Below are 72,089 nucleotides of genomic sequence, written 5' to 3' on the forward strand. Positions count from 1 at the left end.
TATACATGTGCATGTAGTTCCTATAAACCTGAAAATATTTATATTTAATTTCAGGAAGATATGCATACTCAAACTTATACAATAAGCTGGTATATAACAAAGAATGAAAATAAACCTTTTAATTTTTGGATGACTTTAGGGAATGTCAGTGTTGGCTTTGGCTATTATTGTGGACATTAAGAAATAGCATGACTTAATTTAACCAACATTCTGAGACTAAATTAAAAAAAAAAAAAAACCCTCTGCCATTACCTATTCCATATAAGTGGAAAGAATGGGTTTCTCATAACCACAAATCCATATATAAACCCTGATCAATGAATGTGAAGCTCCTCTGTATATTTGAAATATTTTTATCCATTTTGGCACACTGTATAGCAGGAAGCAATCCATTAGGTTTTACAAAGAGGGAAGCCAATACAGATAGGCTAGATGTCAAATTCTCACATCTCTCATACTTCTGGTACAAGAACTAGCTTTTCTGTCTGCTACATCCAATTATCTAAATGTGGATAATTTGAAAAGTCATACACACACACACACACACACACACACACACTCATTTTACCTCTTCCATGCATTTTCCATGGGAATATTGAAAGGTGTCTTTGTTTTAGTTTTCCACTACTTGAAAAATGAAAATACTAATATTGATCCAGGAGTGTTATGATGATTAATCATTTGAAGTCTGAAACTGGAAAAACCTCAGACACCATAGAGCCATCGGTGCAACCTCTGTCATCTTTCAAAAAGCAGAAGTTGGATGTGCAACTAAACTTTGCTTGATGGGTAAAGCAGCTTCTTTTCATATGGTGGACCCTGAAATCTTGTTTTCTACATCGGAAAACTTCATTGTGAGGTCGTGATTACTCACAGGCTGCAGCTGTCACACTTTATCATATAAATAGCTAAATGAGATATCATAGCATAACATATATTACTGACACATTTTTTTTATTTTTTTTAAAGATTTTATTTATTTATTTGACAGAGAGAGACACAGCGAGAGAGGGAACACAAGCAGGGGGAGTGGGAGAGGGAGAAGCAGGCTTCCCGCCGAACAGGGAGCCCGATGCGGGGCTTGATCCCAGGACCCTGGGATCATGACCTGAGCCGAAGGCAGACGCTTAACGACTGAGCCACCCAGGCGCCCCTACTGACACATTTTTTAGTGTATTCCTAAACTATGACCAAGATTTATGGCTAGCATGACTACAAATCACAAGGTGACTTCTTCACTCAGAAACTTGTACCAAAATATTAGGCCATGACTGCTCTGTGAAACAAAAGCCTTGTAATTACTTCCTCACCAGGGATGAGTAACAATTTGTGCCAAGTGATAAACATCAAACACGTGGGGAAGTGGTTGCCTTCTTGTTAAGGCTATATTGTCATATTTAGTGTCTGAAACAAGAGATTAAGATCTTTGTTAGCCAGGCCCTAGAAATACTGTGCAGAAGCATAGCTTTTTGGCAGGTGATGCATATCTCTAGGGACTTGGAAATGCTATATTCTCTTCTGAAGGTTTTCCTTTTTGATCTCATTGTGGTACTAAGTTCAGCTACTAAGAAATAAATCCTGAAGGAATTTGAACTTGTGACCCAGGAAAGGTAAAATTTGTCAACATTTGTTACTTACATTGTTGTTATCCCTCTAAGACTGGATCTTATAAATACTGCTGGAGAATAGAGATAGACCAATATGGCCTGGTGGGTTAAAATGTGATTGACTATTTCAGTTGAAGGGGAGACATGTGCTACAGTATATACCCCTGCCGAGAGAACAGCTCAGAAAGTTAAGCAGAGGTTATGAAAGATTTGTACCTGGAGAAATTAGTCAGTTGTTCCACTGGGAATGTGGAGAAGAACAGATGATATTAAACCTCAACATTCAAAAGAATTATTTTAGTTCTATATTATCTTGTAATTATTACAGTTCTGCAAGTCTCTACTTGTTCTGCAGTACCCTACCTTTTTGCTGAATGGTTTAGCACATCTGCAGTAAGAAAATGTGTAAAAAGGAAAAACTCAATGAACTTAAGAATCTGTGGTTGGTTTGACTGCCTTAGGAGAGGATTCTAAAAATATATAAATTATTTCATGGGCACTTAAACTGCTAGCAAAACTGTAGCTATTGGTTAAAGTAATGAAAGTTGAAGCTAGCCCCAAAATGACACCCCACCTCCAACCTAGAAAAAAAATGAAAATCAGTGTGGAGTTTCCTCAAAAAATAAAAAATAGAGCTACCCTATGACCCAGCAATTGCACTCCTGGATATTTACCCCAATGATATAGATGTAGTGAAAAGAAGGGCCATATGCACCCCAATGTTCATAGCAGCAATGTCCACAATAGCCAAACTGTGGAAAGAGCTGAGATGCCCTTCAACAGATGAATGGATAAATAAGATTGGTCCATATATAGAATGGACTATTACTCAGCCATCAGAAAGGATGAATATCCAACTTTTACATCAACATGGATGGGACTGGAGGAGATTATGCTAAGTGAAATAAGTCAAGCAGAGAAAGTCAATTATCATATAGTTTCACTTATTTGTGGAACATAAGGTATAGCATGGAGGACATTAGGAGAAGGAAGGGAAAAATGAAGGGGGGGGAATCAGATGGGGAGATGAACCATGAGAGACTATGGACCCTGAGAAACAAACTGAGGGTTTTAGAAGGGAGGAGGGTGGGGGAATGGGTTAGCCCAGTGATGGGTATTAAGGAGGGTAGGTATTGCATGGAGCACTGGGTGTTATAGGCCAACAATGAATCATGGAACACTACATCAAAAACTAATGATGTACTGTATGGTGACTAACATAACACAATAATAAAAAAAGAAAATGAAAGTTTGAAGCTCCTGTAGCATACATTTATTTATAAAGTACTTAGAAAGCAGAATACCCAGAAACCATGGGCAGTTACACTCTGGTGAAAAAATTTAGTGCAAAATTATTTTCTTGGGCTACAGGATTTCCCCTTTGTGTTATTTAATCTGAATGTGGATGCCCCAACTCTAAACTTCTGAAGTCAATGTGAACAGGTGTTGCACTATACAGATTCTCAAAATCTGTATTCTTTGTGCTCGGGAGTGGATTCAGATGTTCAAAAGAAGAATGAGAAATTGAATCTTGAAGGTACATATGGAAGGATCCTAGGTATTATTTATAACCACCTAGGGAAAAAAATTACATAGAATTCCTGAGTAGTAGCTCTGTTGGTCAGGTTTTGTTGCTATTATCGTTTTTTTGTTTATGTTTTTTTTTTTTTTTTTTTTTTTGTCCAAACCTCAGTGTAGTGTAGAAAATCAGTACGGGTGCAAAATCTTCAAGTCCTTCACTTTTGAAATCCAGAATTATCAGTTTGAATTTAACAGTAAAATTTAATCTATTTATGCATGCCAGATTACATGCAAATGAAAGATCTGTCTGCTCAATTTGTTCTAGGTTGCCTATGTGGTAGAGACTCAAGAGGTCTATAACCCACCCTTCCCAGGACTGTCTTCGCAAATAAGGAAGAGCCAATCTTTTTGGTCCTATTAAGTTTACTGTACACATCTTGACAGAGCCATCAAAAAAAAAAAAAAAAGTATGCATCTGCTTGAACAAAGAGTGAATAAGGATCCTAAATGCGTTGAATGCTTCTTAGAAATACAACAGAGTGTTCATCCTGTAAGTCTTCTTTTTGCCTCCACCTCTCCCCCAACTGCAAAAACAAAAAAACAAAAGAAAACAAAAAAACCACTCTTGCTTCCCTGGAAATCAATTTTATGTGAATATGAGACTATCTTGAGGTGAATATCGTGAAGGTAGTAAGCTTACTCTATGGGAGTGACTCTTTGTCACTTCCGCTTCAAGAACACAAACAAACAAATAATAATAATAATAAAACCTCAGATGTACTCTAATACAACCTCTGGTCAACTGTCCTGCAACAGACAGAGGGGAAAAATAAGCTCCCATTTTCCAACCAGCTTTCTGTTGCAGAAGTTAGACCTTTATTGAATTGGGATCATTTTAAATTAACAGGAGAGATTTGAGATAGCCAAATTTGAGTAGTTTTTTATCTGCTCACAAGTCCCGTGGAAGTATTTTTGTAAGAGAGTGCAACACTAAGTTTAAGTTGAAACTATTTTAATATTTCTATTATACACATTTTTTTCAGCAGTTTAAGTTCAAGAGCAAAATTTCAGTGCTCTCCACTCCTTTTTCTTTACCTTGCAGAGGTCTTTAATTTCTCTAACTATGGTCCCATTTTTCATTTAGTTCTTTTAAGGCTACCTGGCTTTTTAATATAATGGTCATCTTCATATCTTAATAAAACAAAAATTGAATTATATGCACTACTGGGCAAGCATAACATGACTTTTGCTAGCATATGTAAGGTGTGAAAACCTGGGGAAAAATACTATTCAATTTAAGTTCCACGTGAGGAAACTGTAGTGCACTGGGAATGAATTCAGTCTTAATGGCACTGAAAAAGGTAGAAGCAGGGAAAGATGGAGATCACCGATTTGAACCTAATTAAAAGGATCTGACAAAAATGCTAGAAAGCCAGATGGTAAAGTCAATTTTTAGTACTGTGCCAGTCCAGGGATGGAATATGTTTAGCAGTTGATATTCCACAAGGGTAGACTGATTATATCAGCAGTGAAACCAAAAGAATTTTGTTAACACTGTTAGGCTCTACTTTTAAAATTCTTTCCTGCTTCTGTATCTAAGTAGAAATAAGAAAAAAATGTAAATTCTTTATTTTAATCACATTTTAAAATTCTACAAGAACTTCAAGTATTTGATTACTATTGAATATCTCCAATACTAATTTGAAAACTAAATACTAACATCATTATAATATAATAGCAAAGAGTCGAGTATAAATTCAGCACACTAGGATGATTATCATTCCATGAGAAAAATTGTTCTTTAATTTTAAAAATGAAATAATTGATTATTTGAAAACAGTACTTGAACTAAAGCACTTAAAGGAATGGTATCCAAAATTAGGTAATTTTTGGTTATTCCAAATATAAACATTTAGAAATTTGAAATTTCATTTGTTTATACAATATGAGATATACTTTTCTTGATTATTTTCATTGACATGACTTGAGACATTTCTACATAGAACAAATAAAAATAGTTAAATAAGAAATTTTCTTTTCTACCCAGATTTTCTTCTGTCATTAATATAGTGTTGCAATGACAGATGGGTAAAGACCCTCAAATGATGAGTATTTATCCACATGTATTGAGTGCTATTAAAAATTTAAATGCAATTAGGAACTGGGAGAGCTATGTTTTGAAATGTTTTATTTGAAAAAAAGAGGAGACTTTAGAAAGTATCAGGTGCCTATTCAAGGACAAAGAGGAGAAAAGGGAAAAGAGTAAGGAAAAGCCAAAATTGTCATGGGTGCAAAATTTTGCCATCAGAAATTAACTTTTGGAGAATTGATTGATAGCCTTGATCTTCTTCAGTCCATTTGTTCCTCTGTGATGTAACCAAATAATTTATAGGCTTCTACAAGTGCCAGAAAAGAGTAAATATATCTGCCTTTTTCCAGTGAACAAACAGTAATGCCCGGGATTTATAGTCTTCCTTTTCCAATGAACTCAGGGGAAGACATTTTGTTGCCCAATTCATCTCAAATAGCAAAGAGCCTTTAACAAGAAAATTAGGTGGTGTCAGGGACACTGCTAATGAGGTTTGTTAAATACCAGGTTTTATAAAGTTGGATGTTAGTTCTCTGCCTTCAAGTAGAACTCAGTACCACAATCTCTGAAATCTTTCATAAATCCTCCTGGAGCTATTTGTTTCATGGACTCTTGTCAAACACCGTATTTGCCACCCTACCATTCCCAGGACTATATGAACCATCAAATAAATAACCTATCTGAACTATTCCACACTTAAGGCATACAAATGACTGAGTAAAGTACTTGTCAGAATGTTCTTCATCTTTGCTGGAGAGAAATAGGGCTTTTGGTTTTTTTTGGTTGGCAATCACCATCTTGGCCAAAGAAACATGGTTTTTTCACTCCATTTGGTTTCTCTAGTTTAAAACTGTCTTTCAGTTTTCCAGCTCTTTCTGATGCATCCCTGGACTGCATTCATATAATGTTTAGAATTTTTATTTGAATTTTCATATTTTATGTGATTTATTTTTACTAAACATGCTCCCCCAAATATCCAATAATAGAGTTTGACTTGAACATATTGTTATACATACAAATGTTAAAAAATTATGCAGCCATTATCCTCTCTATATTGAGGCATAATTTATGCACAGTAAATTGAATACATTAAAATTGTACAATTTTACAAGTTTTGAGTTTTGACAGGCATATATACCCATGAAAATATTATCACACTCAAGATACATACTATTTCTATCACTACCAAAAGATTATTTGTGCCACTTTGCAATCCATCCAACATTCTGTGTGTCCCAGGCAATAGATGATTTGCTTTCCGTCCCTCTAAATTAATTTGCACTTACCTGAGTTTCATCTGAATGGAATAATGCAGTATGTGCTGTTTTTAGCTAGCTTCTTTCATTTAGCATTATTATTTTTTGATTAATTCATTTTGTCAGGTATATTAGTAGTTTATTCATTTTTTTGTTGAGTAGTATTTCATTATATGAATATACCACATTTTATTTATTAAATTGTTGAAGAACATTTGTATTGTTTCAAATTTGGGCTATTACACATAAAGGTGCTATTAACTTTTTATGTACAGGTTTTTACAGGTATATGCTTTCATTTCATTTAGGTAAATACTTAGGAGTAAAATTGCTGAGTTTTAAAATATGTGAATGTATGTATTTTAAGAAATTACTAAACTGTTTTCTAAAAAATTGTACTATTTTTCATTTCCACCCAAAATGTATAAAAATGTCAGTTACTCCTTATCCACATGAAAACTTTTTTTTTTTTAAGATTTTAGTTATTTTAAGTTTCTAGTGGTATGCCATTTTGGTTTTAATTTGCATTTCCCTGATGACTGATATATCTAATATTTTTTCATGTGCTTATTGACCATTTGTATGTTTTCTTTTGTGAAGTTTCTGTTCAAATATTTTGTGAATTTTAAATTTTTTTGAGGGTGTCTTTTATTATTGAGTTGTAAGAACTCTTTATAAAAGCCAGATACAAGTCCATTGATAAAAGTAATGTAAGAAATTTACTCCCAGTTTGTGACTCATATTCTTATTTTCCTAAAGAAATAAATAAGAATAAAGAAAATTTTGCTCTTTTAAAGAGCAAACATTTTTAAGTTTGATGAAGTCTAATTTAACAATTTTTTTCTTTTATGGTTATTGACTTCTGTGACTTGAAAATATTTGCCTACACCAAAGTCATGAATATTTTATCCTATGTTTCTTCTAAAATGTTATACTTTCAGTTTTTTATATTGAGGTTTATGATCCATTTTGAGTGAATTTTGAATAATAGTTGAGATAAGGTTCAACATTAATTTTTTTTTTTACCATATAGATATCCAGTTCCAGCACTATTTGTTTTAGATTTTCCTTTCTCCATTAAATGGTCTTGATAATTTGTTGAAAAATATTTTGACCATATATATGAGACTATTTATAGGCTATTTTTGTCCTTTGATCAGTATGTTTATCCTTATCTCCATACCAGATTCAATTACTATTGCCTTATAGTAAGTCTTGAAATCAGGTAGTGTAAGTCCTCTTTGTTCTTTTCAAAAAAATTGCTTTGGCAATTCTAGGTCACTTGCATTTTGATATACATTTAAAATCAACTTGGCACTATCTATCTACAACAAAAAAATCCCTGCTGGAAATTTGATTTGGATTGTGTTGAATTTATAGATTAATTTGGGGAGAATTGACATTTTAACAACATTGAATTTTCCAGTCCACAACGGTGGCTCTCATCTTTATTTTCTTCCTTCTATTCACTTTTGGTTTATTTTTTCCTTATATTTTTAGCTTGTTGAGGTGGGAATTTAGGTCATTAATATTAGTATTTTTTTCTTTTCTAATATAAGCATTTAAAACTATGGATTTCCTTCTAAGGACTGCATTTTGACATATTTTATTTTATTTTTTAAAATTTTTTATTGTTATGTTAATCCCCATACATTACATCATTAGTTTTAGATATAGTGTTCCATGATTCATTGTTTGTGCATAACACCCAGTGCTCCATGCAGAACGTGCCTTCCTCAATACCCATCACCAGGCTAACCCATCCTCCCACCCCCCTCCCCTCTAGAACCCTCTGTTTGTTTCTCAGAGTCCATCGTCTCTCATGGTTCTTCTACCCTTCCGATTTCCCCTGCTTCATTCTTCCCCTCCCGCTATCTTCTTTTCTTTTTCCTTAACATATATTGCATTATTTGTTTCAGAGGTACAGATCTGAGATTCAACAGTCTTGCACAATTCACAGTGCTTACCAGAGCACATAACCTCCCCAGTGTCTATCACCCAGCCACCCCATCCCTCCCACCCCCCACCACTCCAGCAACTACCCTCCAGTTCCATCCATGTCGTTGCAAATGGCAAGATCCCATTCCTTTTGGTGGCTGCATAATATTCCATTGTATATATATACCACTTCTTCTTTATCCATTCATCTGTCGATGGACATCTTGGCTCTTTCCACAGTTTAGCTATTGTGGACATTGCTGCTATAAACATCGGGGTGCACGTACCCTTTCGGATCCCTACTTTTGTATCTTTGGGGTAAATACCCAGTAGTGCAATTGCTGGATCATATGGTAGCTCTATTTTCAACTGTTTGAGGAACCTCCATACTGTTTTCCAGAGTGGCTGCACCAGCTTGCATTCCCACCAACAGTGTAGGAGGGTTCCCCTTTCTCCGCATCCCCGCCAACATCTGTCATTTCCTGACTTGTTAATTTTATCCATTCTGACTGGTGTGAGGTGGTATCTCATTGAGGTTTTGATTTGGATTTCCCTGATGCCGAACAATATTGAGCACTTTTTCATGTGTCTGTTGGCCATTTGGATGTCTTCTTTGGAAAAATGTCTGTTCATGTCTTCTGCCCATTTCTTGATTGGATTATTTGTTCTTTGGGTGTTGAGTTTGATGCGTTCTTTATAGATTTTGGATACTAGCCCTTTATCTGATATGTCATTTGCAAATATCTTCTCCCATTCTGTCAGTTGTCTTTTGGTTTTGTTGACTGTTTCCTTTGCTGTGCAAAAGCTTTTTATCTTGATGAAATCCCAATAGTTCATTTTTGCCCTTGCTTCCCTTGCCTTTGGCGATGTTCTTAGACACATTTTATTTTAATTACCATTCAAGTAGAATAATTTTTCCTAGACACATTTTATTTTAATTACCATTCAAGTAGAATAATTTTTCCTAGACACATTTTATTTTAATTACCATTCAAGTAGAATAATTTTTAATTTTCTCAGTTTCTTTGCAATTTCTTTTTTAGCTCAAGAACTATTTAGAAGTATCTTGCTTAAGTCCTAAATATTTGGGAATTATGTAGATTCTTACTGTTTCTGGTTTCTAATGTAATTCTGCTGTGCTCAGAAACTATACTCTGTATGATTTCAATTCTTTTCATTTTTTTAAAGTTTTTATTTAAAGTCCAGTTAGTTAATATGCAGTGTAATATTAGTTTCAGGTGTTCAATACAGTGATTCAACACCCCATGCTCATCACAAGTGCACTCCTAATACCCATCACCTATTTAACCCATCCCCCTACTCACCTCCCCTCTGGCAACCATCAGTTTGTTCTCTAGAATTAAGAGTCTGTTTCTTGGTTTGCCTCATTCTCTTTTTTTTTCCCCTTTGCTCATATGTTTTGTTTCTTAAATTCCATATATGAGTGAAATTATATGGTATTTGTCTTAGTTTTCTTTTGTCTGAAATGAAAACTGAAAATTTATTCTATATTCTTCCTTCAAATTTTGACTTCTCTTTCAAATCCACATGATTTTAAAGTTTTTAATTTGTCAGAGGATAATTTTAAGAGTTTACTAATACTGAAAGTAGAATTCCCATAAACCTATTTTTGAAAAATATTTAAAACATGGGAAAGTGTTTATGTAGTCATGATAAATGAAAAATATGATAATTAGCAGAATGTATTCCAGTTCTAGAAATTAAAGTAGTTATACATTTATAATGTATAAAAATGAAGAGGAAATTTATCTAAGTCCTCTTAGAGATTATTTCTTGGTATTTGGATATGGCTGATTTTTTCATCCTTTAGAGTTTGATATATTTTTAAGAACATCACATTCAATTTTATGATCAAATAAATAATAAAATTGATTCAAAAAGATGTTGAAAGGTGATGAATTAATAGATAATAAATGAGCCACATGGTTAATAAATCCTCTAGAATTTCAAAGGAGGAAAAGATTATTAAGACCTGAAGATTAGAACAGTTTTTCATGGAGAAGGTAAGATACGAAATATTTCTAGAAGAGAACACTTTTTTATTTTATTTTATTTATTTTTTAAAAGATTTTATTTATTTATTTGACAGAGACAGAGATAGTGAGAGCAGGAACACAAGCAGCGGGAGTGGGAGAGGGAGAAGCAGGCTTCCCCTCGAGGAGGGAGCCCGATGTGGGACTCGATCCCAGGACCCTGGGATCATGACCTGAGCCGAAGGCAGACGCTGAACGACTGAGCCACCCAGGCACCCTATTTTATTTTTTTTAAAGATTTTATTTATTTGACAGAGAGACACAATGAGAGAGGGAACACAAGCAGGGGAAGTGGGAGAGGGAGAAGCAGGCTTTCCGCTGAGCAGGGATCCCAATGTGGGGCTCAATCCCAGGACCCTGGGACCATGACCTGGGCTGAAGGCAGATGCTTAATGACTGAGACACCCAGGCACCCTAGAAGGGAACACTTTAAATGAGTGTTTGTCAGTACAGGTAGAATGGAAGAGACATTCCAATATTATTCTTGTTATGGAATTTTAGTTCTTGAATTCAAGAAGGTATATGCCAAGCCTGTCTCTTTTTTGAGCTGCAACGAGTTTGTTTCATTGTGTTTCATCCATAGACTGATTCTATTAGCAGGGCTGGCAGAAGGATAGATTACTCATTCAGGCTTCTGCTTGGTTTCTGTTTCTGGCCCAGTGGCTGGGACTGGGGAACTAGGCAAGAGAAGAATGAAGTGATTGATAACTTTTATTTATTTTTGATTCTACTGTTTTCTTTTAATTTCCTCCAACATTTTATTTCCATCTAGGGAAATATTCTCAAACTGAGATAATAAATTCGTAAACCTTCATCAAACTTCATATTCCTTTTTCCTCTGAATATTCCCAGCTTTCAATTTCTAATATATAAAAAACCCCACATTGCTAAAAATTTTTTAAATAAAAATTTAACTTGGAATTAAAAACTAAATGCTTAAAACATATCATGTAGCATTTTGATAAGAAGTTCAAAGAGCTTTTTTGGAATACAATGTGATGATTAAGCTTTCTAATTTTAACAAAATTTTAAATGACCGTACCCTACTTGCGAGAAGTCTTATATCGTGTAAATAATTTTTTATTCTTTGAAATTTAACTTTTAGATTAAAGAGGCAAGTTACAGTAAAAATAAAGTCAGATATTTAATCACAAATCTAACCTCCAGGGAATATCCTAGAGTGAACACTGACTAAAGGCATTTCCCTGCTGTCCTTTATTGGGATTGCTGATGTTCAGTATGATGAACCTGACGCCCTGCAAAATTGTGGGTCTTCAAAGGAAAATTCAATTATGTTGAGAATAGAAGACAGGGACATAGGTTCATATATTTTAAAGAGATTATAAATAAGTGTGTCAAAATTGAAAAGTTATTACTTAAACATCAGATAAAATTCCGTTAATTGAAGTATTTTATTTATTGAAAATTTCAACTAATTGACATTTAATTCTTATATATTTTGAAATAATATAATCATGCAATATTCTTAGGAAAAACAAAGATGATAATAGATAAAATAATACCTTGTACTCATTTTCTTGTCTGTGTTCTCTATACTTGTCATTGCAGTTAGTCAAGTTTTTTAATATATGGGAATCTAAATCATCCCTCCACAACCAGCAATAATAATTATTAGGATATAGTGGATTTTTAAGGAAATGTATACTTTCAACGAGGCTCCAAAGAATGCTTTGTCACTGATCATTTAAAATCCACATAAGCATCTAGAGTAGAAATACCTAGTAGAACTTTCTGTGAAATTGGAAATGTTCTATATCTGGACTGTCTGTTATGATAGCCATTATTCACATGTATTTAAGTGTGTGTATTCACACTTAAAATGAGGGTAGTGTAGCATAGGAAATGAATTTTTATTTTTATTAATTAATTTGACTAGATTAAGAGTTCTCACATATGATTAAAGTGGTAAGGTAATGATAAAACTTAAGTAGTTTTTTTCTTTTGCCTTAATACATCTTTAAATGTGAATTTAGTTAAAAACCAAAAACTCAGAAAAGCTTTTGAATCCATTGCAGTCAGTCTTCAAATAAACAAGAAGAGGATGACATAATTGAATATACAATCGAAATATTTAAGTTGTTTGTTCATTTGTGACATGGTTTAAATATTCTCCTAAGTTTTAATTTTTTGAAATGCTGAGTATTTGGCACTCTGTTAAACTAGTTGAAATTGGTTAAAAAAGCATGTGCTTAAAACTATAAATGAATATTGGGCGCCTGGGTGGCTCAGTCGGTTAAGCGACTGCCTTTGGCTCAAGTCATGATCCTGGAGTCCCGGGATCGAGTCCCGCATCGGGCTCCCTGCTCAGCGGGGAGTCTGCTTCTCCCTCTGACCCTCCTCCCTCTCGTGCTCTCTGTCTCTCATTCTCTCTCTCTCAAATAAATAAAATCTTAAAAAAAAATAAATGAATACTTAAACTTAATTTGTTAAAATATTTATATTTATTTTTTGTTGTAGAAAAGAATCCTGAATGAATAATTTTGTGTAAATTATACAAAATCATTTTAATTGTATGGGTTTTGGTAGTGGCTGATATCTTTCTAATATGCAGCATGGCAATAATTTCTCAAGTGAAAGGAAAATGTGATGATTAAGCAAAATTGTCCTTTTTCAAATTCTATCATTAAACTTTTAAGGATTTGCTGTGAGTACCTTACCTGTGGTAAGATATTTTATGGGATGTTGGTGGTGGAGGCATGGTATAACAAGAATGGGATTATACAAATAAAAATATTGTAGACTTCCATTGAGTTTTTATACTCATCTAGGTATTCTTGATGTTTTTGGCTTGCTCTCTTTCTCAGTACTTGAGCACTTATTTTTAACTTAGTGTACTATTGTCCATGGACTTATTGTGCATCACAGTAGTCACTGTTAGGGAAAAAAAAAAAATTCCTCAAATACCAAGCAAGCATTTTGAAATACCATTCAATATTCTACCTTTAACTTTCAGTCAGTTAACTTCTTCATCATAGTCTCTCTTCTGCTCTCTTATAGAGGTTAAAGTAAGAAGCACTGGCAAAAACCTTGGGGAAACAGGAAGAGGAAGAGCAGTATGCAGGCTCTATTTTCAACTTCAGGGCTGCTAGTATATGAGAGTTATTAATATGCCAGGTCTTATGTTCTTGGTCTTTAAAAGTGCCTTACAGTATACTTCAGTTAACTGTTTATTGCTTTCATTCTCCACCCCCTCTACTGTGAAGTGTCTTGCTAATGCTAGGAAATCTGCTGATTACATATTGCCTTTCCCCACTGAAGTCAGAAATAGGTGCTCAGTCACTCTTCAACATTATTTTCCACTTTCAGTACCTACTGTGCTATGTCTCAGTAGAATACTTTGTAGGTGGTTAAGTTCAAGATTAATTTTCTACCGATATAATGTTGTAAAATGTGCTCTAATGGCAATAATCTGTATTATATGCTGTATAGATAATAGGATATTTTTCCTAATGAAAATAGCTAATATATGCTATACATATGAAGTTTTAACTTGTGATAATAATGCCTTTTGGTGACTATAGTCTTCACTTTTCTGATGTATGGTTTTGTAAAAATGACAAGTGGTTTTACTCATTGTCTTTAAATTGCTCAATAAATACATTCTTAGTGATACTATGAATAAATTTTTAAAATTATTTTGCTGAATAAAATGCCTATATGGTAAGAGTTTTAAGCCCTGCAAACTTTACTCAAAATAAATTTATTTTTAAATGTAATAATTGGCTTTAATTTTTTTTAGAAAAAGAAGTAGCTCTGTTAAAATCTAAAAGTGATTTAAGAATTAAAATTTTTGTTAATTCCACGCAATTCTTACATACACTTAGAAAAATCTAAAAAGGCCCCTTTGAAGGAAAACTGCACTTCCTAAGCTCTGTTAATGCTTTGCTTCTGTCTGGTTCCAGTTGCTTGCTCAAGCCTTCCAGTGATTATTTTTAAGACACTGATTGAGTGCATTATCAAACATTGTTGTGGCGGTTCCACTGCATGAGCATTGGAGGAATTAAAGGAGAATGGGGAAAATTCACTTACAAAGGTTTGAAAGAAAGACTAGAAAGAATGGATTCTGGTACTCATTTAAGTTCTCATGCTTTTTTTCTCATGAAAAGACAAAAGTCACATATGTCAGGACAACTAGCTTCTTAGAATTAGATTTAAAAAATTGTTCAAAGATCATTCCTGACCTTACTAGAAGATTCTGTATTCTGTGAGAGATTGCAGAGGGCACTGATAAATAAATCTTACCTTTCTTGTCTATGGTCCTTTAAGTGTCAGGCTATCTCAGGATTCAGTACCAGTTGTCAACCTGATATTCATTCAGTCAGAAATAGGAACTAGTTAGAAGAAACTAGTAGCTTTCCAGGAAAAGAAAGTAGTCTTTCATAAGACCTATATATGTAGGATGACTCTGTGAAAAGTAATTATTTCAAGGTACATTACCTAAGACCCAACAAGTTAAATCTTGAGGTGGCATTTTGCTTATCTTAGCTCCCTAGATACCTAAAACAGAAATAATCTATGCTCTGTAAAACAGCACAAAATGATACAATGCTACATAGAAAATTATTGGGTCAACTAAAAAATTGGCGTAAGGTTTGTAGATTAAAGTATTGTATCAATGTTAAGTTTCCTGAAGTTGACAACTGCACTGTGGAAATGTAGGAGAATATGACTATTTAGAGGAAATGCTCACTGGAATTATTTTTTATTTAGGGGTAAAGATCTTTATGCAAGTTACTCTTAATGGTTCAGAAAAAAATGTCTATTCATGCCTTCTGCCCATTTTTTAACTGGATTATTTGTTTTTTGGGTGTTGAGTTTGATAAGTTCTTTATATATTTTGGATACTAACCCTTTATCAGATACGTTATTTGCAAATATCTTTTTCCATTCTATAGGCTGCCCTTTAGTTTTGTTGATTATTTCCTTCACTGTGCATAAGTTTTTATTTTGATCAAGTCTCAATAGTTTATTTTTGCTTTTGTCTCCCTTGCCTCATGAGACATGTCTAGCAAGAAGTTGCAATAGCCTATGCCAGTGAGGTTACCACCTGTGTTCTCCTGTGGGATTTTGATGGTTTCCTGTCTCATATTTAGGTCTTTCATCCATTCGGCATTTATTTTTCTTTATGGTGTAAGAAAATGGTCTAGTTTCATTTTTTTTGCATGTTGCTGTGCAGTTTTCCCAACATCATTTGTTGAAGAGACTCTTTTTTTATTGGATATACTTTCCTGCTTTGATGAAGATTAATTGACCATATAGTTATGGTTTCACTTGGGTTTTTTATTCTGTTCCATTATCTATGTGTCTGTTTTTGTGCCAGTACAATACTGTCTTGATGACTACAGCATTGTCATGTAACTCAAAGTCCAGAATTGTGATGCTTCCAGCTTTGCTTTTCTTCTTCAAGGTTGCTTTGGCTATTCAGGGTCTTTTATGGTTCCATATAAATTTTAGGATTGTTTGTTCTAGCTCTGTGAAAAATGCTGGTGATATTTTGATAGGGATAGCATTACATGTATAGATTGTCTTGAGTAGTATAGACATTTTTACAATATTTGTTCTTCCAATCCATGAACATGGAATGTTTTTCCATTTCTTTGTGTCATCATCAATTTCTTTCATCAGCATTTTATAGTTTTCAGTGTACAGATCTTTTGTCTCTTTTGTTAGGTTTATTCCTAGGTATCTTATAGTTTTTGGTGCAATTGTAAATGGTATCGATTCCTTGATTTCTCTTTCTGCTGCTTCATTATTGGTGTATAGAACTGCAACAGATTTCTGTACTTTGATTTTGTATCCTACGACTTTACTGAATTCTTTGGCAGTTCTAGCAATTTTTTTGTGCTCTTTTGAGTTTTCTATATAGAGTATCATGTCATCTGCAAATAATGAAAGTTTGACTTCTTCCTCCCTGATACGCAGTTCCCTATGATTGGTAATCTTGGTGCTAGCGAATTGTTCCTGCTTATCTTCTGAGGGAGGGGCCTATGGTGCTGATTCTCAGGTGTCCTTGCCCAGGTGGAATTGTGACCCCCTTGTCAGGGGCCAGGCTCAGTGTAAGTGGCTCCAGATTGCACTATGTGGTGCTGTTTTGCTCCCTGAAGGCTTTCAGCACTGATGCGGGGGATGAAAATGGCGGCACCTTGATCTCTAGCCCTGGAGCTGAAAGTTACCACCCCCCACTCTTCAGTGAGCCCTCACAGAAAAGCAGTCAATCACTCTTGTCTCCCTGGTTTCCATTTCCATTGGAACTCTGTGTTCACCCAGGCTGTGACCTAGCGTTTTTATCTCAAGCACATGACCCAGTTTTGAGTCTCCAAACCTTATGGACTCCTACAGCATGGACTTGTGCCATTCCTCCCAGGGGAGGGAGGAAGGTCTTCTAGTGCTTCTGCCTTTTGCCAGGCCCCTGCCCGGAGAGCAGTCTTGAGACCTTACAGCAGTTCACAGTTTATGGCAACACTGAGCAGAAAGATGCCACATAGACTCACTGTTTTCAGCCAACTTCTCTGCTCTGATGCCTGGAAACTCTGCTGCACTCAGGCACCCCCGTTCTTCTTGTGACCCCAGGGATCCTGAGGATACACTGTCCCACCTAGGATTTGGCCCCACTTCACCATCTGAGCAGTGGGGAAGTCCCCCACTGTAGCAGACTTCTAAAAGTTCCAATTTTGTGCTCCACTGCTTATAATACTTTGTGATAGCTTCCTTAAGCAAGCTCCCACCCCTCTACCCTATCTTCAGATATATCACCTGGATTCATGTTTCCTCACCTTTTATCTTCCAAAAAGTGGTTGCTTTTCTATTTGTAGAATTGCCGCAATTCATTTCTCAGATCTCCCATTTATTTCGCAGGTGTTCAGAATGATTTGATAACTATCTAGCTGAATTCCAGGGAGCAGATGAAATTAAGGTCCCCTACTCCTCCTTCCTTGCCAATTCGGATGCATTTTATTTCTTTTTGTTTCTGATTGCTGAGGCTAAGAATTTCAGTACTATGTTAAATAACAGTGGTGACAGCGGACATCCCTGTCTTGTTCCTCACCATAGATGAAAAGCTCTCACTTTTTCCCCATTGAGGATGATTTTAGCTGTGGGTTTTTCATATACAGCCTTCATGATGTTGAGGTATGTTCTCTCTATCCCTACTTTGTTGAAAGTTTTTATCATGAATGGATGTTGTACTTTGTCAAATGCTTTTTCTGCCTCTATTGAGAAGATCATATGGTTCTTATGTTTTCTTTTATTGATTTGGTGTATCACATTGATTAATTTGCAAATATTATGCCACACTTGCAGATCAGGAATAAATCCCACCTGATTGTGGTGAATGATTCTTGTAATTTCCTGTTGGATTCATTTTGCTAGTATTTTGTTGAAAATTTTTGCGTCCATGTTCATCAGGGATATTGGCCTGTAGTTCTCTTTTTTGATGGAGTCTTTGGTTTTGGATTTTAGGGTAATGCTGGCCTCGTAGAATGAGTTTGGAAGTTTTCCTTCCATTTCTATTTTTGGATATGGTTTGAGAAGAATCAGTATTCACTCTTCTTTAAATGTTTGGTAGAATTCCCCTATGAAGCCATCTGGCCCTGGACTTTTGTTTGTTGGGAATTTTTTGATGATTGATTCAATTTCATTACTGTTTATGGGTCTGTTAAAGTTTTCTATTTCTTTCTGTTTCACTTTTGATAGTTTATATGTTTTGGGGAATTTATTCATTTCTTCCAGTTTGCCCAATTTATTGATGGATATTTTTTTGTAATATTCCCTTGTAATTGTACTTCTGTGCTGTTGGTTGGTATTTCTTCTCTCTCATTTGTGATTTTATTTATTTGAGTCTCTTTTTTGATAAGTCAGGCTAGGGATTTATCAGTTTTATTAATTTTTTCAAAGAATTACCTCCTGATTTCATTGACCTGCTCTATTGTTTTTTTTAGTTTCTATATCATTCATTTCCACTCTAATCCTTATCATTTTTTCCTTCTGCTGGCTTTAGGTTTCATTTGTTTTTATTTTTCTAGCTTATTTAGGTGTAAGGTGTAGTTGTTTGAGATTTTTTCTTTCTTGTTTCTTGAGGTAGGCCTGTAGTGCTATACATTTCCATCTTATGACCACTTTTGCTGCATCCCAAAAGTTTTGGACTATTGTGTTTTCATTTTCATTTGTTTCCATGTATTTTCTTTATTTCTTCTTTGATTTTCTGGTTGACCCATTCATTACTTAGTAGCATGTTGCTTAACCTCTATGTATTTGTGGTCTTTCCAAAATTTTTCTCGTGGTTGACTTCAAGTTTCATAGCATGGTCAGAAAAGATGCACGGTGTGATCTCAATCTTTTTGTACTTCTTGAGGCCTGATTTGTGACCTAATGTGTCATCTATTCTGGAGAATGTTCCATGTGCACATGAAAAGAATGTTTTTTCTGCTGTATGGCTTAAAATGTTATGAATATATCTTTAAGTCCATCTGGTCCAGTGTGTCATTCAAAGCCATTGTTTCCTTGTTGATTTTCTGCTTAGACGATCTATCCATTGATGTAAGTGGGGTGTTAACATCCCCTACTCTTAAAGCGTTATTATCAATGAGCTCTTTTGTTTGTTATTAATTGTTTTATATATTTGGGTACTACCATGTTGGGTGCATAAATATTTGTAATTGTTAGATTTTCTTGTTAGATGGTCCCCTTTATTATGATATAGTGCCTTTCTTCATCTCTTCTTGCATTCTTTGGTTTAAAATCTAGTTTGTCTGATGTAAGTATTGTTACTCTGGCTTTCTTTTAACTTCCATTTGCATGATAAATTCTCCATCCCCTCACTTTCAATCTGCATTTGTCTTTAGGTCTAAAATGTCTTGTGTAGGCAGCATATACATGGATCTTGTCTTTTAATCCATTCTGGCATCCTATATTTTTTGATTGGTGTGTTTAGTCTATTTACATTCAGAGTAATTACTGATAGAGATTATTCAGTGCCATTTTATTACTTTTTTGTTGTTGGTGTTTCTGGAGATTTTCTGTTTCTTTGTAGTCTTTGTCACTTTCGGTCTTTTTTTCCCACTCAATGAATCCTATTTAATATTTCTTGTAGAGGTGACCATTTAGTGGTCATGGACTTTAGTTTTTCTTTCTCTAGGAAACTCTTCATCTTTCCTTCTATTCTAAATGAGAGCCTTGCTGGACAGAGTATTATTTTCTGCAGATTTTTCCCATTCAGCACATTGAATATATCATACCACTGCCTCTGGCTTTCTATGTTTCTGTGGAGAGATCTGCAACTAGCCTTATGGGTCTTCCTTTGTAAGTTAGGGACTTCTATTGTCCTGCTGCTTTTAAGATATTTTCTTTATCATATATTTCTCAAATTTCACTACATGTCTTGGTGTTGGCCTGCTTTTGTTGATTTTGATGGGAGTTCTCTATGCCATCTGGATTTGGATGTCTCTTTCCTTCCCCAGATTAGGAAAGTTTTTGGCTCTAATTTCCTCAAACAAACCTTCTGCCCCTTTTTCTCTCTCTTTTTCTTCTGGGACTCCTATGATACAATGTTATCATGTTTGATGGAGTCACCGAGTTCCCTAAGTCTACTCTTTTTTTTTTTTAATTTTATTATGTTATGTTAGTCACCATACAATATATCATTAGTTTTTGATGTAGTGATCCACGAACCATTGTTTTCGTATAACAACCAGTGCTCCATGCAGTACGTGCCCTCCTTAATACCCATCACTGGGCTAACCAATCCCCCTTCCCCCCTCCCCTCTAAAACCCTGTTTGTTTCTCAGGTCCATAGTCTCTCATGGTTCATCTCTCCCTCCAATTCCCCCCCGCTCATTTTTCCCTTCCTTCTCCTAATGTCCTCCATGTTATTCCTTATGTTCCACAAATAAGTGAAACCATATGATAATTGACTTTCTCTGTTTGACTTATTACACTTAGCATAATCTCCTCCAGTCCCATTCATGTTGATGTAAAAGTTGGGTATTCATCCTTTCTGATGGCTGAGTAATATTCCATTGTATTAATGGACCACATCTTCTTTATCCATTCATCTGTTGAAGGGCATCTCGGCTCTTTCCACGGTTTGGCTATTGTGGACATTGCTGCTATGAACATTGGGGTGCATATGGCCCTTCTTTTCACTACATCTGTGTCTTTGGGATAAATACCCAGGAGTGCAATTGCTGGGTCATAGGGTAGCGCTATTTTTAAATTTTTGAAGAACCTCCCCACACTTTTCCAAAGTGGCTGTACCAACTTGCATTCCCACCAAGAGTGTAAGAGGATTCCCCTTTCTCCACAACCTCTCCAACATTTGTTGTTTCTTTCCCTGTCCATTTTTGCCATTCTAACAGGTATAAGGTGGTATCTCAATGTGGTTTTGATTTGGATTTCCCTATGGCTAATGATGATGAACATTTTTTCTTTCTTTATTTTTAAAGATTTTATTTATTTATTTGAGAGAGAGAAAATGAGAGACAGAGAGCACGAGAGGGAAGAGGGTGAGAGGGAGAAGCAGAACCCTTGCTGAGCAGAGACCCCGATGCGGGACTCGATCCCGGGACTCCAGGATCATGACCTGAGCCGAAGGCAGTTGTTTAACCAACTGAGCCACCCAGGCACCCCATGATGAACATTTTTTCATGTGTCTGTTAGCCATTTGTATGTCTTCTTCAGAGACGTGTCTGTTCATCTCTTCTGCCCACTTTTTGACTTGATTATTTGTTTTTTGGGTGTTGCGTTTGAGAAGTTCTTTATAGATTTTGGATACCAGCCCTTTATCTGTAGTGTCATTTGCAAATATCTTCTCCCATTCTGTGGGTTGCCTCTTGTTTTGTCGACTGTTTCCTTTGCTGTGCAGAAGCTTTTTATCTTGATGAAGTCCCAAAAGTTCATTTTTGCTTTTGTTTCACTAGCTTTTGGAGATGTCTCTTGAAAGAAGTTGCTGTGGGCGATGTCAAAGAAGTTACTGCCTATGTTCTCCTCTAGGATTTTGATGGATTCCTGTCTCACATTGAGGTCTTTTATCCACTTTGAGTTTATCTTTGTGAATGGTGTTAGAGAATGGTCGAGTTTCATTCTTCTACATGTGGTTGTCCAATTTTCCCAGCACCATTTATTGAAGAGACTGTCTTTTTTCCATTTCATGTTTTTTCCTGCTTTGTCAAAGATTATTTGACCATAGAGTTGAGGGTCCATATCTGGGTTCTCTATTCAGTTCCATTGGTCTGTATGTCTGTTTTTGTGCCAGTACCATGCTGTCTTGGTGATCACTGCTTTGTAATATAGCTTGAAATCAGGCAACATGATGCCCTCAGCTTTGTTTTTCTTTTTCAACATCTCCTTGGCGATTTGGGGTCTTTTCTGATTCCATACAAATTTTAGGATTGTTTGTTCCAGCACTTTGAAAAATGTCATGGGAATTTTGATCGGGATGGCATTGAAGGTATAGATTGCTCTGGGTAGCATGGACATTTTAACAATGTTTATTCTTCCGATCCATGAGCATGGAATATTTTTCCATCTTTTTGGGTCTTCTTCAATTTCTTTCATGAGTGTTTTGTAGTTCCTAGAGTATAGATCCTTTACCTCTTTGTTTAGGTTTATTCCGAGGTATCTTACGGTTTTTGGTCCTATTGTAAATTGAATTGTTTCTCTAATTTCTCTTTCTACAGTCGCGTTGTTAGTGTATAAGAAAGCAACTGATTTCTGTGCATTGATTTTGTATCCTGCCACATTACTGAATTGCTGGATGAGTTCTAGTAATTTGGGGGTGGAGTCTTTTGGGTTTTCCACATAAAGTATCATGTCGTCTGCGAAAAGAGAGAGTTTGACTTCTTCTATGCCAATTTGAACACCTTTTATTTCTTTTTGTTGTCTGATTGCTGTTGCTAGGACTTCTAGTACTATGTTGAACAACAGTGGTGAGAGTGGGCACCCTTGACGTGTTCCTGATCTTAAGGGAAAGGCTGTCAGCTTTTCCCCATTGAGGATGATATTCACTGTGGGGTTTTCATAGATAGATTTTATGAGCTTGAGGAATGTTCCCTCTATCCCCATACTCCGAAGAGTTTTAATCAGGAAAGGATGTTGTATTTTGTCAAATGCTTTTTCTGCATCAATTGAGAGGACCATATGGTTCTTCTCCCTCCTCTTATTAATGTGTTCTATCACAATGATTGATTTGCGAATGTTGAACCACCCTTGTGAACCGGGGATAAATCCCACTTGGTCGTGGTGGATGATCCTTTTAATGTATTGTTGGATCCTATTAGCTAGGATTTTGGTGAGGATTTTGGAATCCATATTCATTAGGGATATTGGTCTGCAATTCTCCTTTTTGATGGGGTCTTTGCCTGGTTTGGGGATTAAGGTAATACTGGCCTCATAGAATGAGTTTGAAAGTTTTCCTTCTGTTTCTATTTTTTGAAACAGCTTCAGTAGAATAGGTATTATTTCTTCTTTGAATATTTGGTAGAATTCCCCAGGGAATCCATCAGGCCCTGGACTCTTGTTTTTTTGGGAGGTTTTTGATCACTGCTTCACTCTCGTTACTGGTTATTGGCCTATTCAGGTTGTCAATTTCTTCCTGTTTCAGTCTTGGCAGCTTACGGGTTTCCAGGAAGGCCTCCATTTCATTCAGATTGCTCAGTTGATTGGCATATAGTTGTTGATAATAATTTCTAATAATTGTTTCTATTTCCTTGGTGTTAGTCATGATGTCTCCCCTTTCCTTCATAATTTTATTAATTTGGGTCCTGTCTCTCTTCTTTTGGATAAGTATGGCCAGTGGTTTATCAATCTTATTAATTCTTTCAAAGAACCAACTTCCAGTTTTGTTAATCTGATCTACTGTGTTTCTGGTTTCTAATTCATTGATTTCTGCTCTAATTTTAATTATTTCTCTTCTAATGCGTGGCTTAGGCGTCGTTTGTTGCTTTTTCTCTAGTTTTTTAAGGTGTAGAGTTAGTTGGTGAATTCGGGATTTTTCTATTTTTTTGAGTGAGGCTTGGATGCCTATGTATTTTTCCCTCAGGACCACCTTTGCAGTATCCCCTAGCTTTTGGACCGATGTGCTTTCTTTATCATTGATTTCCATGAATTGTTTAAGTTCTTCTTTGATTTACTGGTTGACCCAAACATTCTTGAACAGAGTGGTCTTTAGCTTCCAAGTGTTTGAATTTCTGCCAAAGTTTTTCTTGTGATTGAGTTCCAGTTTTAGAGCATTGTGGTCTGAGAATATGCAGGGAATAATCTGAAACTTTTGGTATCGGTTGAGACCTGATTTATGACCCAGTATATGGTCTATTCTGGAGAAAGTTCCATGTGCACTCGAGAAGAAGGAGTGTTCTGTTGTTTTAGGGTGGAATGTTCTGTAAATATCTATGAGGTCCATCTGGTCCAATGTATCATTCAAAGCTCTTGTTTCCTTGTTGATTTTCTGCTTAGATGATCTGTCCATTGCTGAGAGTGAAGTATTGAGGTCTCCTACAATTAACGTATTGTTATCAATATGACTCTTTCTTTTGATTAACAGTTGGCTTATGTAGATGGCTGCTCCCATGTTGGGGGCATAGGTATTTACAATTGTTAGATCTTCTTGTTGGATAGACCCTGTAAAAATGATAGAGTGTCCTTCTGTGTCTCTAATTACAGACTTTAGTTTAAAATCTAATATGTCTGATATAAGATTTGCTAACCCAGCTTTCTTTTGAGGTCCGCTGGCATGGAAGATGGATCTCCAACCCTTCACTTTCAGTCTGGATGTATCTTTAGGTTCACAATGAGTCTCTTGTAGACAGCATATGGATGGGTCCTGTCTTTTTTTTTTTTTTTATTCTTATGTTAATCCCCATACATTACATCATTAGTTTTAGATATAGTGTTCCATGATTCATTGTTTGTGCATAACACCCAGTGCTCCATGCAGAATGTGCCCTCCTCAATACCCATTACCAGGCCAACCCATCCTCTCACTCCCCTCCCCTCTAGAACCCTTAGTTTGTTTTTCAGGGTCCATCGTCTCTCATGATTCGTCTACCCCTCCGATTTCCCCTGCTTCATTCTTCCCCTCCTGCTACCTTCTTCTTCTTCTTCTTCTTCTTTTTTTTCCTTAACATATATTGCATTATTTGTTTCAGAGGTACAGATCTGAGATTTAACAGTCTTTTTTTTTAAAGATTTTATTTATTTATTTCAGAGAGAGAGAATGAGAAAGAGCACATGAGAGGGGGGAGGGGCAGAGGGAGAAGCAGACTCCCTCCCGAGCAGGGAGCCCAATGTGGGACTCGGTCTTGGGACTCCAGGATCATGACCTGAGCTGAAGGCAGTCACTAAACCAACTGAGCCACCCAGGCGCCCGAGATTTAACAGTCTTGCACAGTTCACAGCGCTTAGCAGAGTACATACCCTCCCCAGTGTCTGTCACCAGTCACCCCATCCCTCCCACCCCACCCCCCACTCCAGCAACCCTCAGTTTGTTTCCTGCGATTAAGAATTCCTCATATTAGTGAGGTCATATGATACATGTCTTTCTCGGTTTGACTTATTTCGCTCAACATAATACCCTCCAGTTCCATCCACATTGTTGCAAATGGCAAGATCTCATTCCTTTTGATGGCTGCATAATATTCCATTGTATATATATACCACTTCTTCTTTATCCATTCATCTGTCAATGGACATCTTGGCTCTTTCCACAGTTTGGCTATTGTGGACATTGCTGCTATAAACATCGGGGTACACGTACCCTTTCGGACCCCTATTTTTGTATCTTTGGGGTAAATACCCAGTAGTGCAATTGCTGGATCATATGGTAGCTCTATTTTCAACTGTTTGAGGAACCTCCATACTGTTTTCCAGAGTAGCTGAACCAGCTTGCATTCCCACCAACAGTGTAGGAGGGTTCCCCTTTCTCCGCATCCCCGCCAACATCTGTCGTTTCCTGACTTGTTAATTTTAGCCATTCTGACTAGTGTGAGGTGGTATCTCATTGAGGTTTTGATTTGGATTTCCCTGATGCCGAGCGATATTGAGCACTTTTTCATGTGTCTGTTGGCCATTTGGAGGTCTTCTTTGGAAAAATGTCTGTTCATGTCTTCTGCCCATTTCTTGATTGGATTCTTTGTTCTTTGGGTGTTGAGTTTGATGAGGTCTTTATGGATTTTGGATACTAGCCCTTTATCTGATATGTCATTTGCAAATATCTTCTCCCATTCTGTCGGTTGTCTTTTGGTTTTGTTGACTGTTTCCTTTGCTGTGCAAAAGCTTTTTATCTTGATGAAGTCCCAATAGTTCATTTTTGCCCTTGCTTCCCTTGCCTTTGGTGATGTTTCTAGGAAGAAGTTGCTGAGGCTAAGGTCAAAGAGGTTGCTGCCTGTGTTCTCCTTTAGGATTCTGAAGGACTCCTGTCTCACATTGAGGTCTTTCAAACATTTGGAGTCTATTTTTGTGTGTGGTGTAAGGAAATGGTCCAGTTTCATTCTTCTGTATATGGCTGTCCACTTTTACCAACACCATTTGTTGAAGAGACTGTCTTTTTTCCATTGGACATTTTTTCCTGCTTTGTCAAAGATTAGTTGACCGTAGAGTTGAGTGTCCATTTCTGGGCTCTCTATTCTGTTCCATTGATCTATGTGTCTGTTTTTGTGCCAGGACCATACTGTCTTGATGATGACAGCTTTGTAATAGAGCTTGAGGTCCGGAACTGTGATGCCGCCAGCTTTGCTTTTCTTTTTCAACATTCCTCTGGCTATGTGGCGTCCTTTCTGGTTCCATACAAATTTTAGGATAATTTGTTCCATTTCTTTGAAAAAGTGGATGGTATTTTGTTGGGGATTGCACTGAATGTGTAGATTGCTCTAGGTAGCATTGACATCTTCACAATATTTGTTCTTCCAATCCATGAGCATGGAACGTTTTTCCATTTCTTTGTGTCTTCCTCCATTTCTTTCATGAGTATTTTATAGTTTTCTGAGTACAGATAGTTTGTCTCTTTGGTTAGATTTCTTCCTAGGTATTTTATGGTTTTGGGTGCAATTGTAAATGGGATCAACTCCTTAATTTCTCTTTCTTCTGTCTTGTTGTTGGTGTATAGGAATGCCACTGATTTCTATGCATTGATTTTATATCCTGCCACTTTACTGAATTCCTGTATGAGTTCTAGCAGTTTTGGGGTGGAGTCTTCTGGGTTTTCCACATAAAGTATCATATCATCTGCAAAGAGTGAGAGTTTGACTTCTTCTTTGCCAATTTGGATGCCTTTGATTTCTTTTTGTTGTCTGATTGCTGTGGCTAGGACTTCCAATACTATGTTGAATAGCAGTGGTGATAGTGGACATCCCTGCCGTTTTCCTGACCTTAGGGGGAAAGGTGTCAGTTTTTCCCCATTGAGAATGATATTCGCTGTAGGTTTTTCATAGATGACTTTTATGATATTGAGGTATGTACCCTCTATGCCTATACTCTGAAGAATTTTGATCAAGAAAGGATGCTGTACTTTGTCAAATGCTTTTTCTGCATCTATTGACAGGATCATATGATTCTTGTTCTTTCTTTTGTTAATGTATTGTATCACATTAATTGATTTGCGGATGTTGAACCAATCTTGCAGCCCAGGGATAAATCCCACTTGGTCGTGGTGAATAATCCTTTTAATGTACTCTTGGATCCTATTGGCTAGTATTTTGGTGAGAATTTTTGCATTCATGTTCATCAGGGACATTGGTCTGGGGTCTTTGTCTGGTTTTGGGATCAAGGTAATGCTGGCCTCATAAAATGAGTTTGGAAGTTTTCCTTCCATTTCTATTTTTTGGAACAGTTTCAGAAGAATAGGTATTAATTCTTCTTCAAATGTTTGGTAGAATTCCCCTGGGAAGCCATCTGGCCCTGGGCTTTTGTTTTTTGGGAGATTTTTGATGACTGCTTCAATTTCCTTAGTGGTTATAGGTCTGTTCAGGTTTTCTATTTCTTCCTGGTTAAGTTTTGGTAGTTGATACATCTCTAGGAATGCATCCATTTCTTCCAGGTTATCTAATTTGCTGGCATAGAGTTGCTCATAATATGTTCTTATAATTGTTTGCATTTCTTTGGTGTTGGTTGTGATCTCTCCTCTTTCTTTCATGATTTTGTTGATTTGGGTCATTTCTCTTTTCTTTTTGATAAGTCTGGCCAGGGGTTTATCAATCTTGTTAATTCTTTCAAAGAACCAGCTCCTAGTTTCCTTGATCTGTTCTACTGTTCTTTTAGTTTCTATTTAATTGATTTCTGTGCTTATCTTCATTATTTCTCTTCTTCTGCTCGGTTTAGGCTTTATTTGCTGTTCTTTCTCCAGCTCCTTTAGGTGTACGGTTAGGTTGTGTACTTGAGACCTTTCTTGTTTCTTGAGAAAGGCTTGTTTTGCTATGTACTTTCCTCTTAGGACTGCCTTTGCTGCATCCCAAAGATTTTGAACAGTTGTGTTTTCATTTTCAATGCTTTCCATGTATTTTTTTAATTCTTCTTTAATTTCCTGGTTGACCCATTCATTCTTCAGTAGGATGCTCTTTAGCCTCCATGTATTTGAGTTCTTTCTGACTTTCCTCTTGTGATTGAGTTCTAGTTTCAAAGCATTGTGGTCTGAAAATAGGCAGGGAATGATCCCAATGTTTTGGTACCAGTTGAGACCTGATTTATGACCTAGGATGTGATCGATTCTGGAGAATGTTCCATGGGCACTAGAGAAGAATGTGTATTCCGTTGCTTTGGGATGGAATGTTCTGAATATGTCTGTGAAGTCCATTTGGTCCAGTGTGTCATTTAAAGTCTTTATTTCCTTGTTGATCTTTTGCTTAGACAATCTGTCCATTACAGTGAGGGGGTGTTAAAGTCCCCCACTATTATTGTATTGTTGTCGATGTGTTTCTTTGTTTTTGTTATTAATTGCCTTATATAATTGGCTGCTCCCATGTTAGGGGCATAGATATTTACAATTGTTAGATCTTCTTGTTGGATAGATCCTTTAAGTAGGATATAATGTCCTTTCTCATCTCTTATTACAGTCTTTGGTTTAAAATCTAACTTGTCTGATATAAGGATTGCCACCCCAGCTTTCTTTTATTGTCCATTAGCATGGTAAATGGTTTTCTACCCCCTCACTTTCAATCTGGAGGTGTCTTTGGGTCTAAAATGAGTCTCTTGCAGACAGCATATCGATGGGTCTTGTTTTTTAATCCAGTCTGATAGCCTGTGTCTTTTGATTGGGGCATTTAGCCCATTTACATTCAGGGTAACTATTGAAAGATAGGAATTTAGTGCCATTGTATTGCCTGTAAGATGACTGTTACTGTATATTGTCTGTGTTCCTTTCTGGTCTATGTTGCTTTTAGGCTCTCCCTTTGCTTAGAGGACCCCTTTCAAGATTTCCTGTAGGGCTGGTTTTGTGTTTGTAAATTCCTTTAGTTTTTGTTTGTCCTGGAAGTTTTTTATCTCTCCTTCAATTTTCAGTGACAGCCTAGCTGGATAGAGTATTCTTGGCTGCATATTTTTCTCATTTAGTGCTCTGAATATATCCTGCCAGTCCTTTCTGGCCTGCCAGGTCTCTGTGGATATGTCTGTTGCCAGTCTAATGTTTCTACCCTTGTAGGTTACAGATCTCTTCTCCCGAGCTGCTTTCAGGATTTTCTCTTTGTCTATGAGACTCGTAAGTTTTACTTTTAGATGTCGGGGTGTTGACCTATTTTTATTGATTTTGAGAGGGGTTCTCTGTGCTTCCTGGATTTTCATGCCTGTTTCCTTCCCCAAATTAGGGAAGTTCTCTGCTATAATTTGCTCCATTATACCTTCTGCCCCTCTCACTCTTTCTTCTTCTTCTGGGATCCCAATTATTCTAATGTTGTTTCGTCTTATGGTATCGCTGATCTCTCGAATTCTGCCCTCGTGATCCAGTAGTTGTTTATCTCTCTTTTTCTCAGCTTCTTTATTTTCCATCATTTGGTCTTCTATATCACTGATTCTCTCTTCTGCCTCATTTATCCTAGTAGTTAGTGCCCTCATATTTGATTGTACCTCATTAATAGCCTTTTTGATTTCTACTTGATTAGATTTTAGTTCTTTTACTTCTCCAGACAGGGTTTCTCTAATAACTTCCATATTTTTTTCAAGCCCAGCTAGTATCTTTAAAGTGATGATTCTGAACTCTAGATCTGACATCGTACTAATGTCCGTATTGAGTAGGTCCCTGGCAGTCGGTACTACCTCTTGTTCTTTTTTTTGAGGTGATTTTTTCCATCTTTTCATTTTGTGCAGAGGAGAATAGATTAATGAGAGAACAAAATGCTAGGAGAGTAACAACATCCCCAGAAAATATACTCTAAACAAATCAGAAAAGATCTGAAGCAGTGGAAAAAGAAAGGGAAAGAAAGAAAAAAGAAAAAGATAAAGATAAAAACAAACAAAACAAAACAACAACAACAACAAAAAAACCAGAATGTGATCAAATATGATCAGGCTGGTATATAGATCAGTGCCACACACTAGATTTGGGCTGTATTTTGGTCTGTTAGAAGAAAGTGCCTCCCCAAATTTTAAAGAAAGAAAAACTTATATATGTACAAAAATAAGGGTTGATATGATGAAGGGATGGAATATGACTGTAAAGATGGAAATTATAAAAAATGTTATAAAAGGAATTGATAAGAAGTTGTTTGAAAAAACAAAGAAGAGTATTTAAAAAAAGAAAAAAAGAAAATAATAGGGAGACAATGTGAACAGGCAGGGAGTAGAAAAAACCATATACTAGAGATTTAGGGTATATTTTAATCTGTTAGAAGAAACTATCTCAAAATTTTAAAGAGAGAACAACTTATATATATGCCAAAAATATGGGTAACTACTATGAAGGGATAGAATATGACTCTAAACATGAAAAATAAAAATGTTTTTTAAAAAAGGGATTGATAAGATGTTGGTTGAAAAGGGAAAAAGAAAAATAAAAAAAAAAGAAAAAAAGACAATTAAAAAAAATTAACTTTGAAAAACTAAAGAATCATGGTAAAAAAAGCCATGAATTCTATGTGCAGTATTCCCCTAGCGCTGGAGTTCTGCCGTTCTCATTGATTGGGAAACTTGGTCTTGGCTGGCTGTTCTCAGTGATATTCTGGGGAGGGGCCTGTTGCCGTGGTTTCCAAATGTCTTTGCTGGAGGTGGAATTGCCCCGCCCTTGCCCCCTCCCAGTTAAGTAATCTGGTCGGGTTTGCTCTCCAGGGCTTTTGTTCCCTGCGAGCTTTCCGTACAGCTTTGGAGGCAGAGAGTGAAAATGGCGGCCTCCCAATCTCCGCCCCAGAGGAGCCAAGAACTTCAGGCCCCGCTCCTCAGTGAGCCCCCAGAGAAAAGCCGTCAGTCACTCCCGTCTCCCCAGTCTCCGGCCGCACTCTGTGCTCGCCCGGCCTGTGACCACGCATTTCTATCTCTGGCACCCGAGCCCGGGTGGAGTCTCCAAACCCAGCAGATCCCTGCGGTGCACTCCCGCGCGGCTCCTCCCGGGGAGGAAGGTGAGTCTCTCCGGATCTGCCGCTTGTTGGGTCCCTGCTGGAGGAGCAGTGGCCCCACTCTGCCGCAGATCCCGGTTTATAACAACCTTAGCTGAGAGCCCGCGCCTGGGCTCCGCCTCTGCAGCCGGCTTCCCTGCTCTGTTACCTGGGAGTTCTGCCACACTCAGGCACCCCCGGTCTTTCTGTGACCCTGAGGGTCCTCAGACCACACTGTCCCGTGGGGTTCCACCCCCCGCTTAGCCACCAGAGTGATGTCCCTCAGAGGAGCAGACTTTTAAAAGTTCCGATTTTGTGCTTGGTGGTTCTATCACTTGCCAGAAGCGGCTGACGGAGGCCCCTCCCCCGCCATCTATCCTCCCGAATATCGCCTCGGATTCACTTCTCCGCACGTCCTACCTTCCAGAAAGTGGTCGCTTTTCTGTTCAGAGAGTTGTTGCTATTCTTTTCTTCGATCTCCTGTTGAGTTTATAGGTGTTCAGAATGGTTTGATCCCTATCCAGCTGAATTCCTGAGAGGAGACGAAATCCAGATCTCCTACTCCTCTGCAATCTTGCTCCGCCCCTGGGTCCTGTCTTTTTATCTAAGCTGCAACCCTGTGCCATTTTATGGGAGCGTTTAGGCCATTCACATTGAGAGTGATTATTGAAAGATATGAATTAATCATCATATTGCCTTTGAAGACGTTGTTTTTATAGATTGTTCCTGTAAATATCTGTTGTAGATCACTCTTGGGGTCTTTCTCCTTTTATAGATTCCCCCTTAATATTTCTTGCAGGACTGGCTTAGTGGTCACTTATTCTTTCAACTTCTGCCAGTCGTGGAAGCTCTGCATCTCTCCATCCATTCTAAATGAAAGCCTTGCCCGATTCTTGGCTGCATGTTCTTCTCATTTAGTACCCTGAATATGTCTTGCCAGGTCTTTCTGGCTCGCCAGGTCTCTGTGGATAGGTCTGACGTTATTCTGATGTTCCTCCCTTTGTACGTAAGGAATCTCTTCCCCCTAACTGCCCTTAAGATGGTTTCCTTGGTTCTAAGATTTGCAAGTTTTACTATTACATGCCGGGGTGTTGGCCTGTTTTCCTTGATCTTAGGAGGGGTCCTCTCTGCCTCTAGGATGTGAATGTTTGTTTCATTCCCCAGATTAGGGAAGTTCTCAGCTACGATTTGCTCAAATACATCTTCTGGCCCTCTCTCTCTCCACTCCCTCCAGGATTCCAATTATTCTGACATTGGAATGCCTCATGGTGTCACTTATTTCTCTTATTCTATTTTCATGGATTCTGAGTTGTTTTTCCCTGGCCTCCTCTTTTCCCTTTTTATCTATTATACTGTCTTCCAGATCACTTATTCTCTCTTCTGTCTCAGTTACCCTAGCTGTTAGATTATCTAGTTTGGATTGGATCTCATTGATACCATTTTTAATTTCTGCCAATTCCCCTTTTATTTCTGCCCTTAGAGACTCTATGTTGCCATTAATTGACTTCTCCATTCTAGCCATTCTCTTCACAATTGCTAGCCTGAATTCCATCTCCGACATCTTGGTTATATCTGCATCCATTTGTAAATCTGAACCATAAGTCATAATCTCTGAGTCTTTTCTGTTTTGGGGGCTCCTCCTCCTAGTCATTCTGTTGATGGGTGTTTCAGGGAATGTATAGAGTCGAAATTATTGACCAGAACCCAAGCAAGATGCACCTGTTTTATAGGGACCTTAGGGTTGCTGGCCTCTTGTTTTCCCAGCCTGTCTTCTGTGGGGGGGGCCTGCCGCGCTGTTACTCAGGCAACTCTGTTTGGGCGGAGTTTCCCTGCCCCCCTGTGGTGGGGGATGGGCTCAGTGGGAATCAGTCTTTGGGGCTTTTGTTCTCTGGTGCCTTTCCCTGGCAGCTTTCCGCGTCTCTTCCACGAGTCAGAGCAGAAGAGACTGTTTCCAACCCTCTGCCTCAGAGCAGAGAGACCTCAGTCTGTTCTTCAGTGAGCTCTCCAGGCCACACCATCTGCGTTTCTGTCCGTGCTGCTATTAACTGCAGCGTCCTGGGTAGTGTGCCCCACTACAGCGGTCCCAGGCCTGCCTCCAGGTTGGGGCACGTCTCTGCCCTTTTTGCTTCTAAAACCATCAGCTGCTCCCAGTTTGTGCGCATGCGTGTGACTCCGCCACTTGGGGTCCTGTCCTGGGGACTGCAGTTTAGGTGTGTGCAACTCCGCCACTCAGGGTTTCCTCCCCGGAGGTTGCAGTTCACCAGCAGGACTCCAGCGCACTGGGGTCCGTCTCGGAGGCTGCAGTTCACATGCGCGCGTCGGTCGCTCTGGGTTTCTGTCCGGGTGGCTGCAGTTTGTGTGCATGTGACCCCGCCGGACTGTTCCTCCACCCTTGGGGCTGCCCTAAAGTCCTTTCCCGACGCTACCGGTCTGCGAGTCTGTGCCCTGTCCGCAGCGCGGGAGGCTGTCACTCACCGGCGATGTAGGATCCCATGACCAGGCACCCTCCCGCTGCTGTTTATCCTCTGATATCTGCCCACGGAATCACGGCTCCCCACTTCCTACCTCAAAACCAACCACCTGCGATATTCTGTTTGTAGAGATCCAGATCTTCTTACATCTCAGGCTGGTTTCGTGGGTGCTCAGAGTGGTCTGGTAAATATCCAGCTCAATTCCGGGGACCAGTTGAAATAGGGTCCCCTACTCCTCCACCATCTTTCCCCTCTCCACTCTGAATATGCCTTTTTAAAGTGTCCTATTCTTGCTTCATATATATGTAATACTTTATCTTTCTGAATATATCATTGATTGCTTTATAAAGTTTTCTTCTCCTTGTATAGTCTTCATTTCCTTCAAGTTTCTTTTGTTCTGTATTTTATTTTTTATCTCTTTTTTGTAAGTGCTATTTGTTTTTTAGCTTTTATTCCTGTCTCTAAATTATGTGTTGGATACTTCCCTCAGGATTTACCAATCCTTGGTTATCTGCTAATGTTTGAGAGTTCTGATTATAACTCAGAGCCTAGGATATAGCTTGTTTACTAGTAGTGTGGGCAGACTATTTATTTGTAACCTTCTGCTAACTGCACATTAGGTATTTGTCTTGGGGTCAGCAGGTTCTCCATAGAGGACTTTTCCAATCTCTTGCCTGGAGGATGGAAGATTGGCTGCTAGTGTTCTACAAGCTTAGTAAGGGAAGCATTCAATTAATTATACATGTGGTTGCTTAATCCCCTTGTTTTAGGTAGTGTCCAAGTCCACTGTGCCTGGTGTCTTCTAGTTCAGCGACCTGTTTTTTGCCCATAGCTGGAGAATAAACCTCCGGTGTTCTGTGGAGGTAGAAGGACAGTTACCTAGCTCTGAGGAATGAGAGAGGGGATTTTTCTAGATTAAACTGCTTTTCAAAAATTTTCACCCAAACCTCTTAATTTATTCTCTCTTTCCCTTAACTCTCAGTTTCAAAGGTACCTGTTGCTGCCAATTCTTGAAACTTATGGGGGTACTGAATTATAAATTGGATTACTTCCTAGCATTCTCTGCTGCTGGCTACAGTCTCTACCATCTCAGGTTTGCTAAGTCAGCTAATACTAATCCATCTGCTTTTTCCTTCATATATTGCATAGCTGTTTATTTTTCTGAAATGTCTTTCAGTTCGTTCATATTCATTCTATTCTATTTATTTTTTAATTCAATTAATTAACATATAATGTATTATTAGTTTCAGATGTAGAGTTCAGTGATTCATCAGTCTTATATATATATATTTAAATATTTTATTTATTTATTTGACAGAGAGAGACACAGCGAGGGAAGGAACACAAGCTGGGGGAGTGGGAGAGGGAGAAACAGGCTTCCCACTGAGCAGGGAGCCCAATGCGGGGCTCGATCCCAGGACTCTGGGATCATGACCTGAGCCAAAGGCAGACACTCAAGGACTAAGCCACCCAGGCACCCCCTCATCAGTCTTATATAATATTCAGTGCTCATTATATTATGTGCCCTCCCTAGTGTCCATCACCCAGTGACCCCATCCCTCCACCCCCTTTCCCTCCACCCACCCTCAGATTGTTTCCTATGTTTAAGAGTTTCTTATGGTTTGTCTCCCTCTCTGATTTCATCTTGTTTTACTTTTCCCTCTCTTCCCTTATGATCCTGTTTTTTTCTTAAATTCCATATATGAGTGATATCATATAATTGTCTCTGATTGAGTTATTTTGCTTAGCATAATACCTTCTAGTTCCATCCACATCATAGCAAATGGCAAGATTTCATTTTTTTGATGGCTTAAATATTCCATTGTATATATATATATACATATATATGTATATGTACATATGTATATATGTATATATACACCACATCTTCTTTATCCATTCATCTGGCAATGGATATTGCTGTTATCTCTTCTAAAGTTCTCAGCTTTTGGAGTTTATGTTTTTAAAAACAATTTCCCCTGAATTTTTAATGGGGTTTGGGGGAATTAAAATTAGATTCCCACATGCAGTTCACCATTTAACCTAGACCTCCTTGGTATCCAACATTTTAATACTTCATTTTCTTATTATATTTTGACTAGGAATCTTGATTCCATTCATTTTTCAAGGTAATAATTACCACTACCACCACAACAAACTTACCCAACCATCTTTCATTATATGAGAATTAAATGTAGACAAGAGAGCATGTTAATCTATTTTAATAATTCAGTAATTGTGATGTGATCATCTAGTGTGTACTGGGCACTGTGCTAGACATTTGACATATAGAAGTGAATAAAGATTAATACCTATTCTCAAACAGATCACAGTCTAACAAGTAGGTTTAAATGATGTAGACAAAAAATAATATGTACAATATCAGAAGTATGCACAAAGTTCCAATATAGTCCAGATAAAGGCATCATTAATTCTGTTGGGATCAGGCTCAGGGAGAGACCTAGAAAGGTTGATGTTGAGACAGAATGAGAGATAGCATCTTCCTACTTAAAACTGATATGATTAAGTTGCATTAGACAATATAAATCCTTCACACTCATGATTTTGGTCTGAGGGTTCTTTTAGATGTTAGAATTTCAGATACAAAATAGAAGAAAGAAATAAGTAGGTGTTTCAAACCATATTCATTCAAGATGACAGAATGTCATGGTAGCAATGTTCACATCATAATTTATAGAATCAGAGGAGAAAAAATACACTGCAGTCAGTCTGCTTCTTCTGTCTTCATCAGGATGTTGTGGTGTTTAATGTGATGGTTTATATAAAAAATGCTTTATAAGAGTGTAACATGAACATATTTTATTATCAATTCAAAAAGCAAAACCGAAATTTTGATGTCATAAATTCATTCAACAAGTACTTACTAAGCACCTACTATGTCCTGGGGACTCTTCAGATATTATAGATATTGTGACAAACAAAACAGTTCATGGGGTAGACAGCTCAAAGTGTCAATAGTGTAATGAAGGGAGAAATATAGATTGCAGTAGGAGCATATACGAGGTGGAGCTAACCTAGTTTTAGACTTTGGGAAGGTCTTTCTGAAGAAGCTATACTTAAACAGAGGTATAAGAAGCAGTAAGAAGTTAGCTAGGTGAAAGTGTAAGTGAAAAGAAAGTTTTAACAGAGGATCTAGCACATGTGAATGCCCTGAAGTAATCTGGAGTATGGCCCATTCAGGACTCTGCAATAAAGTCAGTATGTCTGGAGCCCAAAATGTGAGGCAGAGTGGCATAAGATAAGGCTGCAGTAAAGGGCAGCTTCCAGTTGATAAACTTGTAAGAATCCATGTTAGGGAATTTGGATTTTATCCCAACAATAATTGACATTGAAGGATTTTATACAGGGGAGTGAGATGCTTCTATGTCACCCTGTTGATATAATTAGAATATTATCATTTTTTAAAAAGTCCTTAACAAGATAATAAATCTAAGAAAAGACCATCCATGGTTTTTAATATATAAAAAAAAAAGAGGCACTGGGTATTATGTACATACCACTTATTCCAGGAGGCATAGAAAGATAGTGTTTAAGAGAAGTGTGTGGTTAATTTAACTTGTCAATTGCTATAGAAAGGTCAAATAAGTTGAGACAGAATGTATATTGGATTTGGTGACATGGAAGTCATTAATGACCTTATTAGGGATTTTTAATGAAATGATTGAGCAAAAATAATTTGAATTGGGTTGAGGAATGACTGGAATATAGGAAAATTGTGACAAAAAATATAGGCAACCTTTTCAGGAAATGTGAGGAGGAGACATAGAGGGTGATATCAGGGGGAAAGATGGGGTTAAGATGCTTTTATTACTTGAGGGGCACCTGGGTGGCTCAGTTGGCTAAGCGACTGCCTTCGGCTCAGGTCATGATCCTGGAGTCCCGGGATCAAGTCCCACATCGGGCTCCCTGCTCGGCAGGGGGTCTGCTTCTCCCTCTGCCCTCTTCCCTCTCGTGCTCTCTGTCTCTCATTCTCTCTCTCTCAAATAAATAAATAAAATCTTTAAAAAAAAGATGCTTTTATTACTTGAACATATATAAATGAAGATGGAAAAGATTCAATAGAAAATGAGAACATGATGATACAAAAAGGAGAGGGGATAATCACAAGTGGAAAACTCCTGAGAATGATAAAAGGGTTGGGAACCAGAGGAGAGGTGTTAAATAGAAGGACCACCTCTTATTTCGTTACAGAAGAGAAAATGGGATTGTTAAGTACACATAGGTTTGTAGGTTTGCTGGCTCTCTCACTCTCTCTCTCTCTCTGTGAAAGAAAAATGGAAGGTTATTGATAGAGATCAAAAGAAGATTTGGAGATGAGGAGTCATAGATATTTTAGAACAATGGGGAAGATGTGAAGTAGCTATGGAATTATATATTGTGAGTTGACAAGGAAATTGAGATTATAAAGTAGTTTATGGATAAATGGCAACCATGAATATAGTGGTAGCCATATGTCTAGTTGCATGATTTTCACCAACAACACTCAAGAATCTGAGTATAGTAAAAACAGAAACATTTGACATTTAAAAACAAAACAAAAAAAATGTGAAGGGTTCAAAGCAAGTTTTATTTACCTAAGTTATAATTCCTATTCATCTCCCAGGAACTTTGTTAGTAAAAACAAGGTAATAGATTCAAAGTACTTTGAGATCTTTGGAAGGAAAATCCTTTTAAAATATAAAGTGAAACCACCATGATTATCACATAAAATTAAAATATTTGAGATGTTTTCTATATTGCTTTTTTGTTTGACTCCTGCATTACATGCCATTGATTTCCCTTTGATCCATCCCTTCATGATTTACTTAGGTATGATTTTCCTAATGCTTGATATTATCCTGCAGTTTAGAAAACTTCAGAGTAAATCAAAATTGATGATGCCTGTGGTTGCAAATAACAAACATGTCAAAGCAGAAATGTCATTTTTCTTAATTTAATAGAAAAATCCACTTAAGGAATTTCCAAATATCAACTATTTTATAGCTGTGAAGTGAATTCCATTCAAAATTTAGACATACATATGAATGAACATTTATTCTATTTTAGCAGTATTTTGAACCTAGTACTATTGTTAGACCCTAGGGATTTAAAGATGGATAAGACAAATTCTGTTTGTGTATTCAAGGAGCTCATAAATTTGAGGCAGAAGTGAAAACAGGGGTGGAGGGTCAACCAAGGAAGAGCCTTATATTCCATGTTAAGAGAATTTAAATTTTAACATGTGGGCAAATTAAAACCCTCAAAGGATTTTTATTAGGAAAGTGACATGATCAGATTTTTGTTAAGGTCACTTTCATAGCAGTGTAGAAAAAGGACTAGAGAAGAATAAGCTATAAGGAGAGAGAGAATTAATATTCCTGGATTAGTTACTATATGCAAGACACAGTATTAAATGTTTTATATGCATAATATCACTTAATCACCACAATAAAACTTAGGAACAAGCATTATTATCTCTATTTTATAGTTGAGGAAAATAAGATTTAGAGAGATTAATTTCCTTGAAGTAAAATTATAGTAAAATATATTGTTGGCATCTGAACACAGCCTGATTCTAAGATCCATGCTTTTCTTCCAGACTATACTCTAAATTAGGTGGCACTGTATCTATCTAGAAGCGAATGATGATGAAAGCCTGCATCAAGACTGTGGTTGTGAGAATGGAAAGAAAGGGAAAATGTGAGAATTATTCAGGAAACAAAATTAGCAACAAGTCTTGGGTTTGTGTAGATTTGTAGAGGGAGGGGGAAGAACAAGGTGGAATTGAGGAGTCAAGAACCTTTCCCTGGTTTAAATTTTCCTAAATGAGTAACTGGATAATGGTGTTATGAACTGAAATTGTGGAGAGGAAAGAATAAAGGGTAAGAGAAATGTTGAAATTATAGGCCAAAATGGGAATAATTGATGAAATGAAGTTTTGGAGGAGATGGGAAACAGCACAGGTAGAAAGATTATCTTAGGGGCGCCTGGGTGGCTCAGTTGGTTAAGCGACTGCCTTCAGCTCAGGTCATGATCCTGGAGTCTCGGGATCAAGTCCCGCATCAGGCTCCCTGCTCAGCAGGGGGTCTGCTTCTCCGTCTGACCCTCTTCCCTCTCGTGCTCTCTGTCTCTCATTCTCTCTCAAATAAATAAATAAAATCTTTAAAAAAAAAAAAGAAAGATTATCTTAGTCACTTTCTCTGTAATGGAAGGAGAGAGACTAATTATATGTCCAAGTGTAGATAAATTATAATGGAGGGAATGATGTTGAGAGCTGTTAGATTCAATAGCCTCTGTGTTATCTCTTAAAAAGGAAGTGAAGGCAGGAGCCAAGAGAAGGGAAGTGAGCTTCAAAAGAATAATACTAAAAGGATTCGATTAGCTATTGAGGGCAATAAGAAAGGGACCTAATCACCATTTTCTAATCAAATCACAAGGTGATTATTTTAAATCACTACTATAGGATACCCAGACTGAAACTTGGTTTCAAGTTTACAACTTAAAAATTTTCTCCTATTTTTCAAAATAAAGTTATCAGATATCATAATTTAGATAATTGATATTACTCATCTATGAGGGTCAACATTCTTTTTTTGCAACATAGTGGAAACAAAGTACAGTTTTACCAAAAGCATACAGGTCTTTTGAATTATTCTTATCTCATTCTGATATAAATACTAAGTCAGCCATGTAAAATAAATTAGGAATGTTTTCCTTTTATTATTTTATGGGAGAGTATAAGACTGAAATAATGTGTTTCTTAAATTTCTCTAGAAATCTTTTAGAGCAGGGTATTTTCTTCATTGGAAGATTTTTTTTTTTAAAACTGTCAATTAAATTTATGTAATGGCTATAGGGTTATTCAGGTTTTCTATTTCTTCTTGAGTCAGTTTTGATAAATTATACTTTTTGATAAATTTACTCATTTAAGTTTTCAAATTTACTATCAAAAAGTTATATATACTAACTCTTGTTATCTGTTTAATATGAACATCTATAGTTATACTTCACTTTTAATTCCTAGTATTATTTTTGTACCCTTTCTCTCTCATTCCTAATATTTATTTGTTCACTTCTCTTTTTTCTCTTAATTCCATTAAATTTTGTCTTTAAAATATCTTATCAAAGAACCAACTTATGCCGTTGTTAATTTTGTTTATATTTTTTTCTATTTCATTAAATATTACTTTCCTTCAATTTATCTTGCTACTCTTTTTCTAAGTACTTGAGATCAGTGGTTCAATCATTATTTTCAATTTTTCTTCTTTCATAATATAGCAATTTAAGGTTATGAAATTTAATTACAGTATCACTTTTGGTGTCCATGTGTTTGGATCCATAATGTTTTCAAAATCATTCAGTTCTAAGTATTTTCATATCTTTATTATGACGTTTTCTTTGATATATGAGCTACTTATAATTTTATTTCCAATTTTCAATAATGGGTTATTCTTATTATATATAAAATATGTTTGATTTCATTTCCTTTGGATATATACTCAGCAGTGGGATTGCTGCATTGTATGGTATTACTATTTTTAATTAATTATTTGAGGAAATTCATAGTTTTCCATTATGTTTATACCAATTTACATTGTCATCAACAGTGTACACGTGTTCCCTTTTCTACCCTCCTTCATCAAATCTTGTTATCTCTTATTTTTTTTTATAATTGCCATTCTAACAGGTATGATAAATCTAAGAAAGTTGTGTTCATAGGGCTAGAGAATAGAACAGTGTTCACGAGGGGGTGGGAAAAGTGGGGAAATAATGGCCAAAGGGCACAAACTTTCAGTTATACCATAAATAAGTTCTGGGAATCTAATGTACAGAATGGTGACTATAGTTAATATGTTACATTGTGTACTTGAAATTTGCTAAAGGAATAAAACTTAAGTGATCTTATTACACCAAAAAAAGAAAAAGGTAACTATGTGAGGTGATAAATGTGTTAATTAAGTTGATTATGACAATGATTTCACAATGTATACATATATCAAACCATCCCATAGTATGCTTTAAATATATATGTTTTGTATTTGTCAATCCTACCTCATTAAGCTGGAAAAATTAAACATAAACTTAAAAAAAAAAAGTAAGTGATTTTTTATTTTATTAAAGTCAAAGAATGTGGTCTGTATACCATTTCTTTCACATTTCAGATTTTACATTTGAAATCTTTTGCAGTCCTATTTATTTTTAAAATATCCTTAATTTGTCAATTATGAAGATAATTATGATGAAATCTCTCATTATGATGGTATATTATCAACTTCCTTCTATAATTCTTCAACTGTTTTATGTTTGAGGGGCATTGTTACTAGATTAATTGAAATTTGGAATTGCTTTATGATTCTGGTGAATGAAGTCCTTGCTAATATGTAGTGACCCTCATTATCTCTAGTGCAGGGTTCTTAATTTTTTTTATTAAAGTCTATTTTGTCTTGTACTAATGTATCTACAGCCACTTTCTTGGCTAACCCTAATCCTAAGGTTACTGTTGCATAACATAATGTTTTCACTCTATATACTCTTTTATAAAGTATATAATTGGATTTTTACTATTTAAATTTTTCTGTTCTACATTTTTATTTCTTTTTTCAATCTTTTTTTAAAGTTTTCACTTAAAATTTGTTTAGTTAACATATGTGTAATATTAGTTTCAGGTGTAGAATTCAGTGATTCATCACATACATACAAAACCCAGTGCTCATTACAAGTGCTCTCCTTACTACTCATCACCCATTAAACCTCCCCCACCCACTTCCCCAAAAGTAAACCCTCAGATTTTTCTCTATAGTTAAGAGTCTGCTTTCTGGTGTGCCTCTCTTTTTTTTCCATATTACATATATATACCATCTCTTCTTTATCCACTCATCAGTGGATGGACATTTGGGCTTTTTCCATAAATGGGCCATTGTTGATAATGCTGCTATAAACGTCAGAGTGCGTGTATCCCTTCAAATCAGTATTTGTTTGTATCCTTTAGGTAAATACCTAGTAGCACAATGCTGAATCCTAGGGTAGTTCTATTTTTAACTTTCTGAGGAACCTCCATACTGTTTTCCAGAATGGCTGTACCAGTTTGCATTCCCACCAACAGTATCAGTGCATTTGCCTTTCTCCACATCCTCACCAACACCTATTGTTTCATGTGTTGTTCATTTTAGCCATTCTGGCTGGTGTGAGGTGATATCTCATTGTAATTTTGATTTGAGCATCTTTTCATGTGTTAGCCATCTGTATGTCTTCTTTGGAAAAATGTCTATTCATGTCTTCTGCCCCTTTTTAAACTGGAATATTTGGTTTTTGGGTGTTGAGTTTGATAAATTCTTTACAGATTTTGGATACCAACCCTTTACCAGATATGTCATTTGCAAATATCTTTTTCCATTCTGTAGGCTGCCCTTTAGTTTTACTGATTGTTTCCTTCAGTGTGCAGAAGCTTTTTATCTTAATGAAGTCCCAAAAGTTTTTTTTTTTTTTTTGTTTCCCTTGCCTCATGAGACATGTCCAGGAAGAAGTTGTGATGGCCTATGCCAATAAGGTTACCACTTGTGTTCTTCTCTAGGATTTTGATGGATTCAGATCTCACATTTAGGTCTTTCATCCATTTTGCATTTATTTTTGTGTATGGTGTAAGTGGTCCAGTTTCATTCTTTTGCATGTTGCTGTGCAGTTTCTCCAATACCATTTGTTGAAGAGACTGTCTTTTTTCCATTGCCCATATAGTTGTGGATTCACTTCTGGGTTTTCTATTCTGTTCCATTGATCTATATGACTGTTTTTGTGCCAGTACCATATTGTCTTGATCACTAGAGCTTTGTAATATAACTTGAAGTCTGAAATTGTGATGCCTCCAGCTATTCAGGTTCTTTTGTGGTTCCATACAAATTTTAGAATTATTTGTTCTAGCTCTGTGAAAAATGCTGGTGATATTTTGATAGGGATTGCATTATATGTGTAGATTGTTTGGGGTAGTATAGACATTTTTACAGTATTTGTTCTTCTAATCCATGAACATGGAATGTTTTTCCATTTCTTTGTGTCATCTTCAGTTTCTCTTCAGTGTTCTATAGTTCTCAGAGTATAGACCTTTCACCTGTTTAGTTAGGTTTATTTGAAGATATCTTATGGCCTTTGGTACAATTATAAATGGGATCAATTCCTTCATTTCCTTTCTGCTGCTTCATTATTGGTGTATAGAAATGCAACAGATTTCTGTACTTTGTTTTTGTATCTTGAGACTTTACTCTATTGTGAATCAGTTCTAGTAATCTTTTGGTGGGGTCTTTGGGTTCTCTATGTAGAGTAACATATCATCTGCAAATAATGAAAGTTTGATTTCTTCCTTGCCAATTTGGATGACTATGTTTCTTTTTGTGGTCTGATTGCTGAGGCTAGGTGTTCCTGTACTGTGTTAAATAATAGTGGTGAGAGTGGACATCCCTGTCTTGTTCCTGACTGTAGAGGAGAAGCTTTCAGTTTTTCCCCACTGAGGATGATATTAACTGTGGGTTTTTCATATATGGCCTTTATGATGTTCAGGTATGTTCCCTCTATCCTTACTTTGTTGAGGGTTTTTATCAAAAATGGATGTTGTACTTTGTGAAATGCTTTCTCTGTCTCTATTGAGAAGATCATGTTTCTTATCCTTTCTTTTATTAATTTGGCATATCATTTTGATTTGCAAATATTGAACCATCCTTGCAGCCCCAGAATAAATCCAACTTGATCATGGTGAATGATTCTTTTAATGTGCTGTTGGATTTAATTTGCTAGTATTTTGTTGAGAATTTTTGCATCCATTTTCATCAGGGATACTGGTCTGTAGTTCTCTTTTTTAGTGTCTGGTTGTGGAATTGTGGTAATGCTGGCCTCAAAAAATGAGTTTGGAAGTTTTCCTTCCATTTCTATTTTTTGGAATAGTTTGAGAAGAGAGGTATTATGTCTTTAAATGTTTGGTAGAATTCACTTGAGAAGTCATCTGGCCCTGGACTTCTGTTTGTAGGGAGATTTTTGATTACTGATTCAATTTCTTGCTGTTTAAAAGTCTGTTCAAGTTTCCTATTTCATCCTATTTTAGTTTTGACAGTTTATATGTTTCTAGGAACTTATCCATTTCTTTCATGTTGTCCAATTTGCTGGCATGTAATTTTTCATAATATTCTTTACAATTGTTTGTATCTCAGTGGTGGTAGTTGTTATTTCTCTTCTCTCATTTGCGATTTTATTTATTTGGGTCCTGTCTCTTTTCTTTTTGATAAGTCCGGCTGGGGATTTATCAATTTTATTATTTTTTTTTCAATTTTGTTGATTTTTTCAAATAACCAGTTCCTGGTATCATTGATCTGTTCTACTGTACATTTTTTTTTGTTTCTATATCATTTATTTCTCCTTTAATCTCTATTATTTCCCTTCTGCTGGCTTTAGGCTTCATTTGTTGTTCTCTTTCTAGCTCCTTTAGATGTAAGTTTAGGTTGTTTTTTTAAGGTTTTTCTTGCTTCTTGAGGTAGGCCTGTATATATTTCCCCCTAGGACCACTTTTGCTGCATCCCAAAGGTTTTGCACCATCATGTTTTCATTTTCATTTGTCTCCATGCATTTTTAAAACTCTTCCTTAATTTCCTGATTGACCCATTCATTCATAGGTAGGATGTTCTTTAACATCCCTGTATTTGTGGTCTTTCCAATTTTTTTTTTTCTTGTGGTCATCTTCAACTTTCATAGCTTTGTGATTGGAAAATATGCATGCTATGATCTCAGTCATTTTGTAATTGTCAAGGCTTGATTTGTGACCTAGAATGTGATCTATTCTGGAGAATGTCCCATGTGCACTTGAAAACAATGTGTATTCTGCTGCTTTAGGATGAAATGCTCTGAATATGTCTGTGAAGTCCATCTGGTCCAGTGTGTCATTGAAAGACATTGTCTCCTTGTTGATTTTCTGCTTAGATGATCTGTCCATTGATGTAAGTGGGGTGTTAAGGTTCCCTACAATATTGTATTATTATAAGTGAGTTCCTTTATGTTTGTTATTATTTTATAAATTTGGTTGATCTCACACTGGGGACATAAATATTTACAATTATAAGATCTTCTTCTTGGATAGTCCCCTTTATTATGATATTGTGGCTTTCTTCAACTCTTGTTGCAGTTTCGGTTTAAAATCTAGTTTGTCTAAGTATTGCTACTCTGGCTATCTTTTCATGTCCATTTGCATGATAAATGTTTCTCCATCCCTTCACTTTCAATCTGCGGGTCTAGAAAGAGTCTCTTGTAGGCAGCATATAGATGAGTCTTTATTATTATTATTATTATTATTATTATTATTATTATTATCCATTCTGACACCTTATGTCTTTTGATTGGAGCATTTAGTCCATTTACATTCAGAGTAATTATTGATAGATATTATTTAGTGCTATTTTGTTACTTGCTTTGTTGTTGTTTCTAGAGATTTTCTCTGTTCCTTTCTAGTCTTTGTTGCTTTTGGTCTTTCCTTCTCACTCAAAGAGTCCCGTTTAATATTTCTTACAGGGCTGGTTTATTGGTCATGAACTCCTGCAATTTTTGTTTGTCTGGTAAACTATCTCTCCTTCTATTCTAAATGATAGCCTTGCTGGATAGAGTATTATTTTCTGCAGATTTTTCCCATTCAGTACATTGAATATATCATGCCACTCCCTTCTTGTTTGCCATGTTTCTGTGGAGAGATGTGCAGCTAACCATATGGCCCTTCCTTTGTAAGTTAGGGACTTCTTTTGTCCTGCTGCTTTTAGGATATTTTCTTTATCACTATATTTTGCAATTTTCACTACAATATGTCTTGGTGTTGACCTGCTTTTGTTGGTTTTGATGGGAGTTCTCTGTGCCTCCTGGATTTGGATGTGTGTTTCCTTCTCCTGATTAGGGAAGTTTTCAGCTATAATTTTCTCAAATAAACCTTCTGTCCCCCTTTCTTTTTTTCTTCTGGGACTCCTATGATACAAATGTTATTATGTTTGATTGAGTCGCTGAATTCTTTAATTCTACTTTCATAATCCAAAATGTTTCTCTCTTTTTCTCAGCTTCATTATTTTCATAATTTTATCTTTCATATCACTTATACATTCCACTGCTTCTTCCATCCTTATAGTCCTTACATTCAGTAAATTTGGAATCTCATTTATTACAATTTTCATTTTGGTCTGATTGTTTTTTAGCTTTTTTTTTCCTGTGTAGTAAGGGTCTCTCTGATGTCTTCCATGCTTTTCTGAAGCCAAGTTAGTATCCTTATGATTGTTGTTTTAAATTCTGGATCAGGCATATTACTTATTTCTGTTTCGATTAGATCCCTGGTCATGACCTTTTCTTAGTCTTTCTTTTGGGATGAATTCCTCGGTCTTGGCATTTTGTCTGGGTCTCTGTTTTCTTTATTTTTCAAGAAAGCCTGTTATGTTCCCTGCTCCTGAGTGTAATGGCTTTATGAAGAAGTCATATGATGTCGAGGGCCTGACACTTTTGTAAGTGTCTCTGGTGTGAGCTGCATGCACTCTGCTGCTGTTTTTGGCTGCCCTATGTCTCAGGTCCATTATTTTCAGAATTTGAGTGGGGAGTGTTTGGACCTTGGCCAGAGTGTGGTGAGATTTAACTAGGTAAGCTCTGGTCTGCTTGTTAAAGGAGACCTGATGCTATTTCCACTAGGACTGAAGCTTTGTAGAACTCTATGGTCAGTAGACTGGTTTGTGCAGGGTTTTGTGCTGGTCTCTTTTGGGAGGTGCCTCCTTCACTGGTCCCTTAGGCCTACTTGCTGGAGAAAAGCAGGACCAGCTGAACACAGGGGGTCATGACTTGGTGTCAGCAGGTTAGGTCAGCCAGTGTTGGTGCTGTTTACTGAAGTTGATTTATGCTGAGGGGAGGGGGAAGGAAATGGCACCAGACTGCTCCTTTGTCCCTAGAGATGGAGAGTCTGTGCTTGCTGCTCTCAGGGACTTTCAGAGAAATAAATAATTTTCCCTCATGTGTCACAGGTATTTCCCAGATTGCTGATTTCACACCATCTGTCTCTGGGTCACTTGCTTGCCTGGAGCAACACAGAGTACCTTGGGCTCTCCCCAACCCAGGCCTGCTGATTTTTAAAATTCCAAACTTCAGGGGACCTGGTGTGGTGGGGACCTGCCCTGGTCCCGTGGGAAAGGGTCTTGCTGCCCTGGGACTGATGCAGGTTTGACCCAGAAGAATGGTCATGCCAGGGCACTGTGGCATGGATTTGGAGCAAGAATGCTAAACAGCCGGTGACTGGGTTATCCACCCTCAGCAGCTGTCTCTGCATCCATGCTGAGGGGTGGGAGAGGCAAATGACCCACTGGTTCTTTTGTCCACAGAGAGGCAATGCCATCTCTCACAGCTACAGTTGAAAATACTTATACAGTTTTTCCTCATGCCCTTTAGGTGATCCTCAGATCACACAGTCTACCTTGGTGTTGTTTGCCTGCCTTTTCTCCAGGAGTAAGGTAGTATCCTCAGGTCTCTATCCCAGTCAAGCCTTGGGACCTCTAAACTCCAGCCTTTGATCCTCTCTGGTTGCAAAAATTCATAATATTCAGCCTTCCCTTTTCATTTTACCTGCCAATGATTTTGGGAAAGTGTTCTCTTTGTGCATATCCCTGTGCACTTTACTCTCTCTCATCTTTCTCTGCAACCAGTATTCCCTTCCCTCCACAGTACCCATGATTCTTTTCCCCCCCAAACCACATCTCCACACTTCCTACCTTCCTCAAAGTGGCCTCTTCTCTCCCCCTAGTTTTGCAGTTTGTTCTATCAATCCTCAGGTCAATTTCTTGAGTATTCAGAATGATTTGATTTTTATCTAGCTGTGTTCAAGGAATAAAGCAAGTCTATGGTCCTCTTACTATGCTGCCATTTTAGCCCCCCCCCCCACTTATAATTGGATTTTTAAAAGAAAGTTCAGTAGAACATTCTTTGTGTTTGAGCTGGACATAGTCCATTTATATTTATAGTGATTACTGAAATATTTGCATTTATCTAAATTATCTTACATATTTTCTATTTGTTCTATTTTCTTTGTTTCTACTTTCTTATAATCTTTTGAACTTTAAAAAAAGATTTATTTATTTATTTATTTATTTATTTATTTATTTATTTATTTATGAGAGAGAGTGAGATCGGGGAGCTGGTGCAGAGGGAGATGGAAAGAGAGAATCTCAAGCAGACTCCCCACTGAGTGTGGAGCCTGACGTGGAGCTCAATCCCATTACCCTGAGATCATAACCTGGGCCAAATCAAGAGTCGAACACTTAAATGATTAGCCTCCCAGGTGCCCCTGAACTGAGTTTTTTTTTTTTTTTTAATTTCAGTGAAAAACTAAATTTTTAGTTAATCAGCCAGTCACTGGCTGTTTAGCATGCTTACTCCAAATCCCATTCCACAGCGCCCTGGCATGACCATTCTTCTGGGTCAAACCTGCATCAGTCCCAGGGCAGCAAGACCCTTTCTCACAGGACCAGGGCAGGTCCCCACCACACCAGGTCCCCTGAAGTTTGGAATTTTAAAAATCAGCAGGCCTGGGTTGGGGAGAGCCCAAGGTACTCTGTGAAAAACTAAATTTTTTAAATTCCATATAAAATTTTTAAATTTATAAAATTTTAAAAATTCCATATAAAATTCCAAAATAAAAATGGTGACTAACATAACATAATAAAATAAAATAAAATAACAAATTTCAGTGATTACTTACCTATTTTAATATCCTTATTTTAACATAGCAAATTCTAAAATCAGTCAACATTGTTACCCTCCAGCTGGACTACACAAAGACTTTTGAATGCTTTCATTCTCATGATCCCCCTTTCAATGCTACATAACTGTAGCAATAGCAAAAATCCTTTATTTTCCTTCTGGCTTTATTAAAAATGTATCTACTGGTTCAGTGTTAACACATATGATACCCTTTATCAAGCTATGAAAGTATCTATTTAAGTCATATAAGTTTTGTAACATGCTTTTTCATTTTATTAAAGTGGTAATGGCTGTCTGAATTGTTGAGAAAGGCTGTGAAGCTGACTCAGGAATATCTGACTAGTGTGGTCTCCTGTGGGCATGTTGAGAGCAGAATGGCAACATTTGTGTATATCACCTTGGAAAGCACAAATTAGTGATGAAATGAAATGGAACACAGAGCAGGCTTTGCTTTGGGATGGGTATGGGAGCAAGGAAACATGTAGAGCTTAAGGATCTTTGGAGACAATAGGAGTAATAGTTCCGTGGGGGTCCTGGGCAGCTAGAAGATGAGCGTGGATGCTAGTTCCTGGGAAAAACAGGTTATAGATAATGTGGGCAGTTCTCAAGGACAAATTATTTGTGGGTTTTTTTTTTTTTATGGTTACCCTTAGAAGGAAAAAAAAAAAGACATAAGTTGTACTACTCTCCTGTGGCAGCTCCTACATCCCTTTATCTATACTCCCCAGGTTAATGAGGAGATCAAGTCACCTGCTGCTTTATATTATCTGTTTTATTGCTCTTCTTCATTGGTGTGTATGACAGAATGGAATGCAGTGCATCTTGGAGACAATATAGCAGGATATTACATACATGCTAGCCAGCAGCCAAAATCATATCATTTGCTAGTGAATCTGCCGATAACCAGTACTTCAAGTACTTCTGTAATTTTCACCAAATGTTGCACTTTTGAAATCTTCATTAATCTAGCCCCATTAGGATGGGTATGGTGAATGAGTTTATTGTGTGGAAGGTGAAGCTGCAGAATTTGCAGCTCTTAAGTATATTGCTGGCATTCATTTTTGATAATGGAATCTAAATGACATTAAAATTCCCCTACAAAATATTATTTGGAATAAAAAAGCACCAAATATGTGGTAAAATTAATAATGAAATACTCAAAACCCAACAAATGCTTATGTACTCAAATTAAAGGCTCTCAAATGACAAGGGCCTTATTTGTCTTAGAATCATGTATGCATAGCTCTAGTATTGTTAACAAGGAAGATGTTGAAAGCAACAAAGGACATTCCAGAAATGAAAGAAGCTGTATGTATTCAAAGGAAAAATATGATAGAAAAAGTCATTAGTACTACAAAGGATTTTCATCCATACTTGATCTTTTCCTGAAATGAGAATGCTCTATTTTTATGGTGAGAAATATTCTGTTTAGGAAAAGGAAACATTGGTGTTTGGGGAGGAATATTTCAAGCTGCCACTTTTAAGTCAAGATGAGGCTTGGAGATCTATAGCCATAAGCCCTGGGCTTGGATTTTTGTTTATGATAAATAGATAAAACATCAAAAAGATGTTCCTTGCAAATACCCTATCATGTTTGTCCTTCATTTTTATTCCATTTTGTCCTTCCTTTGATTCACCATTTGTCTTTAGTCTTGTCTTTCCTGCTCATAGAAATGACTTTTGGGAAACTTAAGGATGAAATAGGTAACCTCATGTGGGCCAGGGAGCTTTTTTCTTTCTTGATTGGTCCATTTTTGTCAACATTCACAAGTGCACACTTTGACCAAAGGCTAAAAGAGTAGTACACATTATCTAGGGCAATTGATTTTATGAAGGGAGCTTTGTGCTTCTGAACCAGTACAACTACCAGATTTGTTTTTGCTGTGATTAAGCTTTGAGAGCTATAACCAATTCTGATAGTAAAGAAGAACTCTTTGGAAACAAATTACAACTCTTGTCTTTATGACATGTATCAATTTACAAACAAGCTGAATAAATCACTTTTTATATTTTCTGTAATGGAAAAATACTGCAGGGCATTTTAATAACCAATAAATTATATGTTTAATGAACCAGACCAAAATATAAATGATATGAGTCAATGCCTCTAAGAATGAGGACCATGTATTGACTTGTTAGAAATTCTGATCACATAGACTACAGGCTATTAGATCCACCACAATTCAAGACAGTAAATGCTTATACTTCATCTATGATGATCCACATGTAAATTTCTTTTTGTGACTTCATCTTATTTGCAGACCTCACTTATTTACTGTTCATATTATTCTTCAAGGAAATCAGGAGTAAAAACAGAACATTTCACCTTTAGTCTTTTACAAGTATTACTACAAGAAGTTATATAGTAAATCTATCAGCCATGGTAAACTGGTAGAAAAATCTTTTCTGAACTACTGATAAAAACAAGTATGTACATTTGACATCACATCGGAAGCATGTGGAACTCCACTGATAAAGGAATGTAGTCACAGAGCTGATCAAATGCATTCTTTGCTTTTGGAGATATATGAATGATGTTCATCCTGGGGGCCCTTAACAGGATGAGAGAAATTGTGTAAGAGAAATGAGTGAAACCTAAATTGTTAAGGTAGGAATGTCCAGGTTAATATGGGCTACTTTATGGCTTCCTTATTCTCCTGTATTCAGATTCACATATGTCTGCATGAGAACAACAGAGAAGTAAGAATATTTTACATAAAATTTATTAATGTTATTTTTGCTTCTTATCAAATAACAGTGAAGTAGTATAGTTTCAAGAAAACAAAGCAGGGGTTCAAAAGACGTGGGTCTTGCAAACCACTAATGAAAATACTACTAACTAGCTATATAACCCTGAACAGATCATCACCTCTCCTATGTTTCCATTTTCTCATCTATAGAATGAGGGAATTAGACAAGATGATGAGTAAGCAGTTGGCATTTTTTCTTTATCTATTTGGTTTTTGTTGGAAGCCTCAGAGTTTGCATATGAAATTAAGTAAATTTGTATCCTGTTTTATAAAATACTCATATTACAGAAACTTACACGTTTTTTCTTTTACTTTGTGTGTGTATGGTGAATCCAATCATAATCTGAGCATGATAGGGGAGACTTTTATTTAAAGGAAAATTGTGATAATTGTGAGGCAAATAAAACTTTGTAATGCAAATGTTCATATCCTATTGTTTCTTTTTTGCAAGCTTCCATTTTAACATATTGTTTGGTTACTCAAAAGTACAACTAACTTTTACATAAAAATGAAAACTCACACCCAATATATATTTTCATCTTTAGCTTAGGGGAAAATTTCTCTTTATTCTCTGTATTTCTAAATATTTACTGACTATGACACTTATTTTGACATTTGCCATAAGAATGTTAGTGAAGAGATCAGTCACTGAAGTCAGACAGTCTGGGTTTAAGGTCTGATATTGTTGCTTACCAGCTGGGGAGCTTTGACAAAAATATTCACTCTTGCTGAATATTTCCTCACTTCCCTCATCAGTAGATATGAATTGACAATAGCATGTATCTTGTGGTGTTTAGTAAGGATTAAATATGATAAAAACATTAACAACTTAGAGTCTGGCACATAACGTGTGCTTATTAAATTTAAGCTATTAGCATTATTCTGAAATACTTCTTGTATTGTGAGTTTTCTCTTTTTTTCAAAATTTTTAAAATTTTAATTCCAGGGAAGTTAAAATAAAGTGTTATATTAGTTTCAGGCATACAATATAATTATTCAAAAATTCCATATATTACTCAGTGCTCATCAAGAGCACTTAATCCCCTTCATCTATTTCACCTATCTCCCCACCAACCTCCCCTCTGGTAACCATCAGTTTACTCTCTATAGTTGAGTCTTTTTCTTGATTTTTCACTTTTTATTTCTTTGCTCATTTGTTTAGTTTCTTAAATTACACATATGAATGAAATCATATGGCATTTGTCTTTCTCTGACTGGCTTATTTCACTTAGCATTATACTCTATAGTTCCATCCATGTCATTGGAAATGGCAAGAATTCATTCTTTTTTATGGTTGAATAATATTCCAGGATATATATATATACCACATCGTCTTTATCCATTCAACTATCAGTGGACACTTGGGCTGTTTCTATAGTTTGGCTATTATAAATAATGCTGCAATACACATAAGGGTGCATGTATCTTTTTGAATTAGTATCTTTGTATTCACTAGGTAAATACCCAGTAGTGCCATTACAGGTTCATAGGGTAGTTCTATTTTTAATTTTTTGAGGAATCTCCATACTATCTTCCACAGTGGTTGCAACAGTCTGAATTCTCACCAACAGTGCATGAGTGTTCCCCTTTCTCCACATCCTCGTCAATACCTGTTGCTTCTTGTCTTGTTGATTTTAGCCATTCTGACAGGTGTGAGATGATACTCATTGTGGTTATGATTTGCATTTCCCTGATGATGAGTGATGTTGAGTATCTTTTCATGCGTCTGTTGGTCACCTGAATATCTTTGGAGAAATGTCTCTTCATGTTTTCTGCCTATTTTTTAATTGTATGGGTTGTAGGATATTACATACATGCTAGCCAGCAGCCAAAATCACATCATTTGCTAGTGAATCTGCAGATAACCAGTCCTTCAAGTACTTCTGTAGTACTTTGGATGTTGAGTTGTAGAAGTTCTTTATATGTTTTGTTCTGTATGAGATATGCCATTTGCAAATATCTTCTTCAAATCGGTAGATTTTCTTTTAGTTTCATTGGTTGCTTCCTTCATTGTGCAGAAGCTTTTTATTTTTATGTAGTCCTAATAGTTTATTTCTGCTTTTGTTTCCTTGTCTCATCTTTCTATATGTTGCTATGGCTGATGTCATAGAAATTACTGTCTGTGCTCTTTTCTAGGATTTTTATGGTTTCAGGTCTGACATTTAGGTCTGTAGTCCATTTTCAGTTTATTTTTGTATATGGTGAAAGAAAGTGGTCTAGTTTCATTCTTTTGTAACTGTACAGTTTTCTGAACACCATTCGTTGAAGAGACATTCTTTTTTCCATTGCATTTTCTTGCTTCTTTCATCAAAGATTAATTGACCATAGAATTGTAGGTTTATTTCTGGGGTCTCTATTATATTCCATTTATCTAAATGTCTATTTTTGTGTCACTACCATACTGTTTTGATTACTGCAATGTTGTAAGATGACTTGAAGTCTGGAATTGTGATACATCCAGTTTTGTTTTTCTTTTTCAAGATTGCTTTGACTATTTGAGGCCTTTTAAGGTTCCATACAAATTTTGGGATAGTTTGTTCTAGTTCTGTGAAAAATGTTCTTGGTATTTTGATAGGGATTGCATTAAATCTGCAGATAGCTTTGGGTAGTATAGATATTTTAACAATATTTGCTCTTCCAATCCATGAGCATGAAAAGTCTTTCCATTTCTTTGTGTTGTCTTGAATTTTTTTCATCAATGTTTTATAGTTTGTAGAGTACAGGTCTTTCACCTCTTTGGTTAAGTTTATTCCTAGGTATTTTATCTGTTTTTGTGCAATTTTCAATGGGATTTTTATCTTAATTTCACTTTTGCTTCTTCATTTTTAGTTTATAGAAATACAATGGATTTCTGTCCATTGATTTTGTATCCTGTGATAGTACTGAATTCATTTATCAGTTCTAGTAGGTTTTTGATAGAGACTTTAGGGGTTTCTATAGATAGTATCATGTCATTTGCAAATACTAAAGGGTTACTTCTTCCTTGCCAATTTGGATGTCTTTTATTCCTTTTTCTTGTCTGATTGCTGTTGCTAGGACTACAAATATTATGTTAAATAAAAGTGATGAGAGTAGACATCCTTGTCTTATTCCTGACCTTAGGGTAAAAGCTGTCAGTTATTCCTCATTGACTATGATGTTTGCTGTGGGTTTTTCATACAAAATCTTTATTATGTTGAGATATGCCCCTCTAAAATTAATTGTTGAGTGTTTTTATCATGAAAGGATGTTATACTTTGTCAAAATCTGTTTCTGTACATATTGAGATGATTATATCATTTTTAAGATTTTTTTAAAATTTATTTATCTGAGAGAGAGAATGGGGGACAGAGCGCATGAGAGGGGGAGGATCAGAGGGAGAAGCACACTCCCCACTGAGCAGGGAGTCCGATGCGGGACTCGATCCCGGGACTCCAGGACCATGACCTGAGCCAAAGGCAGTTGCTTAACCAACTGAGCCACCCAGGCGCCTGAGATGATTATATCATTTTAAAAAAAGTTTTTACTTGAATTGCAGTTAGTTAACATTCAGCATAATATTAGTTTCTGGTGTTCTTCCCCTCTGGTAAATATCAGTTTTTTCTCTATACTTAAAAGTCCATTTCTTTCTTCGCTTCTCTTTTTTTCTCCTATGATCATTTGTTTTGTCTATTAAATTCCACATATGAGTGAAATCATATGGTATTTGTCTTTCTCTGACTGACTTATTTTGCTTAGCATAATACTCTAGCTCCATCCATGTTGCCACAAATGGCAAGATTTCATTTTTTTATGGCTGAGTAATATTCCCCTGTATATACCACTTCTTTTTTTAAAAGATTTAAAAGATTTTATTTATTTATTTGTTAGAGAGAGAGAGAAAGAGCACAAGTGGGGGAGCGACAGGCAGAGGGAGAAGCAGTCTCCCCACTGAGCAAGAAGCCTGATGTGGGACTTGATCCCAGGACCCTGGGATCAGGACTTGAGCTGAAGGCAAATGCTTTTCTGACTGAGCCACCCAGACATCCCATACCACTTCTTCTTTATCCATTCATATATTCATGACACTTGGGCTGCTTCTACAGTTTACTGGTTATTGTAAATAATGCTGTATTACACAAAGGGGTGCATATATCTTTTTGAATTAGTATTTTTGAATTCATTGGGTAAATACCGGGTAGTGCAATTACTGGATCATAATATAGTTCTATTTTTAGTTTTTTGAGGAACCTCCCTACTATCTTCTACAGTGGTTGCAACAGTTTGTATTCTCACCAAAAGTGTAAGATGGTCCCCCTTTCTCCACATCTTTCCCAACACTTACTGTTTCCTGTATTGTTAATTTTAGCTATTCTGACAGGTGTGAGGTGATAATTCATTGTAGTTTGATTTGTATTTCCTTGATGATGAGTGATGTTGAGCATATGTTCATGTGTCTGTTGGCCATCTGTATGTTTTCTCTGGAGAAGTGTCTATTCATGTCTTCTGCCCATTTTTTAACCTGATTATTTTTGGGCTGTTGAGTTGTATAAGTTCTTTATATATTTTGGATACTAACCCTTTATCAGATATGTCATTTGCAAATATTTTCTCCCATTCCATAGGTTGCCTTTTAGTTTTGTTGATTGTTTCTTTTTTTCAAAGATCTTATTTGCTTAGTTGACAGAGAGAGATAGAGAGAAAGAGAGCATGAGCAGGAGGAGGTGCAGAGTGATAGGGTGAAGCAGACTCCCCACTGAGCAGGGAGCTTGACTCAGGGTTCAGTCCCAGGCCCCTGGGATCATGACTTGAGCCAAAGGCAGACGCTTAACCGTCTGAGCCACCCAGGCTCCCTTTGATTGTTTCATTCACTATGCAGAAGATTTTTTTTTGTTTTGATGAAGTCCCAATAGCTTATGTTTGCTTTTGTTTCTCTTGGCACAGGAGACATATCTAGTAAGAAGTTGCTACAGCCCATGCCAAAGAGTTTACTGCCTGTGTTCTCCTCTAGGACTTTAATGGTTTCATGTCTCACATTTAGGTTTTTAATCCATTTTGCTTTTATCTTTGTGTATGGTGTAAGAAAGTGGCCCAGTGCCATTCTTTTACATGTTTCTGTCCAGTTTTCCCAATAACATTTCTTTTTTTTAAAGATTACTTATTTACTTAGTTGAGAGAGAGGTGGGGTGGAGATGGAGCACAAGCAGGGGGAGGGGCAGAGGGAGAAGCAGAATCCCCACTGAGCAGGGAGCCTGATGGGAGGCACGATCCCAGGCCCCTGGGACCATGATCTGATCCAAAGGCAGATGCTTAACCAACTGAGCCACCCAGGTGCCCCTCAACACCATTTCTTGAAGAGCCTGACTTTTTCCTATTGGATATTCTTCCCTTTATTGTTGAAGATTAATTGACCATATAGTTGTGGGTTCATTTCTGGGTTTTCTATTTTGTTCTATTCATCTATGTGTCTATGTTTTTTACCCTATTGCCTTGATCACTACAGCTTTGTTATATAGCTTGAAGTCCAGAATTGTGATGCCTCCAGCTCTACTTTTCTTTTTCAAGTTTGCTTTTGCCATTTGAGGTCTTTTGTGGTTCCATACAAATGTTAGGGTTGTTTCTTCTAGCTCTGTGAAAATGCTGTTGGCATTTTGAGGGGGACTGCATTAAATGTGTAGATTGCTTTGGGTAATATAGAAATTTAACAATATTTATTCTTCCAATCTATGAGCATGGAATGCCTTTCCATTTCTTTGTGTCATCGTCAATTTCTTTCATCAGTGTTTTATAGTTTTCAGAGTAGAGATCTTTTACCTCTTTGGTTAGATTTCTTCCTAGACATCTTGTGGTTTTTGGTGCAATTGTAAATGAGATTGATTCCTTGATTTTTCTTTCTGCTGCTTCATTATTGGTGTATAGAAATGTAACAGATCTCTCTATGTTAATTTTATATCCTGCAACTTTACTGAATTTGGGTATCAGTTCTAGCAGATTTTGGTGGACTTTTTGGGGGGTTTTCTATATAGAGTATCATGTCATCTGTAAATATTGGAAGTTTTACTCCTTCCTTACTGATTTGGATGCTTTTTATTTCTTTTTGTTGTCTGATTGCTGAGGCTAGGACTTCCAATACTATGTTAAATAGAAGTGGTGAGAGTGGACATTCCTGTTTTGTTCCAGCTTGTAGGGGAAAAGCTCTTAGTTTTTCCCTATTAAGGACTTTATTAGCTGTGGGTCTTTCACATATGGCCTTTACTATCTTGAGGTATGTTCCTTCTAACCCTACTTTGTTGAGGATTTTTATCACAAATGCATATTGTACTTTGTCAAATGTTTTTTTTTTCTGCATCTATTGAAAGGATCATATTATTTTCCTTTATTTTATTAATTTGATGTTTCACATTGATTGATTTGTTAATATTGAACCGCCCTTGAAACACAGGAAGAAACCCCCTTGGTTGTGGCTAATGATTCTTTTAATGCACAGTTGGATTCAGTTTGCTAGTATTTTATTAAGAATTTTTCAATTTATGTTCATCAGGGATATTGTCCTGTAGGTCTCTTTTTAGTGGAGTCTTTATCTGGTTTTTGTATCTGGGTATTACTGGCTCATAGAATGAATTTGGAAGTTTCCCTTCCATTTTTATTTTTTGGAATAGTTTGAGAAAATTAGGTATTAACTCTTCTTTCAGTGTTTGGTAGAATTCACCTGTGAAGTTATCTGGCCCTGGACTTTTGTTTTTTGGGAGATTTTTGATTACTGATTCAATTTCTTTGTTGTTTATGGGTCTGTTCAAGTTTTCTATTTCTTCCTGTTTCAATTTTGGTAGTTTATGTATTTCTTATATATTTATATACAATTTTATATGTAATTTATAGATGAATTTATCCATTTCTTCCAAGTTGTCCAATTTGTTTGTACATAGTTTGGGTCTTTTTCTCTTTTCTTTTTGATGAGTATGCCTATAGGTTACCAATATTTTAAATTTTTTCAAAGAACCAGCTCCTGGTTGATCATTGATCTGTTCTATTGTGTTTGTTTGTTTGTTTCTATATCATTTATTTATCCTCTAATCTTTTATTATTTCCTTTCTTCTGGTGGCCTTAGGTTTCTTTTGTTGTTCTTGTTCTAGTTACTTTAGGTGAAAGATTAGGTTGTTTATTTGAGATTTTTCTTGCTTCTTAAGTTAGGCCCGTATTGCTATATACTTCCCACCTAGGACTGCTTTTGTGCATCCCAAAGTTTTGTACCATTCTATTTTCATTTTCATTTGTTTGCATGTATTTTTTTTATTTCTTATTTGATATCCTGGTTCATATATTCATTATTTAGTAGCATGTTGTTTAACCTCCATGTATTTGTGGTCTTTCCAAATTTTTCCTTGACTTCTAATTTCATACCATTGTGCTCAGAAAAGGTGTATGGTATGATTTCAATCTTTTTATATTTGTTAAGGCCTGATTCATGACCTAATATGTGATCTAATCTGGAAAATGACCCATGTGTAGTTGAAAAGAATGTGTATTCTGCCATTTTAGGATAGAATATTCTGAATATATCTGCTAAGTCCATCTGATCCAGTGTGCTATTCAAAGCCATTATTTCCTTATTGATTTTCTCTTTAGATGATCTGTCCATTGATGTAAGTGGGGTATTAGAGTCCCCTACTATTATTGTATTATTTTCAATTAGTTTCTTTATGTTTCTTCTTCTTCTTCTTATTTTTTTTTTTTTGTATTTGGGAGCTCCCATGTTGGGTGCATAAATATTTACAATTATTAGTTCTTGTTGGACTCTCCCCTTTATTATGATAATATGCCCCTCTTCATTTCTTGTTACAGTCTTTGTTTTAAAGTCTAGTTTTTCTGATAGAAGTATTGGTACTCTGTCTTTCTTTCCACATCATTTGCATAAATGTTTCTATATCCTCTCACTTTCAATCTGCAGTTGACTTTAGGTCTAAAATTAGTCTCTTGTATGCAGTATATAGATGGGTCTAGTTTTTTTTTTTAAAGGTTTTATTTATTTATTTGAGACAGAGAGAATGAGAGAGAGAGAGCACATGAGAGGGGGGAGGGTCAGAGGCAGAAGCAGGCTCCCTGCCGAGCAGGGAGCCCAATGCGGGACTCGATCCAGGGACTCCAGGATCATGACCTGAGCCGAAGGCAGTCGCTTAACCAACTGAGCCACCCAGGCGCCCTAGGGGTCTAGGTTTTTTTAATCCATTCTGAGATCTTATTTCTTCTGATTGGAGTGTTTAGGCCATTTACATTCAGAGTAATTATTGATAGATATGTATTTATGGCCATTTTATTACTTGTTTTGCATTTTTTCTGGAGATTTTCTCTGTTCCTTTCTAGTCTTTGTTGCTTTTGGTTTTTGTTTTCCACTCAAGGAGTCCTCTTTAATGTTTTTTGCAGGCTGGTTTAGTGATAACAAACTCTTTTAGTTTTTGTTTGTCTGGGAAACTCTTTATCTCTCCTTTCATTCTGAATGATGGCCTTGCTGGATAAAGTGTTCTTGCAGATTTTTTGCATTCAGCACTTTGAATGCATCATGCTACTTTCTCCTGGCTTGCCATGTTTCCATGGAGCAATCTGCTGCTAACCTTATTGTTCTTGTCTTGCAAGTTATGGAATTCTTTTTTTCTTGCTGCTTTTTAGACTTTTTTTTCTGTATCACTACATTTTGCAAATTTCACTACAATATGTCTTGGTGTTCGCTAGCTTTTGTTGATTTTAATGGGAGTTCTCTGTGCCTCCTGGATCTGGATGTCTGTTTCCTTCCCCAGATTAGGGAAGTTCTCAGCTATTATTTCCCCAGATAAATTTTTTGCCCTCTTTTCTCTCTCTTCTCCTTTTGGGACTCCTATAATAGGAATGTTATTATGTTTGATGGTGTCACTGAGTTCCCTAAGTCTGTTCTTGTGTTCCATAATTTTTTTTTATCTTTTGTTCAGCTTCATTATTTTCTATTATTTTGTCTTCTATATCACATATTCACTCCTCTGCTTCTTCCAGCCTTCTATTCATTGTATTAAGACTGTTTTGAATCTTATTTATTGAATTTTTCATTTCTACTGATTATTAATTTTTTTCAGCTTCAGTAAGGGTCTCCCTGATGTCTTCCATGTTTTTCTCAAGCCCAGCAAGTATCCTTACAAGTGTTGCTTTACGTTCTCCATCAGGCATGTTACTAATATCTGTTTCACTTAGATCTCTGGTTGTGACCTTTTTTTGTTCTTTCCTTTGGGATGAATTCTTCCATTGTGGCATTTTGTCTAAGCTGCCTTCTGTGTATTGGAAAAGCCTGATATGTTTCTCCCTCCATAGAATAATGGCTTTATGAAGAAAAAGTCATATATTTTCCAGGGACTGGCACTTCAGGGAGAGTCTGTGGTATGTGCTGGGTGAGCTCTGCTGTTGTGTTTTGGCAGCTCTGTTCTTCAGGGCAGTCATCTGTAGAGGCTCACCTTGTTCTTAGTGGGCAGTGTTTGGTCCTTGGCCAAAATATGGTGAGTTTCAGCTGGGTGCTCTGCTTGTTAAATGAGACCTGATATACTTTCACTAGAACTGAAGACCTCCAGAAATCTCTGTTCAGGAGATGTTGTGTGGGTAGGGTTTTTTTTGCTCATTAGGGGAAGTGGCCCACCATCCTGGCAGAAGCCCTGCTGATTGCAGGAACTCGCAAAAATCAGACCTTCTCATTTTCTCAGCCAATGGCTTTGGGGAAATATTCCCTTCTCTCTCGCCTTTCTCCATGAGCATGGCTTCTTCCTCTCCACAACACTTGAGATCTGTTTCTACCCTAAACCATGTCTCTGCACTTCCTACCTTCTTTGATGGGGCTTCTTCTCTCCCCTTAGTTGTGGAGTTTATTATGTCATTATTTAAGTTCATTTCTGGGGTGTTTAGAATGATCTGATAGTTATCTAGTTGTGTTTGAAGGATGAGATAAGCCTAGTGTCCTTCTACTCTGCTGCCATCTTAGTTCCAAACTCTCCAATGCCTGATTATATCATCTTTATCCTTTCTTTTGTCTGTGATGTGTCATGTTAATTGTGCTGTGAATCTTGAACCACCCTTGTATCTCAGGAATAAATCCCACATGATTGTGGTGCATGATTTTTTATTTTTATTTTTTGGCTTCTCTCTCAGAACCACTTTTGACATCCCAAAGATTTTGGACTGTTGTGTTTTCATTTTCATTTTCTCCAAATAATTTTTGATTTCTTCTTTGATTTCTTGGTTCACCTATTCATTGTTTAATAGCATGTTATTTAGCCTCCATGATTTTGTGGTCTTTCCAGTTTATTCTTGTGGTTGATTTCCAGTTGATTAGCACTGTGGTCAGAAAAGATGCATGGTGTGATTTCGATCTTCTTGAATTCGTTGAGACTTGTTTTCTGGCTAATATGTGATCTATCCTCGAGAATGGTCCATGTGTACTAGAAGAGAATGTGTATTCTGCTGTTTTAGAATTGAATGTGCTGAATCTATTAATTCCATCTGGTCCAACGTATCATTCAAAGTCACTGTTTTCTTACTGATTTTGTCTTTGGATGATCTGTCCATTGATTTAAATGGGTGATTAAAGTCCCCTACTAATATTTTATTACTATTGATTAGTTCCTTTATGTTTGTTATTAACTGTTTTATGTATATGAGGGCTCCCATGTTGGATGTATAAATATTTACACTTGTTATATCTTCTTGTTGGATTGTCACCTTTATGATTATATAGTGCCCTTCTTTGTCTCTTGTTACAGATTTGTTTCAAAGTCTATATTGACTGATGTAAGTATTGCTACCTCAGCTTTCTTTTCACATGCATTTTCATGAAAAATGTTTCTCGATTTCCTCACTTTCCATCTGTAGATGTCTTTAGGTCTGAAACAAATCTCTTGTAGATAGCACATAGATGGGTTTTCTTTTATCCATTCCATCACCTTATGCCTTTTGATTGGAATTTTTATTTCATTTACATTCAAACTAATTATTGATAGGCATCTATTTATTTAATTTTGTTACTTGTTTTATCCTTATTTTTGAATTTTTTAGTTCTTTGTTCCTTTCTTCTCTTATTGTCTTCGCTCATGTTTGCCTGGCTTTCTTTAGTGATATACTTCATTTCCTTTCTCCTTATTTTTTGCATATCTATTACTGGCTTTTGATTTCTGGTTACCATTTGGTTTGTATTTAATATCTTTTGCACATAGCAGTCTATTTTAAGTTGATCATTGATTAAGTTTGAACCCGTTCTTTACTTCATTCCCCCCATGTTTTAGAGTATGGTGTCCTACTTTATATCATTTTCTACAGATATATTTATTTTTACTCTTTTTGTGCTTTCTATTTTTCTTATTCTTATTATGGTCTTTCCTTTCCATTCCAAGAGTCCCCTTTAACATTTCTACTAGGGCTGGTTTAGTGGTCATGAACTCTTTTAACTTTTATTTGTATAGAAAACTCTTTATCTCTCCTTGTATTCTAAATGATAGCCTTGCTGGATAGAGTATTCTTCTTGGCTGCAGATTTTTTTCATTTCAAAACTTTAAATATATCATGCCTCTCACTTCTGGCCCACAGAGTTTCTGCTGAAAAATCTGCTGATAACTTCTGGGGTTTCCCTTGTATGTAACTGTCTTCTATTCTCTTGCTGGTTTAAAAATCCTCTTTATCACCACTTTTTTTTTTTTTTTTTTTTTTGGCCATTTTAATTACTATATACCTTGGCGTGCATCTCCTTGGGTTGATTTTTTGGGAGGATCTCTGTGACTCCTGGAATTGGATATATTTTCTTCCCTATATTTAGGAGGCATTTAGCTATTATTGCTTCAAATATATTTTATGTCCACTTTTCTCTCTATTCTTCTTCTGTTATCCCTATAATGTGGATGTTACTATGCTTAATGGAGTTGCTGAGTTTCCTAAGTCTATTCATATCTTGCATAATTTTTTTTTTTCTCTCACCTGCTCAGCTTGATTATTTTCCATTACTCTGCCTTCCAGGCTGCTAATCCATTTTTCTGCTTCTTCTAGCTTACTATTTATTCCATCTATTGTATTTTTTATTTTGTTTATTGTGTTCTTCATCTCTAATTTTTTAAAATCTTTTGTTAGTTGTCTCCTTCACTGTTCTCAAGTCCAATGAGTATCTTTATGATCATTACTTTAAATTTGCTTTCAGACATATTTCTTATTTCTGTTTCATGTAGGTATCTTTCTGTGATTTGTTCCTGTTCTTTCATTTGGGACATATTCCCATCTCCTCATTTTGTCTAACTCTGTTTTCCTGTGTTAGGAAAGTCAGCTACATCTGCTTTTGAAAGTAATGACCTTATGAAGAAGAAGTCCTGTGGTGCTTTGCAATACAGTTCCCTTGTTCACCTGAACCTGCCACTTCACTGGTGTCTCCTCTGTGTGTTATGTGCACCTTGTTATTGTGTCTTGGCTGCTTTGTCCTCCAGTTCAGTCATCTGCAGTGGCTCTTTTTGCCTGTTGTTGGCAGTGTTTGGTCTCTCTTTTGTTAGTGGACCATTCTGAGGTCATCTTAGGCTTGAGTTTTGTCAAACCAGTTGTTTGCCAGAGAGGCAGTAGCTCCAAACTGCAGGGTACTTTCCTTGTGTTTTCCCCCGAGAAGCTCTTTTTGGTGGGTGGGATCAGCAGTCAGAGCCTGGGGTCTATAGTGTGACTGGTGTTTGTGGTTATCTTTCCCTCACCCCAGGGCAAAAGTCACTTGGAATGGTGCTGGCCCCTGTTGTGGATTCTTGCATACTGCCAGGTTTGTGTTCCCAGTTTGAATGGGCTCCAACCGAGAGTGTATTGGAAGGGGTGGGTTGGGCAGTGTCTGCAAGTTTTGTGCACTGGCGAGAGGGAATGTGTTGCCACCCCAGCTGCTGGAACTGGGCTGGCAGTGGTGGGACACATAAGTTTGCTGTGAAATGAGACCTGCCACTGCTGTGGGGACTGGGGCTGGTTGGGTGGACCTAAAACAGGTGTGGGTGGGCTGCACAATCTTAACAAGCTATGGACTGGTTTTCCCTGGGGTTCACTGCCACTGCCACCAGGACCACGACCCATAATTGCATGGGTCAGGAGATGTGGTGTTGTCAAGGTTTGCACCAGTCTTCTGGGGGAGAGGACCTGCAGTGCTGGGACTGAGGTAAGCCTGACTGGAAAGGGTGAATCTGCCCCAAGCCCAGTGGGGGTGGTGGTGGTGGTGCAGGACTTGGTGTAAACAGATTAGGTAGTGAATGTTGGTGTTGGGCTGGTTCTCACAGTTAGCCCTGTATTTATGCTGGGGGCCAGGGAAGGGAAATGGCACCTGCCAGCTCCTTGGTTCCTGGAAGAGTGTCCCAGTGACCCCTGACCATTTGGGCCAAGCTCTCAGAATAATAGACCATGACTAAGAAAGAGAATGTAAGTGGTGCTATTATGATCTTTTTTTTTTTTTTTAAGATTTTATTTGCGAGAGAGAGAATGAGAGACAGAGAGCATGAGAGGGGGGAGGGTCAGAGGGAGAAGCAGACTCCCTGCTGAGCAGGGAGCCTGATGTGGGACTCGATCCCGGGACTCCAGGATCATGACCTGAGCCAAAGGCAGTCACTTAACCAACTGAGCCACCCAGGCGCCCGGTGCTATTATGATCTTTAAAGTTGCAAGAAAAAGACATAAATAACTCTCCATTCCATATGCCGCAGGTATTTTACAAACTGCTGCTTCTATTCTGTATCTTCCTGGGCTGTTTCTTTTGCTGTTTCTTTAATGGCAGAACTCAGCTTCTTATTACCCTCCCAACCCTCCCAGAACTGAGCCCACTGATTTTTAAAATCCTAGGCTTTAAGTCTTGCTGGTTGTAAGAACTTATGAAATTCAGTCCCTCTAGTTTACAAAGCCAAATATAATGGGTATTCTTCTTCCCTATGTGGGCTCCCCAATGTGAGAGTCTGTTTTTCTCCCTTCTCCGTGCCAGCAGGTAACTCTCTCCTCTGGATGGCCCATGGGTCCTTTAGCTCCCAGTGGTGTCTCCACCCTTCCTACCTTCTTTGATGTGGTCTCTTCTCTACCTTTAGTTGTGCAGTTTGTTCTGCTAGTCTTTGGGTTGTTTACACTGATGTATTATCTAGTTGTATCTGTGGGACAGGGTGAGCTTAGCATCCTCTTACTCCATCTTCTCCCTGTCTCTGAGTTTTATCTTTATGTAAATAATATACACAGTACACTTTACTGAGATTGTAAACTCCATGAAGCCAGAGAACATAAATAATGCTTCTTGTATTGTTATCCTCCACACAGCCTAATAGAATGTCTAGAATTAAATAGGCATCAAATATATAGTTCTTCCTGATTCAAACTGGAGATCTTTTTGCCTCATTTTCTCTTTCTTTTTTTCTTTTTCCTTTTTTAAATTTATTTTGTTTTTTGAGAGAGAGAGAGAGAGTGGGGGGGAGGGGCAGTGAGAGAGGGAGAGAGAGAATCTTAAGCAGGCTCCACACTTAGTGCAGAGCCCAATGTGGGGCTCAATCTTAGGAACCTGAGATTGTGACCTGAGCCAAAATCAAGAGTTGGACACTTAACTGATTGAGCCATCCAGGTGCCCCGTACCTCATTTTAAAATAGACCATGACTAAGAAAGAGAATGTAAGTGGTGTTATTATGATCTTTAAAGTTGCAAGAAAAAGACATACCCAGATTACCCTTAGGTGTGGAACCTTGTTGAAAGGATCTTTGAGAAAAAGATGTAGTGAGGTCACTCATCAGTTGCATTTACTATGTGTACTAATGTTTTTAAGGCTTAGATATCTGCCTGGGTTTGAATCCTGGCTCTGCCACTTCCAAACTGTGTGACTTTGGGCAAATTGCTAAAGCTCTTAGTGTCCTAGTTTCTATATTTCTAAGTTCTATATCTAAGGGTAAAAATAGTATCCACCTCATTAAGATCAGTGAAGATTAAAGAAGATAACACTTATATAATGCTTATTGCATTATTATTACCCATAGTAGATTCTTAATAAATGGTAGCTACTTCATAGCAGCAATTGCAGTAGTAGAAGTACTAGTAATAGTAGTAGTTGTTATTGTAGTTATTATTGCATATGACATAGAGAACCAAAATATAGTTTAGTGTCATTCAGGATAATGTCCTGAGCTTTAATGATGTGCCTTCTATTTTTCACCTAGTGTGTGAACTTCCCAATATAGAGGATTTGATAAACTTGGTTTACCAACATTCAACATGGACAGCCAAAATCAGCTTAGAATTAGGTGTACCCCCTCCTGCCCAACTTATGTTTTCTTTAGGTAAACACACTAATTCCTGGTTCAGTCTACTAGGCCTAGGCTAGCAGGTTGCTTTTACTCTCTAATACATAAACTGGATGTGCAACTACAAGAGAAAACAAACAAACAGATAAACAAAACTTGTGCCATCTTCTTCAATATATATATATTTTTAAGTAGACTCCACACCCAGTGTGGAGCCCAGTGCAGGGCTTGAACTCATGACCCTGAAATCAGGACCTGAGCTGAGATCAAGAGTCAGATGCTTAACCAACTGAGCCACCCAGGCACCCATCAACAGAGTGCTGTTTCTAAGTTGGGCAGTTTGTTTTTATGGACTCTCCTTTGAACACTTCCAGTCTAGTGACCTTCTTAAATTATTATATCTGGAAAAAAATTTTCTTACAAGCACACGCTCAATTTTTTTTTTTTTTTTTAATTTCAGGACTTCCCACATTGAGTTCTTGAGCTATTTTGTCTTTTGTTTCTCCCAGCAGGAACTTCCTTATAACTCCCAAGACTGTCAATCATAGTATTGAATCAAGTTAATATTACATAATTAAATCACATAAAACATAAAAACCTGTGTAATAGGATATTAGCAGTCTGGGTTTTCAGAAGTTATGCCACTTCATTCTACCTGAACTGCAAATTTTATCTAGCGGTGTAACATCCAGATAGAATGAGTTAATTATTCCAAATGAATGAAAAATCTCTAAGGATTCCTATTGTGAAGTCCTTCACTTTTAAACAGGCCTGTGGATAGCTGAATAAAAGAAGGCCTTTGAGGCCCAAAGTTACCTTAAAGCCCAGTGGCTATTAGTTTTGCCTTGAATACTGTGTTTATATTTTAAATACTTTCACTGTTGAAGCAGTTCAGTTCATGTCTACATCTTCCAATTTTTAAAATTTACTTAAGCTTAACCTTGATGAATTTCAGACAATTCTTCTATAAGAATTTTTGATAATTTTGGTCACAACTGAAGCAAAACTCTGTTTAAAATTCATGTTTAAGACATGAAATACTAGCAGATGGAGCACATAGGCATGCTGGTAACAAATATAGCATGGGATAAGATAATGTCCAACAAATTTTATAGCTGAAATACCTAGAGGGGAGCCATGGTTGCCCATCCTCCTTCTTAGAGTCTCTGTGGACTTCTCAGCCACAGAACTACCATTCAGGTCAATAGGCCTATTGTGATCAACAATGTCCAAACAGTTTATCACTCTCAAATAATCAGCATCCTCTAAAGAAGATTCTGAACCAGGGTGAATAATGTTTGGAAGGTAACAATAATAATTTTTATTTCATACCTAAAACAACACTGCAAATAACAGAGGGAAAAAAGTGAAATTACACAGAATAGCTTGGCTTTCAAGGTTCCAGGAAATTATTCAACATCTCCTTGTAAGAGATTTAAACTTCCCACTGACCATAATCTTCTGGTGTTTTTTAAAAGAATAGCAATCCATGGCTTGAACTGTGCTATTTTAAAAACAAATCAAAGAATTAAAGTGAGCCACCTGCTGCTTAGTGGCTGCTCTTTACTAAGAGCTGGACATCTTGGGTTCATATTACATCACTATGACTTAATATTCTTCCTTGACAAGGCACTTACCCCTCTCTTCCACAGCATCTGTATCACATTGGGACAATCAGTCTGCATACACAATTACACCCATTCCTTTTCTATTTCTCAGGATATTCATAGTATTCTAAATTTAACCCCTTAAATCTTTGCTTTCACAAATGAACAAAAAGTTCCCAATGTTAAGATAAAACAATTTTAAGACACTTAGAATTGTCCAATTATTTCAAAATCATAATATTATATTTTTCTAATTATTGGTTGTGAAGAGACATTCTTTACATTCTGCCTTTCATCAAATGCTGGTGTTTATTGTACTCAGAAAAGAGGAGAGTTGGCCCTGACCATATTTTATTTTTAAATGTATCCATTTTTTCTACAGAAGGCTGCATTATTCTACTAGCACTTTTTAGAAACATGAACTCAGAGCTCACTTCTGATTGTTTTCTATTATACTCAACCTCCTTAAACAATAATCAATTGTTTTGGGTGAATAGGTGGACTTTGACCTCACAACAGAGGCTAAAAGGGAGAATTAAGAAATTTGTTACCTAAAATTTTTCTAAATGTTTTCTCTATTTCTCTGGGTGGGTTATAATCTGCCAGCTGCTTCAAGATACTTGTGACAGTCAATGGAAGTTTACCAACATTATGTCAGTTACTGGCAATCAGGGGTCCTTGGTGTACTAGAGGCAGACAAATGAAAGAAGTGAACTGTCAAAACCTAAAGGGAGCAGAGCTCAGCACAACTGGCAGTTCATTGAGATATATAAAGGGAAATTACAAAGTACTGTGGTTCCACTTGTGAACCTAATGTTATTTAGATAAGGTTGGAACTTTAAGGGACTTGTTTTATCAACCTAGAGGGAGTTTGTTGTATCTGCTTTTATTACCAGAGGCAATAATTATTCATATATGTATTAAATGTCCTTTATCCACCATGATAAAGAGAAAGTAAGCTTAAAGAATACCTTTTGATATTCCAGATTGCCAAAAAGCTTAAACTTAAGATAGGATAAAGGAAAGACTATAGGAAGGACACTAACAATTACAGTGCTGTGAGAAAGGATAAGGTAAACAAAATAAGTAATGAGAGAATGGTGAGAAAAGGAAAAGAAACTGCTCTCCTTGAGCTCCACAGTGGGTACAATTTTTTTTTTTTTTCCTAAAGAGGGTGAAGCTAAAGCAATAAAGACACAGGTACTCAAAGCTAGGGTCATGGAATTGAAAATGAAAGATCTTGATAGAGATGAGATTCTGAAAATAAGAGGTCTTACACCACTCAAGCTTTGCCCATAGAAGTTGAGTCAAAGTGTTCTGGAAAAGAATAGAATAATTAAGACAGTCCAAAAGCATGGGGATTCAGAAGGGCTGCTGGCCAAAGGAGAAAGAGGTAAGGGTTGTGGTAATACTCTTGAAAGATGTGGAAGTAGCTGGATAGTCTAATAATGCATGGCCCTTCAGTAAGCATGTTTTTTTTTTGTTTGTTTTTTTTTTTGTTTTTTGAAATGGGAAGAGAACGAGGGGGAGAGAGGGGCCGAGGGAGAGGGAGAGAGAGAGTCTCAAGTAGTCTCCACACCCAGTGTAGAACCTGGTGGGGCTCAATCTCACAACCCTAAGATCATGCCCTGAATTGAAATCAAGAGTCAGATGCTTAACCAACTGAGCAACCCAGGCACCCCAAGCATGTTCTATTAATGGAAGATTTCTTATAAGACCCAAATCAGAAATAATGTTTTTTTGGAGAAAAATCACACTATAAATCTAAGATCCCATGATTTTCTTAAGGAGGAAATGTAATCTGGTGGGAAGAGCACAGAGTTTGAAAAGAGTGAGAATCAAATCCTGGCTCAGCCACTCATTAAATGCATAATTTTGGGCAAGTTACTTTCTTTCAGCTTTAGTTTATTCATCTACTAAATGTGGAAAATTATAGCGGTATCACAGATTTGTTGTGAGTAATAAATGATGTTCAATGTAGAGTCCAATAATTGGCTCATAATTAAGATTTAATAAATGGTACATATTTTGGTTATTACACATTTTTAGATAAAAACAGGGTATTAAATCATATGATGAGAAAGGACTGGATACTCAAAACATTTCAGAGGGAGGTGAATTGGTAACCATTTACAAAGGAAATAAAAGAAATAAAATTGCATCAACACAGAAGTCCCCCTGGGTCTTTGAAGTAATATATATTGCTTGCTCTGATTGACCACATAAGATAGTTTCTATAGGCTGAATGATTTGAAATGAACAGGGCCATTACATTGATTCTTTCTAGGATGAAGTTAACACTTAGGGTGGTGCTCTTTATCATGCAGAGTACAAAAATTGTCATGGAGAGGATTCATACCCATATGTTTTGTTTTGTTTTCTCTTTTCTGGTAAACTTTTTTTTTAAATTTTATTATGTTATGTTAGTCACCATACAATACATCATTAGTTTTTGATGTGGTGATCCACAGTCCATTGTTTTCATTTAACACCCAGTGCTCCATGCAGTACATGCCCTCCTTAATACCCATCACTGGACTAACCAATCCCCACTCTCCCCTCCCCTCTAAAACCCTGTTTGTTTCTCAGGTCCATAGTCTCTCATGGTTCACCTCTCCCTCCAATTCCCCCCACCCCTCATTTTTCCCTTCCTTCTCCTAGTGTTCTCCATGCTATTCCTTATGTTCCACAAATAAGTGAAACATGATAATTGACTTTCTCTGCTTGACTTATTTCACTTAGCATAATCTCCTCCAGTCCCATTCATGTTGATGTAAAAGTTGGGTATTCATCCTTTCTGATGGCTGAGTAATATTCCATTGTATATATGGACCACATCTTCTTTATCCATTCATCTGTTGAAGGGCATCTCGGCTCTTTCCACAGTTTGGCTATTGCGGACATTGCTGCTATGAACATTGGGGTGCATATGGCCCTTCTTTTCACTACATCTGTGTCTTTGGGGTAAATACTCAGGAGTACAATGGCTGGGTCATAGGGTAGCTCTATTTTTAATTTTTTGAGGAACCTCCACACTGTTTTCCAAAGTGGCTGTACCAACTTGCATTCCCACCAAGACTATAAGAGGATTCCCCTTTCTCCACAACCTCTCCAACATTTGTTGTTTCTTGCCCTGTCCATTTTTGCCATTCTAACTGGTGTAAGGTGATATCTCAATGTGGTTTTGATTTGGATTTCCTTGATGGCTAATGATGATGAACATTTTTTCATGTGTCTGTTAGCCATTTGTATGTCTTCTTCAGAGAAGTGTCCTTTCATATCTTCTGCTCACTTTTTGACTTGATTAT

Source organism: Mirounga leonina, unplaced genomic scaffold, assembly GCF_011800145.1.
Source record: "Mirounga leonina isolate KUSES-001 unplaced genomic scaffold, KU_Mleo_1.0 Mir_204, whole genome shotgun sequence".
In the NCBI taxonomy this organism is placed as follows: domain Eukaryota; kingdom Metazoa; phylum Chordata; class Mammalia; order Carnivora; family Phocidae; genus Mirounga; species Mirounga leonina.